The sequence below is a fragment of the Chenopodium album genome, chromosome 13 (assembly GCF_948465745.1).
Source record: "Chenopodium album chromosome 13, dcCheAlbu1.1, whole genome shotgun sequence".
In the NCBI taxonomy this organism is placed as follows: Eukaryota; Viridiplantae; Streptophyta; class Magnoliopsida; order Caryophyllales; family Amaranthaceae; genus Chenopodium; species Chenopodium album.
The window spans coordinates 50,176,632-50,248,720 of NC_137846.1; the positions used below are offsets into that span (position 1 = coordinate 50,176,632).

Here is a 72,089-nt window from a genome sequence, read left to right on the forward strand (position 1 = left end):
TTGTACTTGTAATTACGCTTAATAAGATAATTAATAATTTTATTTAGGATAATATGATTTTAATCCCAGTGATCGCCAATAATAGTTTTGCTTGTGCATTAATATTCAACCAACATAGATTAAACAGGTTTATGATTAATATATTGATTGTATGTTAGTCAGAAAGCGCACGTAAATATGAGATAAATAAAATAGAAGTCTATTTTTAGGGCAAGTTCAATCTCTTTTAGGTTGGATTTGTACCTTCAACCCCGAATATCCAATCATGGTTCCAGACCACTATGGAGTTAGCGATCTCATGGATCGTGAAGGGGTGTAACCTTCACCCTGTGAACGGTTTACAAGTTCCTAAAATTTGTTGGCGACTCTTTTGCTCTAGCTTCCTTCCCTTTGGACGCCACCATGCTTAAGTGTATGATCACAGTGGGGCTCAAATGTTGGATGCTTGAAATATTCCCTACAGAACTGAACTGAATTGATTGGAGCTGAACTGAACTAAACTAAAGTGAACTGAAATTAAGCTGAAGTGAACAGGCCCTAAGTAAATTTTTAAGGATTGGAGTAAAATTCTAAAGTTGGTGATGTTCATTACAAAATTTTCAATCTTTATCTTTAAACTTCTTACTAAGCTAAGTAAAAATCAATCGTGAAACTTGTCACCTTCTAAACAAAAACTAACCTTTCCTCGATTAATTATGGTTAAGTTTAAAAACCAATCCTTAGTTTCAACCATTAGCTTAAGTTTTGTTTTAAAATTTTATTTATTTATTATTGAGTTATTCCTTTAACAAATAAAAACATTAAAAAAAATTTTAACAAGAGCCTCGAAATAAAGTATGACTTATATATGGATGAGGACATGCATTAATAAGAGCTAATAATTTACTAAACATATTAACCAAGAATAATACATATAAGACCATTTTTTCACCTTTTTATTGAACTGAAAATAATTTATTTTTATTATTGATTTATTTTTATTATATTTGTTCTTTAATTTAAATTTGATATTAATTTTTAATGACTAAAACTTAAATTACCGAGCTAAACTTATTTTTGTTGAAATTAACTTTTATTTACAAAAATTAATATATTAATTTCATTGAATACTAAAGCAAAAGGTCGCATTGCAATATTGGTTGAAGATAATATTCAGTCTATTACGAGAACCTACAAGTCTTGAAAGTTTGACAAGTTTATTATACACTTGGACATACATGACTCTCGCTCAACCTTCATTCACCTAATGCACACCTGCAACGGTTACGTACCGAAACACCTACCAGCTACGAACTAATCATTCAACCACCAAAGTGTAACCAAAGGTCGGTTGACTTTTAGTAAATTATCTAATGTACCCTACGACGGTCATCAGAACACCTATCTATTACGGACTAATCATTCAACCACCAAGGTGTAGCTATCTAAGGCCGATTTTTATAAATTACCTAATGTACACTTGCGACGGTCATCAGAACACCTACCTACTACAAACTAATCATTCAACCACCAAGGTACCACCAAGGTGTAGCAAAGGTTGGTTGACTTCTAGTAAATTGATAATTTTAATGGGTGCTCCACCTATAATACGAAGGCAAACTTGTTCATCCCATAACAATTGACATGTGAAATAATATAACAATTTTGACTATTAGTGGAGTCCTTCCTGTCAATGTTACCTACTAACTCGTCAACCCCTTCTTCCCTCAGGTGTGGTTGACATAAATATTTGGTCTTAGGAAACATTCCTTGATAAGCCTCTAATTGGGTCCCACTTATCACAAACTTTGTTTTTATAATTCCTAAATTACATTATTTCAAAGCATGGGGTTGAAGACTGTTCTTATATTTTGTCCTCTTATACCTTTTATTTTTGTAAAATATATTAAAATTTAAAAATAAAATATAAATAATTGTATAGAAAAATATTTTCTTCCTGAGTGGCCATTATTATTCTTGTCTTCTAATCTTTGATACTTTGTATAATTGACCTATTTAGATTAGATTAGGAAGGAAAAAACTGAAAAAGAAGCTATATGGCTTTCCTATAAATTGGTCTTTATGTTCATTATTGAATAAAAGGATAGGTTCTTCTAAGGTTTCATACTTTAGTGCCTTTGTGGGGCTGGTAACCATGATTTATAATTTTTTTTTTTAATAATATAGTTTCTCATGAGAAATTTATTATATTCTTCTTTACTGATGTTTGATAGCCACAACTTTAATTATGTTTATTTAATTGAGGTATCTATCAATAATTTGTTAATAGAAAATGGCTTTAAGATATCATTATTGAATGTTAGGAGTAAGAGACGAAAATTATAGATATATATACTTACAGTAACATAATAGGTCTTGGATAAGATGGTCTACCTTATCATATGTACTGGATTAAAACATTACATAAATATCTTCTTTGAATAAGGGAAAAAAAAATCTTAAAATCTTATATTAATTTATTATTACTATTATTATTATTTTACTCTCATAAAACAAAAATTAAAAAAAAAAAAAGAGAGAGAATAGATTGATTCAAATGACTAAAGTGGTTAAGTTGTTTTTCAAAAAACTTAAGCATACTATTGCCTCAACTACTTCTTTCAAAGACAATGATGAGGTAAGATAGTGGTCATGCAATTAAAATCAATCATATGACCAACTAATTAAATTAGTGAAATTACAAAAAAATTTATGGTGGTAAGTTACCAACGCTAATAAACCTTAATAACCTTCCATTATACTTAGCTTGTATACTACTTCCATTGCTTAATGTTCTTTATACTTTGATTTATGACACTATTTAAAAAGTACATTGTGACCATCATTTATAATTTATACGCATGTAAAATTAATTCATGTGATTCTTGTAAGATTTATCTTAATGTATACTTTCATGATTAATTTATATATTTTTTCAATAGTTAAAATTAGAGTTATTAATAGTTAAAGATTTTGTGTTGAAAATTGTGAAAATGTAAAATGTTAGATACATTTAGGAAAGTAGGTAACACATTCTTTAACTTGTATTACTTATATGAATAATTATAAGTCATGATGATAGGCCTAAGAGCCTGTTCACTTTAGCTTAATTTCATTCTGTTGAGTTCAGTGTAGATTCAATCAGTTCAATTCAGTGCAGCTCCAATCAGTTCAGTAAATGTGAACAGGCCTAAGTCATGATGATGATTCTGGGTCGTGTCTTGTGTCACGACCACATTTTTATAACCTAAATTCATAGACGAACTCACTCGCTACATGTAGTGGAGTGGCAAGTTTTCAAAATAGTAGATTGTGAACTACCCAAACCCACGTGCTATTGTACCATGTCATTCTTGTCAAACTATACCTTATTGCAATTCTCCTAAGAATATGACCTAGGCTCAGTCATAACGCACCGTGGTATTCCTACTTTGCGCCTACAACCTATGTTGTTCTCATTTTATGACGGGTTGTGTCGTGCCATAGGCCAGGCCGGGCCGACGAGTGCTATCTCTAAGCCAAGATTAGGAAAAATAGAGAGTAAATTAACATAACAAAACCACCACCGGTTCTCACTCCAACAAAATAATCCGATCAAAAACTTCATTCGGATTCTGTAAAATGGATCTTCTCTGCAAAACCTACTCAAATAGTTCCGACGATGAAGATGAACAACAAATCAAACCTTCCAGAATCGTTCCTCCTCCATCGAAGCGGCCCAAACCCTATTATCAACCAATTCACAAACCCGTTGTTCAGGCTCCGAATCCTCAAATCGGAGCTCCGATTTCCGGTACTGGTAGGTACATCTCGAAGAGAGAGAAAGCTCTAATGGCGTCTGCTTCAACCACTCATGCTGAGCCTTCTCCTACCTTGCCTCCTTCACCTGGTATGATTTTTCTCATTTTCTGTAATTTTTTTTGGTTATATTCAATTGATTGTTGTGGAAAACCTAGAATTGGAAAAATAGTTAGATTTGGGGAAAAAATTACATTTATTGAGTTGCTGTTGATTGATTAATGTATTTTTATGGTTCTGCATGGGATTATTTTTGAGTTGTGATGTTGAAAGAGAATTAATTGTTTGATGGACTGTGATTTTGAGTGTCGAAGTTTTGTGTGTTTATGACCAATTGTGAGATGATGAGGAAGGTAAATAACCGGAACGATGCCGATACTTTAGGGTTTTAGTGTTGAGAAATGATTGCCTAGTGATTAAGGATGGATTGAATAGATTTTAGGTGCATTTTTGGAAGAATTAATGGTAGAGAAGATATTATGGACCGAGAAATACTTGTATAAGATTATTAGTACAAAAAGTTGGAGGAGGCTCGAAGTGATCGAGTGATATATTTGGTGTCTAATTGCCGTTGCAAATTTAATTAAATACGAATTAGATAACAATTTCAAGTTAAGACAATGAGAAAACTTGTAGAAGATTCTTGAGGTTCTTATCTCATAAAGCTTCCCTTATTTGTCTAAATTTGCCTTCTTAGTGTCCTACTTTCCCAATAGCAAACTTTATTTGGAAGGGAAATTATTCTCTTAAGGTGTGAGCTTTTGTGTGAACAATGAGCATTCAGAAGAATTAGTGCATATGATTTGATCCAAAATTAGGGAAAGCAAATTGGCTATTTCATATGGCAGTTGTGTGATGTGCTGAGTTAATGCCGAGCCATGCTCTCATGTTTTTTTTTAATTGTGAAATGGCTTGTTACCTTTGGAGAGGCTTTTTTGATGTGTCTAATGAGACTTAGATAAGTCCTTCAAGTATCTGGGATTGGTCTAGAGCGGAACCTGCAAATCTTTAATGGTATTGCTGCTACCTGTGAGTGTGTCATCGTGGGATGAAGTCAACCTTTTAGCTTTTTATGGGATTAGGTGGCTGGTGCTTTCCCAAATTATTTTATAGTGGAGATACAATTCATACAAATTACAAAGGAATTGGACTTGTTGTATTTGTGTAACCTGTTACTTATTGAGGACATCTTGTCTTCTTGATGTACTTCAGTTTAGCTGCTTCAGTAACGTATTTGTTTTCTATAAAAATTAATCTTATATTGTTGTTTATCATATGATTTTATTTATAAGTTTTATCTTTGAAATTTCTCTCCTTTTATCCCTTAATTCTCCCTTGTGTTACTTCCTCTTATGCCTCAATTGATATTTTCAAAATTCAAGTCATACTATCTCTCATGTTATTTCTCTCCTTGACTTAAGAACCTAGTGCATTGAATAGAAATACAAACTATGGGGCTTTTTGGCTCACTAAAGACGAAATGAAAGAAATTGAGTTAATTAATTGATAGGAAGTGATTCGAGAAAGAGAATAAAAATAAAGTTTGGTTGTACAAGGGAAATATGAGTCTAGAAAAGGAATGAAGTTGAGAAAGGGAGTTGCTAGGAAGCAAATCAAAAAGGGATATCGAGGACAAAAAATGAGTTCATTTTTACTTGACATTCTTGGTTCACATGTTATCATCTCACACCTCTGTCTAGCCTACCAAATTCATTGATGTCCACAATGTCCTCACAGCTATTTTCATGTCTCTTTATTACTTTTCATAACCAGCCTCTTCTTACTATCCTTTTTGTGCTCTTGGAATGAAATATGTGCTGCTGCAACTCTGATCTTGTTAGTATCTAGATTACTCATTATTAAAAACTGAAGTAACATCCTGGACACAAATACTGAGATGAAAGCCGCATTATCTAACTTAATGCAATGACAATGGCTGGACATTTTGATCTCTGGACTAGTGTTACCTGTGTTGTGGTATGCTTAGGTATGTGGAACGGGTATGGGTCTATGGGAACACAATTCGTTTCCTAGTTTTTTTTTTTTTAAAAAATTAGTATAAAAGTATACTGCTACACCATGTACCACCAGGTAGCATGGAACTATTTATGGTCTCAGGAAACAGGGAAGGGGTAATTCTTGAAACAAGAAAACGACTGGGAAAAGTTTAATGAAAATTATGTAATAAAAAATTCAATCATATACCTTGTATACATCAACTCTATTGTGTTTATCTAAAGTTATTCAAAACACTTTTTTTTTTCTTTTTTTATTTTTAAAGTATACTACCTCCGTACACCATTTGACTTTTACACTATTCACAAACTACACTTTGATTAGCTTTTGTGATTTATAGCTACTATAAAATATAGTTAAGTGGAATCTTGTTTGAATCATCTCAATGTATTTTATTAATATCCACTTTTTATAATAATCTACTGTTGAGAATTTGAGATATTAATCATTAAAATAGTGCGCTGGCAAGGGTAATAAAAGAAAGATGCCAACTAAATAAAAACGGATGTAGTATTTTTTTTAACATGGTTTCCTGGGTGGAGGGTAAAAGCTCATTAATAGACGACAGAAACAATTCTACCTAGTCTCATACTTATGGACTTCATGTATGTAAGTAAAAAGATATTCGAGTAAAATCTGCTGCTTTCCCGTCCTCTTCCAGATCTTTTTTCTCAAGAATAAACCCTATTTCTCTGCCTCTTGTCTACTTCTCTACAAAGAAATTGATCTGAAGATTTGTCCCATACACCACACCATCATTTCGGCCAAGGTCCCTATTATATGTTTTCTTATAAGAAATTTTGTCAAAAAAGTTTCCATTTCAGTAATGTGTACAAGTAATTTTTTTTCTCTCTATTTTGAAGTGAGAGTGCCACAATTGTAATCCTTTGCTACCCCCCTCTTATACTTATTGTATCTAACCTGTTCCACCCCCTTCTCCTCTCAAATACTTATTGCACAAATGAAAAATGAAAAAATGACAAATGCACTTTCTTCATATCCACACTTGAATCACTGAAACCTCAGTTACAGTCTCACACTCACTGCTCTATTTTTGGCAGAAATAGGGAGTATTTCTTCAGCATATGTGCGGCCAGACATTTTGTTGTCTTTGAAGAAGCGAACAAATTCATGTGCAGAGAAGAACAAATTACCTTTCAGGTTGTCTATTGGTTTAAATGGACACGTGAAAGCAGTCAATGCTGTGCAATGGTCAACAAGTCATGGTTAGTTATTGTTTCCTCTACTGGATTGGATTAAGTTAACCTTTCTTCATTTGATGCACTTTAATTGTATCAACTCGTTAAGAATTCCAATAGAATTTGATTTTATATAGCAATGTAGGTAAGTTGGACTTAATTTACATTTAGCGTCATGATATTGTCATTTTTGGCCAAGCGTCTACTGTGTGCTTCTCTATGTGTGGTGTCGTTATGATATCTTTATTGGATTTAATAATGCTAAAACAAGTTACGACATGAGTGAAGTTGATTAGCAGAACATTTCAACATGGGTCCTTCAAAAAAATTTTGTAAAAGCATTAGTTATTCAGTGATATCAAATGCCAAATTTTCTTATCTCAGGAACTCACCTACGAAGCACTATACTGCCCCACCATGTATTTCTATTTCTATGAATCATAAAACCCAACAGAACACATTTGAAACAAAACGTTTCTTAACTACATGTGTTTCCATTTTCCATACCTGCAAACTGTAAAAAGATGAAAAAGAAAATATTTGAGCTCAAATTAAATGAGAAATACCCCTACTTTACATGAAGTAACCTCTCTCTCTCTCTCTCTCTCTCTCTCTCTCTCTCTCTCTCTCTCTCTCTCTCTACACATTCTCACTCTCATTTTCGAATAGCTATGGTTTGTGGCTACTTGATTGGAGCTTCAGTGAATCTATTCTTAAGGACAGGCCATTAGCAGCTGCGTATATGAATACATGTTGAGAAGTGAGAGTTAGAGTATAGGTTAAATCTGAATATGGAAAATTTTTTTGAATTTTGCTAGCTGAACCTCCTTATTGTCCTACTTTCCCAATATCATATAAAATTCATTATTTATCATTAATATTTAGACACCCTTGAAGATATTAATGAAATAAAGATTTAGGGTGTAGGATCGGAGGGGAGGCTACTTTGGCATCAGCTGTGATTTCATGGGTTTTATATTGACCTAGTAACTTGTAGAGGCTTGACGCATTAAAGGAAATTTATTAGTTGCAAGGCTTTGTGACATTTGAGTAGGAAGTTTGGACTCTTGGGCAATTGAAGAAACAATGCTTGGAAATAGGTGGTTCACGAACCAAGAGTGTACTAGATTGGTTTACTTGACAGGGCCAGATATGGTTGTTATGCCATAGTTTACTTTGACAAATGGAATTATGTGAAAAAAAAATAAAAAAATATGTGTGACTTTTGTTGCTAAAGATATGTTATGTTGTTGTGTATTACTTTGGCAAATGGAATTTGTGACAAAAAAGCTGACAAGTAGAGGGAATTTAAGTTTCTAGAAAAATTTGTGCTGGTAGCCTGGTAGGGTAAACATGTATAAATGTATTGCCCCTTGCAATGTTGCTTAAAGAGCGTAGTAATAAATTTTTCTTTTCATTTGGCTTAGCCTTTGGCAAGTATGGCCTAGATACTTGTGGAATATGCAAGGAGGCTTAGGTTTTAACTTTGAATTAGAGGCAGAAGAAGGCTTGTGATGTTGATATTCAAGGGGTCTTAATTACTGATGATCACTTGTATAAATGCGTTCTGATCTGTTTTATGACTTTGATTTTGGTGTAGCAAACTAAGATTTTTAAGATAAAGTGTTAGGCAAAGATTTGTTAAGATTTTTTTTAGTGATCTCTTGTGTTTCATATAGGGAAGACACTAGGCTATTTGAAAATAAATAAATAAATAAATAAAAAGTATACATTTATGAAATTACTTAAATTATGAAAATGATGTGGAGTTGGCATACTTTTTTAAGAAACCAAACACAATATCATGACAAATCTTAAAATAATTGTTGCCATATATCTAGTCTTTATTCTATTCCCAAGGTTTGAGCCTTGGTAGTTTTGCATCCAATTGAAAATAATCTTACACGTATTTCCTCATTCCGAGTTTTCAAAATTGTCTGATAGCTTCCCATAGTAGAAGTTATTCCCCAGTGTTAGTTCTAAGGTGGATGTTTGGTATATGCCTCACGTCCTTGAAGAAGAGGTGGAATTCAAGTTTCCTTTAAGAACAAAATAATCACCATGAATTATCGAGGCGCCACTATATCTAATCCAATGGAGACTACATGATTTGTACTACAAAACAATTCAGGTTAACATGACACGACCAGATATGTGTATGAAATTTGTATTGAGGATTTGAGGTTTTCTGGAAATTTGATAGGGTAAGTATAAAGGAAGATTGATTGTAAGGAGGAAGCAATTCAAAAAACGTTTCGTTCTAGTAATTTTTTTTTTTTTTTTGGGGAGGGGGGGGGGGGGGGGTTAATATTTACCAATTTTTTGCTTAAACAATGGGGCTTTTGTCATGAATGTGTATCCTATCATGGTAAAGTGACTTGTTTTTACAACTACCTTTCCTATGGTCTTCTCCAACAATGGTGAGTGGTGACGAATTGAGTAACTCACATTCTTGTTTTTATAACTATCATCCATGGATAGGAAGGGGATAGAATAGAATAATTCGTAGAATAAGAGAGAAAATTCCACCTGGTACTTTAACTTTATGGCTAGTCTTTCCTGTTCTCACCTCTCTTCGCTTTCATTTCTTGTTTGATTGTCTTCAACACTTTGATAACTCAAAACTTTTAATTAACATGGAATTTGATACTTTTGATTTTCTTTGGCCTTTTCAATTTATTTATAATTACTCTTGAATTAGGAAATTAATTTTCTTTAATCTATTTTGTTGTGTCCCCATATCCTTGCCTTGAAATTCCAGCTTTGCCAATTGTGAAAGTAGGATACCATACCATATATGATTTTGAGCAACATAGACTGAAGTTTAACTATTAGCTTGATTGGTGGTGGTGAACTGGTGATATGTACTTGTTGCATAGTGCTTACTCCTTACAGTTGAGTCTAAGTAACTAGTAAGGCCCTGTTTTATTCACATAATATTTTATTGAATTTAAATTATTTTTGTTGAACTTAAAATAAATTTTTTTTTTTTCTTTGAACTTTATTTTTTTCTTTGAAGTTAAATTATATATGTTGAACTTAAATTATTTTTGCGAACTTAAATTGTTTTTGTAAAACTTATATATATATATATATATATATATATATATATATATATATATATATATATATATATATATATATATATATATATATATATATATATATATATATATATATATATATTGATTTTTAGTATTTAGTATTTAAATATATATATATATAAAGTTATTGATTTTTAGTATTTAAAGTTATTTTTACTGATCGTAAATTATTTGTACTGCTGATGTGAAATATTTTTTCTATTGAACTTGAAATATTTTTTTTTATTGAATATTATAAGTTTAAGGTGAAAAGAAAAGAGTCTAAATTGGCGAGGACATTCTATCATTAACCACAAATGATCACATATATATCTTTTTTATTTGCTATTAGATCAGTTTGTAGCTCTTGCAAAATGCTTTGAGCCTTTGATCATGTTTTATTGGATTTTCACATGTCAATTCTCAAAAGAATACATTTCCTAGTAAATTGATTTAGTAGGCTCATTTTGTATTTTTGGAAATTGAAGAAAGGCATTATTATAATGGCAGGTGGTTGCAAACTTAGATAATTTTCATGTGCTTTTTTTATTTTCCAATCATGATATAAACTAGAAAGTCAATAATGTAGAGTTTTTAGTTAGCTTGTTCGGCTATGGGTTGGAGTTTCTTCAATCACCCAATTTAGGTCTTCTTTTTATGCTCTTTTGAGAGATTTCATGAAAGACTTTATGTTATTGTTTTTTCCTATGGTACTACTCCCTCTATTTTTAAATACTTGCTCCACTTTCCTTTTGCGGCCGTTTTTAAATACTTGCTACATTTCCTTATTTGGATAGCTTTTATAATATTTAATTCATTTCACTCAACTAGTGAGATCCAATTTTATTACTTTTAGATTCTCTTTCCTCCAATTTACGTTCCACTAACCCCACTATCTCTATATTTTATTACTTTATCCTAATTTATCCTAAAACTCCACGCACTAAGAAATAGAGTAAGTATTTAAAAACGGAGGGAGTATATATCCAATTTTTGTGAAGAGGAAATAAAATCCTTAAGGAGGTCTTTAGTATTCTTCATATTTTTGACATCAATTTTCTAGTGTTATACTTTTTCTTATTAGGTTAATATACTTATGCTTATTATAGAGCTATAAATAATCAATAGGACTTCTTTGTAAAAAGAAAAAATTATTCAACAAGACTTCCTAAGGTTTAACAATAATATTGATAAGAGATTTTCTTTGTTTATGGAGAAGAATGTATGTTTTATGCTATAAGTTGGGGTTGACATTGAAGCTCTTAAAACAAGGTAGCATTTGAGTTTTTTTAATGGTGAATGAAATTTGGCATTGTAAAAGAAATTAAGGTGATGGTGAAGCCTTTTCTTCGCAAAGGAGTAGGGAATGGTATTTTAGGATTGTTGGCCAATTTCAAAGTGTGATTTAAGGTTCTTGATTGGGAAGATCACCAAATTTCAAGGCTTTTAATATGTGTATGTTGAGGAGGTCGATTTTGATTAATATGACCAGATAAATTGAGATTGTTGAGTGAAGTGGCTCCTTTAGTGTTAAAAGAGTTTTTATAAAAGTCTAAAGAAGATAATTCTATTTTAGATCTCTCTCTACATACCTACATTTAACAGAAAACGTTTTTAGAGAATGTTTTTTCCCCAGTGGCTGTAGTTTTTGTCGTAAGGGAAAAGTGTTGATTATCATTTGCTCATATATCCTGTTGGCACGTATCATTAGATTTCTTTGGGATGAACTTGCTCCTGTAACTTAAAAAAACTAGGATCAAAAGAAAATGACGTTGAAATGTGGAAGATGATTTGTATAAATTTGGAGGCGCACTAAGGTATAGCTTAAGGCGCACTCCCTGGAGGCACACAACAATTTTTCAAGAATTTTTATATTGTTTAATATATGCACCTTACTTTAACAAACCTTGAACACCGAGGCCTGCGCGTTGTGATATTGAGCCTTACTATATGTGCATTAAGCCTTTTTGTGCATTGAGATCAACAAGATATTGAAGGTATAGCTTCCCCACGTCAGGATTTTAAGTTCCCTTTTTTAATATTTTGACTTTAGTACTAGGTTGTAGAAAAATTGCTTCATCATAAAGGGCTTGCTTTTTCCTTTGGACTAATTTTAGTATATGGATAACACATCGACCTTCTTAATACTTCCTCTGTTCATTAATGATTGCACCATTTCTATATGACATACTTTTTAAGGTTTTGGGCGAGGATGTGAAAAGGACTAACATTACTCTTGCCATCTAACACGACAACACCAAGCACCAAAAAACATTATCAACCACCATTAGTCCACCAGTGTCACATTACTCTACCATTACCATCCAACACCAAGCACCAAGACACATCATCAACACTATTGTCACATTATTTTAACCCCCACCACTTTGATGCTCATCAAAGAAGACTAAAAGCGTTGATAGAATGAAATTACTGGAAAACACTATGTAAGTGGACCTAAAAATTCAATCCACCCACAATAATAACGTTATAATACAAACCACAGAAAGCAAGAAAAGGAATGAGAAGAAACAATTGTATACCTATATAAAGCCTTAATCAAGGCTTTTAACAATTGAATTTGATCATTAATCATATTCAATCACAATATAACGGTGACTGTTGTTCTGTGAATATGGTGTTGATGGTTGTGGCCGGTCACAGAAGATGGTGAGTGTAGTTAATAGTGGTGGTCCATTAGAGAAGATGATGAGAATAGATGGAAGTTTTGGTGTTGGTGCCGATGAAAAAGGAATTGGTTGTTGCGTTGCCGTGGGTAGTGAGAATGGAGAGCAACAGTGGGGGTAAGGGGTGTGGAGAAGTGTAGAGAGATGTGGTAGAGTAAAGATGTAGTGGACTAGTAAATTACCAAGTAGAAAAATGGTGTTACTATTTTTATGTTTCCATTATAGGAATATGGTGCAATGGTTGATGAATATTTCTTAACTAATGAAAAAGTGAGGTTTGGTAAATGAAGAACTATAATGAATGTTGCATGCTTTCTCTTATAGTCTTCAACATTTACATATCTTGTTTGAAGTCATCCGAATCATCTATCCCTTGTAGATTTTGTTGGTATTGGTCTATATTTGTGGTAGAAAAGAAAGATGAATACTGTAAATCTCTGATTTGGAACTGGAACATACGGAGTACTGTTTGGCATTTGTTGTTTTATTTATGAAGCATCTAGAATTAAGATGGTAGTATATTTGTTTTATGCAAAGATGGGAATCTTCTTGCAAAGACTCAAATAAGAGCTTTAGAAACCATAATGCAATGTAAATATGAAACTTTGCGCATTGTCAAATAATGATTGTATACTTTTGTTTTATGATTTGGAGGAGCTTAGTCAAGTGAGTTGAATATTTGCAAAGTCCAACGCAAACAATGGTTAGGCAATTTCTATTAGGCCGAGCCAGTACAATTTTTTTTAAAAGATTACACTTTTGAAGATGGTGAAACAAATGAATCTTATGTAAGTCAACAGGTGAATGTTAGGTAATGAACATTAAAGTATCTCTAATTCATTATCGAAGTCATCAACATTGTCAACATAATCTTCATTTTCATTAATGCCTACTTCCATCTTATCCACAACCTGAAAATTTTGTTTCAATCGCAAGTGGCCACCCTCTTATTTTTTGCACATAAGAAGGAAAAAGCCAACCGATCCCTTGTCTCTCTCGTTTCTCTTCTGGTTTTTGAATTTATGAAGTTGTAATGAAGCTTCTTCACTTCTTTCAACCCTTACATTCTGTGGAAAAAAAAAAAAAAGAAATTCATATGATGTCATATATTATAAAGGTTAATACCATATATTGCTAGCAAATTGGGTTAAAACAAAAGTCTCTCCTTTTTAAAAACGCCATTGCAAAATAGTAAAATTCTTTTTGGTAGATTAAAATATGATAAGGGAGTATTCATGAACTACCTTTTGTTGGGAATTTTATCCCAAAAGCCGTGGAACTAACGACTATCATAAAGTAGGCCTTGCTTCTAGGGATGGCAGTGGGTCCTAGACCCGATTGGACCCGATCCATATTTTAGGGTCTCGGTCCTTAAATTTTAGACCCGATGGGTCTGGGTCTAAGTTCAATGGGTTGGGTTTGGATCCAAAAAATGTAGACCTAGATCCGACCTATGGACACGTTTTTAAATTTTTTTTTAATAAATTTTAATATATATCAGATATAATATTATTAAAAAAACCACTTAATCAGATATAATTTAATAATATACTACGTAATTAGAGGATGAGATGATAGACTTTAGAGAAAGTCGATACAGCCAAGAAATTTAGTTTTTAAGATTTTTTTTTTTTCATGCAGTCTTTACTTTTTAATGAACAAATTACCTGTGTGTCAAAATTATGAACAAGTTTTTTTAATGCATCTTTAATTACTCCCTCCGTGCCCTTTTGATAGTCATTTTTGGTTGAAAATCACGGGAATTAATAAACATAAATAAGAAGTAGCAAAAGTACATTGAAAAACTAAATTTATATTGGGTATGCAAAAAAGTAGAGAGAGAGTAATTAAAGTACATGGGAAAATTAAATTTGCACAAATATTTTTGCAAATAGGAGAGAATTTTGGTACAAAAATAATATTAATGGTACTTGAAAAAAGCAAATGTGACTAACATTTTGGGTCACCAAAAATGGCATAAGTGACTATCAAAAGGGGATGAAGGGAGTATTTTTAAATATTAGTATAGTTATAAACTAGATCCAAACCCGGATGCACGGTTCTAGTAAATCATTTTATTTAATTTAAAATTTTGTATATTTATGAAGATCATTCATTAGATATATGGATAAAATTCCTAATATCATAAGATAATTTTTTAATTTTAACACTAAAGTTATCTTTTGTTGTTTTATTTGTATTACGCGACGCTTGAATTTAAAATCCCAAACCTTTTTCACTAATTTTGCTTATGTGACAATTTAAATTTTTAATTCAAAAAAGAAATGACAAATCTCGTTTTTTTTTATTGATCAAAATAAGTCTTTTGCCTATGCGTTTATTTAATATACTCGTTCTGTTTAAAATGTTAGTCTCATTTATAATCGTTTAACTATTAAAAATTATGGGGAATTAGTCATATGAGATTTAGTTTTATTCGTCTCGATGAGTACTTTATTAAAATCAAACTTTTATAATATTTGCTAGGGAGAGATTAAAGATATTTGCGATCAAAAATTTGCATCCATATATGTGAAAACAGATAATTATTACTCCCTCCGTCCCAAATTACTCGCAACGTTTTGACTTTTGCACTATTCACACATCTCACTTTGACCATCTTTTTTAGCTATTATATGAAAGTTAATGTAATCATGTAAGATATTGTTGGATTTATTTTAAGATATTGTTGGATTTATTTTAATGTATAGTTTCTTAATATAAAATTTTTGAAGACTTTATAAATATATAATTAAAAATATTAACGGTCAAACATGTGCATCGGCAAGCGTGTCCATTCAAAATGTTGCAAGTAAAATGGGACAGAGGGAGTACTCTTTTTATTTTTATTTTTTTTAGAGAAGATAATTATTGGTTTTTTAAAATAATTTGAATTTGAATTTTAATTATTCTCTATTTATTGTTTTTACCTATGTGTCAATATTCTTAAATCTTATTTCACTTTTGCTTAGGTGGCGAGTAAATTTTTTAATTCTAAAATAAATTATTAATCTAATTTTTCATTGGACAAAATAATACCTTTTTTTTATATGGCATGCCGAATGCTCTTGAAAAATGCATACTTTATTTATATAAATTAGATTTGTAATATCAATAAAAGATTATAAAAAATTAATAAAAATTATAGTTAGACCCAGTTTAGACCCGTTTTAGACCCTATACCCGCTAGATCCGATGGATCTTGGTTAGGGTCTGATTTTTTAGGACCCAGTGGGTCTGGGTTGGATCTGGGTCCGCCTCCAAAATTTCGAGTGTGGGTCTGGGTCGGATCTAGGTCCGCCTCCAAAATTTCGAGTGTGGGTCTGGGTCGGATCTGGGTCCACCTCCAAAATTTCCAGTGTGGGTCTGGGTGGACCCGATCCATTGCCATCCCTACTTGCTTCTCGTCTTAGTCATTTTTTTTTCTTTTTCTGAAAAACTATCAATACATGGTCAGGGAAGCCCATACTCATCCACCATTCCTTGTGGGATGCTATAAATCGGGTCGGACTACTCCAGCAGCCACAAGAAAGAAGCCAAGAGACAAGATCAGCAGCAGTAACAACTTGTAGCAGGAAGAAGACAAAAAATATTAATGTTCCACTAAGGGGTGTGGCATTCGAATTGCTGTGGTGAAAGCCACCTAAGCAATACATGACAAAGACTTAATTACTAGGGTACTTTTGTATGAGGGAAGGCTTGGTATATCAATAGAAAAGCAATGCAACAGTAGTAGATATGTTATTGGAGAAATTAGTAATAGAGTAGTAGTAGCTGTACTCTTCTTCAAGGAGCAAGCTTTAAGCTTAGCCTATAGTTCTTGTAGCCGTTATTTACAAACATTAATCAAAATACCCTAAGCATTCCTATAACATATCTACTACTGTTGCATTGCTACTGCTTATATACCAAGCCTTCCCTCATACAAAAGTACCCTAGTAGTTAATTCTTTGTCATGTATTGCTAAGGTGGCTTTCACCACAGCAATTCGGATGCAACACTCCTTAGTGGAACATTAAAATTTTTTGTCTTCTTCCTGCTACAAGTTGTTGCTGATCTTGTCTCTTGGCTTCTTTCTTGTGCCTTCTCTCACAAAACTGGATTGGCTGCCGGAGTGGTCCGGCCCGGTTCATAGCATTACTCCCCCGCTGACATTCACCTTGTCCTCAAGGTGGAAAGATGGAAACCCGGGGTTAATCGCGTCAAAGTCCTCCTAAATGGCCTCAAAGTCGGGCAAACCTTGCCATTTAAGCAGAACTTCAGTGCTAGGCTTGCCCCCTTCTTCCCTTTGGCACACCTCCTACACTTCTTCAGGTTCTACCACTAGCTCCAAGTCAGCAGTAATTTGATTCGGAAGTGTAGGATTAGCTGGTGCCTCCCCTACAGTTCTCTTCAATTAAGACACATGGAAAACCAGGTGCACCTTACTTTCATCGGGATGGGCGCGCCTTATTGGGGCATAGTACTCGATGGAGCATTGCCATGCCCTTATTCAACATGGCCGTGTCTTCCTTAGAATGTGGCAGCCGGTGGGATGCACTCGACACAACACAGACATCTTCAATTATGCATGGGCATGCCTAATTCAAAACTTCATATTTCTTGGCTTCTCTTCACTCAAACTTCAAACATTGACCTTCAAAACGAGTTGTGAGCTATGATTATGATCTAACTTCATAAAACCTTCGAATTAGCCTTATGAATCCAGAAATACATCGAAAACAGCGAAACTACCAGAAAAGCATCTTATGATCATAATCAAACTTAAATCAAGCAAAAATAATTTATGAGCAACTAAGCTAGACTCGAAAACTACCTAAAAGGCTCAAAAACACGTGCAATACACAACTTATCACACACCAAAGGGTTATATTACGATCTACATAGGCTTACCTCACCTAGCATCAAGGTAAGCTGCCAGTGTGCCTTCCACCTACGCTTCTTAGAATCTTAGGGGTCTCATTGCAAGCCACTGAGGTCAATCGTTTAAGTTAGCAAGATTTGGCTGGTGTCTCTACACCCCTTTGAGGCTAAAGAGTGTGAGTTTGTTTCTCTACAGTCCAGAAAACAACAGATATATTAGTGATCTAGTACTCTAGTGTAAAGGTGTTTGTTTATTTTTTTTTTTTTTTTTTTGGGGGGGAGGGGGGGTAGGGGGGGGGGGGGTGTGGGGCGCAACAAAAGGGCAATTGGAACTCAGTAGAAAACACATGTATTCTCGTGGATGTCCTCAATTATAATTTTCTCAAGTGTTGTTTCTTCATAAGCTCTTAGGCGGTAATGAATTGTAAGGATAATCAATGAAAGAAAACACATGGTAGGTAGATGAGGTGCATTACCGTTATAATCTAAATGGCCAAATGGGATGTCTTAAAAGTCTCAGAAATCACTTCGAAACTCATTTTCCTTAATCTATGATCTGTATACCAATCGGACAGTAAATCTGAATGTGATCAATTCTTTACTAGATGAACGTGTTTTAAATGTTGTTATCTATATACTATACTTGAGCTTTTATGCTTCAAAATTTTGCCTCATGAGGTTTTTTTTATTTGTTCATCAAATCTAGCGTGCAGCCCACCTTTTAGCCTCTGCTGGAATGGATAATTTTGTCTACATATGGAATGTATGGAGTGAGCAACATAAAAAAGCACGTGTATTTCATTTTCATAATGCGGCTGTGAAAGATGTGAGGTGGTCACCTCAGGGACAGTTCATTCTTTCTTGTGGCTATGATTGCTCATCAAGGTTGGTCGACGTCGAGAAGGGTATGGAAACTCAGAATTTTACAGAAGACCAGGCTGTTACGGCTATTAAGTTTCATCCACACAACTCCAATCTGTTCCTCTCGGGTGGATCAAAGGGCCTCCTGAAACTGTGGGATATTCGAGCAGGAAAGGTGGTTCGTGAGTATGTTCGACGCCTTGGACCGATACTTGATGTTGAATTCATGAATGATGGCAAGCAATTTATCTCTTCAAGCGATGTATCCCAAACCAATCTTAGTGAGAACTCTCTCATTGTCTGGGATGTTTCTCGGGAGGTGCCTCTGTCCAATCAGGTTGCTCTTTAGCTTCTTGTTTGTTCCTTTCTTTTGTAACCGGACACAGCTCTAGTTGTTTGAAAGTTTTTGAAATATTATGCTCACAAAGTACATGTCTAGGGGCTTCGCTCTCTTTGTTTTCAGCTGAGAAAATCCAGTGTGTAACTTGTTTCTGTCCACCTCTTTGTTCACAGGTTTATGTGGAAGCTTATACATGCCCTTGTGTTAGATGTCATCCTTTCGAACCTTCATTTGTGGCTCAGTCAAATGGAAACTATATTGCTATATTCTCCACTAAACATCCATTCAGACTAGACAAGTACAAGAGGTATGAATCACATGGTGTTTTTGGTTTTCCTGTCAAGTGTTGTTTCAACTTGGATGGTGAAATTCTTGCCTCTGGTTCCTCGGATGGTGAAATATATTTTTACAGTGTCAGATCATCCAATCTCATAAAGAAAGTAAAAGGTTATAATCAGCCATGCATAGATGTTGCTTTCCATCCTGTAATTCCAAATGTTATCGCTTGCTGTAGTTGGGGTGGAGAAGTTTCAGTGATTGAATGAAGCTATCGAATTTGCCCTGTGGAGAAGTTAATAGGGAGGAGTTTTGTAGTTCAGCCTGATTATCTAAATTCAAATAGAGTTTGCTAGTCTTCTATGGAAAAAGAAAACAGCATATCCAATGCTTGTTTGATGCTGTCCACATGAGCCTGGTTATCTGTGTCTTCTTTTTATAGCTTTTATACTTCGTATTTCTTAATCAATCAAAGCCTTAATCCGCATAAACCAAAAGTGATTATTATGTATAGTCATCTACTTTTATATTTTTTACTATCTAAAAGAAAAAAGAAACCGAGCAAGATTCAAGTAGTTCCTTTATAAAATGATTCTGTGTTCAGGAGAATTGTAGATGAGGATGGACTTCTGCCTGTGTCGAAATGGGATTCTCACAGCATAATATCCTTTTGCGTGTGCTGAAATGGAATTCTTGCAGCCTGAACACATCATATAAAAGATGGAATCTATCAAGAGTTTGATTTATTTTCAGCTCTTCATGACTAAATTCCTCGCGCTGATTTATCACCTAAGCATCCTAGGATCCTTGCTCCGAAAACCGAGCATGTTATCTAGGTGAACAATGTTTTGTTATCTAGGTGAACAATGTTTTGAACTTGTATACTCCGTATTGGTTTAGGGGCCATTTGGTTTAGGTATTCATCTAAGGGTAAAGAGATGATGATTGACTTGATTTCTTTTGGTGTTTCTATGCATAATTTGTTATGCCTTCTCCTCATTTTCTCACTTTCCCCTAGAGTCTCTTAAGTTGATTACCCGACCCCCTCTTGTATTTACATTCTCTTTCCCCACTAAATTACCTCTTCTGTTAAACTTTGCTGTCTCCTCCTTGGAACCTTTGCCCGCCTCCAGCCACCCATCGGCGATTGCCATTGCCATCCACCACTACCCACAACCCTCCATCTATCTTCTTTGGTTCCCCGTTTTTTTTTTCCATTTCATGCCCCATAGATCTCTACATTTGAATTAGTTATTCATAAGTTATTTGCTAGGATATATCTTGCACAGTGTACATGACAACTTGATAATTTGTATAAGTGTATTTATAAAAATTATGCTAAATTTGAAACAAGGTTCATCATTTATACAAATGTTCATGTCAGAAAATACTTTTTTATACTAACTCCATTATATATTATTTACAACGATTAGACATTTTATCCTCTCTACTTTATGTTAAATTGTTGCAAATAATATAAAATGGAGGTAGTAATAAAAAATTGTAATTTGGACACTTGTTTTTTGAGCCAAATAAACAAAGTACAAACATTTTATCCTGTTTTCGAAACAAAATCAAACATGTACTAGTAGTAATCACGGTCATTCCTTTCCCTTTTACGGTCCTGTATTATTTCTAGGTTTCATTCTGTTTACATCCGCAAACCAAACGCCAGTTAATGACAATTCATGACTGCTTAGTTCATGACGTTTGTGTTTATAATCTGGACTTCATTTTGTTAACCATTGAACATGCTTTTAGCAAAGCTTTATAGTTAAAGGGTATTTTGGGTCGTCGTTCTTTTATTCAATTGATTAGAAACGGAATATTTTCAGTAGAGGTGTTGATTCGAATGTTTGGATCGGGTCTGAGGAGATCGGGTCGGGTTGGGTTAACTTTTAAACTTGAGTTATATGAAAGTACTAAATTATTGTGTTTATGCAAGTTGAAATCTGAATTGGATATTTTTCGGATCGGTTTCGAATCAGGTCGGGTGTGATTTTGACACCTCAAATTGTCATATTGGGTTCATTAATTAGTCGTTAAATATAGAGTATGTTTTTTAAGCTTATTAATGAGTTGTTAAATAATTCGTTTGTTTCTTTCAAAAAAATAAAAACGTTAGTTTTCCAGCTCTAGTCTCCATTACTTATGTGAACATCATCTTATAAAAATTATTAGCCAATAAAATTGGGAATTAATTTTTAAAAAATTTGCATCACTACTGAAAATCGTTTCAATATAAATGTGACTTTTAAAAATTCGTTATCCTATTGAACATATGTTTATAAACTTGCACTTCGATATGACAAGACTAAGAACTAAGAGACAAGTAGCCAAAATTCCACACAGACATCCACTTTGTAGGCTGTATATAAAGTTGCTGGACTCCATAATGAAGTTTCGTTCTATTATTATTCTGTACAATTTTAAGAGTTTCTTTTTTTTTTTTTTTTCATGTAAAATTTATTTTTGTAAATTATTTTGCTTATATGGATTTTTGTGTAACTTTTTTTTTTTTTTTTTAAATCACTATAAAATTATTCCCCGTTCCATATTTGTTTGAACGTTTATCATAACATGATTACATGAAGTTTGATGTTTGATAAGTTGAATTATCTGTGGTTTTAATAGAAAAGTGGATTTCATAAGACTTAGTGAGGGTATTTATAATTAATGATGTGAAATGAATGTAGAGGGTTCAAAAGAAAGCTAAATAATACCCTTTTTTTTTTTCTTTTTTTTTTTTTTTTTTTTTTTTTGAGGAAAAGCTAAATAAATAAATAATACTTTGTACTAGATAGTTAATATTATTATACCAAATAAAATAAAATGTTCCATTGTGTCAAAAAAAAAAAAAAAAAAAAAAAATGTTCCAACAATAATGGAAAGGTTGAAAATATATTACAAATTTACAATTGTACGAAGTACGGGTTGGAGGGAGTAAATTTTGTTTAATCTATTTTATATTATTGCTTTTTGTTTAATTCTGTTTTGTCTCGTAAATTTGATTTTGTGTTGTCTCATTAATTAAACAATTTTTTGGATTGGCCTTTTCTTCCTGACTTCCCCGCTTAAAGCTAAGCAATTTCTAGTTTTTAGACCACTCTCACTCATGGGCAAAAAATAAAAATGCCACTCTCTCTCTACTTACTTTCTCACTCCTCTTTTCCATTTTTTCTTATGGGCATTTTATTTAAGAACTCTTCCCACACTCATGGGCTAAACAAAAAAAAAAACCACACCACCATCTCTCCTATATTTTCTCTCACAAACACTCATGGGCCCATAGGTACTGTAGCAATTTATTTTTGCCATTCCTATGGGCATTTGGTAATCTCCTCATGGGCATATTTTTTTTTGCTCATGAGTGGGATAACATTTTTAGCATTTTTACCATTAAATTCTCCTCATGGGCATTTTTTTGCCCATAAATGAGAGTGCTCTTAGTTGCCTTTGCCAAATTCCTCGAGTAATAAAGCAAACATATAGGAGTACACTATTTATTACTACCTCCGTTTTTTTTTTTAAGTTGACACGTTTTGACTCTAGCACTATTTGCTCACTCCCCTTTGACCGTACTTTGTGCTTTATACGTAACGCAAAATATAGCCATGTGGGATCTTGTTTGATTCATCACGCTATATATTTTCAAAATATCAATTTTTCATAATTTTTGTTTATCGGTAATTAAAGATATTAACGGTTGAAGTTGTGCATTGGCAAACGTGACTAAAGAAACGTGACAATTAAAAAGAAACAGGGGAAGTATTAGCAATATATCAACTTTTTCAAAGGCTACAATTTTGAGTTACTTTTTTTAAAAAAATCATTGGATCATTTGCATACATCATTCAAATGTCACTTAAAATGGTTATTTTAAACACAAGCTGATAAGTTAATACATAGCTATATTATTTTTATTGTGCAGCCGGTTACATACAAGACAAGTTGGAGACTTGGAGTAAAGATTATTGTGTTATTTCTTAGAAGCTCCGATTCATTGAAAATATCTCAAGTTATATTCCAATATAGGTGTTGATGATTACATTATCATTCATAATCAAAACGTCAAAGGTGTTTGATTTGATTTGCAATAACTAACTTAACCTTCAAACAAATGATTATAAAAACATGCATTAAAAACAGACAAGAGTTTGTTAAGATTTAAGTGAAGCATGCATGACCCCCATGGCTTGCCGGAAGAGGAAAAAAGAATGACATTAACAAAAATGTTTGAAGCCAATAATCAAAAAGTCTTGATTCTATGAACCTTCACCTACCTCCAATGGCAAACATAACATGAAGCTTTCTAGATTTGAGGAAGGTAGGGGACACCCTTAAGAGCTATCCTATGCACAAATTCACAACCCTACTTTAAAAAATTCCTTTTGGTCATTCAACAAAAATAGGGGGAAAAAAATTAAGGTAGGGGCCAAAAAAGAAGGGACACTTAGACATAAGGGGCATAATTTATACTAGTATATGCACTATATCTCTCTCTTCCCATTTTAAGCCTTGGAAAAATTGTATGAAAAACATAACATATAGTTTTCATACACCTCTATCTCTTAGCTTCATTGGCTAAGTGGGGGCTACATCTACTCTAAGCTTCCCTATCTCTCCACAACACCTCACAGACAAGAAACATAAGTCAATGAAATTATTTGGGAAGGGAAAATTAAATGCCATACACTAACAATAGCATACACCCCATTGCCCACCTCTCATTTAGCACTATCTAGATTCCAGACATTTTGTCACAAGGGAGAAATATAATTAATAAGGAGCAGATTGTATCTAATATGGTCCACTACAACTAGGCTTAGCTTACCTCACTCCTTTTATCACAAAAAGAGAGATTATTAAAATGGCTAATCTTTAAAAGAGAGATTGATTAATGGCTATTAAATCTATTTGTTTGTTAGTGTTGTCGAACTACTATAGAATATTGACATTAAAATATAGTGTTAGTTGTTATAAATTCTTTGCTTAAGCCACTTGATATGGATTGATTCGGTTTGAGTTATATGTTAAATCTCTATTGGACTTAGCACAAAACTCACATCAGAGAACACTTCTGTCACATATGATTTTTAAGAGGTTTAATATCATCCTAAATTATACTTATATGTTAATCTTGCTCCTTGTTCCCTTTTTAAATGTGGCACAAATATCCCCTTTTCACATGTAGGTTATTTTTTCCACTATAGGTTAGTTGGATACAATTGAGGGATTACTCTCCTTATCAATATAATGCTGATTTTCTCTCAAGGTTCTAACTTGAGATTAGAAGAACCATCTTACTAGTTGATTTAAACTAACATAAAAAATTTAATAGACGAAGATCGACCTTATACTATTCTAACTTTATTTTAATTTACTATATGAGCGTATAATTCCAGATAGAGAAGAATGAATACTTGACCATACCAGTGAATAATACAAATCTAAAACCAAGAGTGGTTTCAACCAATTTAACCTAAGTGGCCTCTTAATATATACAATTATGAGGACATGTCTATGGAAGACATTCTTTCCCCAAAAGAGAAACTGTATATATTGGAAGACAGACAAATGTCTCTAGCCCCTTCATCAACTTGAAGCTATTAAGGAACAAACTTATGCAACCTATATATCTTCATCTTTCTTCTTAGGTTTAGTTATTAAAATTCTACTATAATATATTTTCATTTTGTTGTGCTTCTTTCAAAGTTGTATATCAATATGTTCCCCACATTGATTGGCCAGGTGACTCTTTAAAAGTCCTCAAATCTAAATCCCTCTTTATCTCCTCTTCTTTTCATAGGCATCATATCTTCCTAACAAAACAAGAAAGTGATAATATAAAATTTAAATTTTTTTCAAAAAAAAAAAAAAAAAGTTCGAAGAGAAAATAAAAAATAAAAAATGCTCAAAATTGTATCACATCTTATATAATAATAAGAAATTTTTTGAACTTTTTACCATAACCCTTTAAAATCTTAATTTTAGACTTCTTTACCTCTTTTTTCTTAGAGAAATATTTTCTAACATTATTTTTTTTTTTGAATGTTTGATGATTGCATCAATTTGGGTCATCGGGTAGGGTTTGGGTAGGGTCAAATCTAGTCGAAATTGTGTTATGTTAAACTATTGTGTCCATACATATCAATCCTAGATCAAGTCACTTTCACATTAGGTTGGATCTAGTCCGGTCAAGTCAGCTTTTCACACAACTATTTAATTTGATGTGTATTCATTGATCCACATTTACACTTAGAAAACAAAATAACATTTGATTATCTCATGCATTAGTATGAATACATTCTAAATTCTGTCATACATTAGCACAGATACATTCTAATGAAAAGAAAATAAAAGGCATGTAAAATAATATAATATGCTCCCCCATTCTCCCTCCCCTACCATATGAGAGCAATGATCTTGTAGGAGAAAGAGAGACTATTGGAGGAGAGAGAGTAAGTTTGTGGACAAGCGGGTGTTCGTGTTAAGTGGGACCTAATTGGCTTGCCTAATTGGGGACACTAACCGATGGGCATAAAGTTGTTAAGTTTACATCAACCCAATCACTTGGATTTTGACATCAGTCACTTACTTTGGATTTTGACTTCTACTTTCTTAGTCTTTGTCATTTAAGTGCACTTAGGATTCTCATTAATTAAACCCCTTTCAACTAGATTCTTGTTAATTACCCCTAATTTTGAGGCCTCTCTTTTTACGTAGTGCCATCAGTCCTAATCATGACATAATTACACTTTAATTTCATCACCTTGTTGATATGATATGGCCGGCGATATGTTAACTTTGTATCAATTTAGTGGTCTCAAATAAAAGTATCTCAAGGAATAAGTATAATATTGTTCTATGCATACGCTTGAACTCAAACAAAACAATATGCGTCAAGTAGATTATAATTATCTTAGTAGATAAAGTTCCAAGATTTGGCATCTAAGACATATGTTCAACATATACATAGAAAAAGATAACAGTATATACAAAGTAATATCTAACTTAAAGAGTGTATTTTAGTAATACCTAATGTTCAAGATAATAGTCGTAGCAATAGTAGTAGTAGCCATTACCAGAGCAGATAATTAGTATTTAGTAGTCATAGCGCATGGAGTAGTTTCCTTTTTGGAGATTTTTGACCAAGTATTGTGTGACATGCCGTAATTTCATAAGAATTTTCACGATCGATTCTTGTAAAAACCAGGTTACCTCTATTTTCATAGCCAATTTAGGAATACTACATTCCTGGTTAGATTTGTTAGTAGGTCCTATATATAATCCATGCAAAAAAACCATGGTTATAGAATTTAATTAATTTCTCATCATACATGCAACATGGTGTGTATTTTTTGCTTCACAACCATGACAAATCATGATTGTTGATAAACTTGCTGCTTAATAAAGGATTTGGTAACGTAATGATGTTCTACAAAAGCCATCGACAAGAAGTTTGGTCCATAAATATTACAGCCTCAGACTTATTGCTTTTTAGGTGTCAAATTCCCAACTAATTACCTCACCTGATTTAGACTAGGATAAACTATTTCCTTCCACTACTTCACTTCGTGGCAAACCTCATACAGTCATGCATATACTTAAGCCCAGTCTTTCTTTCCAAGAATTTTCAGTTCACTTCAGTTTCTTTTATTTCAGTTCAATTCAAATCGTTTCAGATCAGTTTAAGTGATCATTTTAATTAATTTGTCAATTCAGTTCAGTAAATTTCAGTCCAAATAACGAGATCTTAATTATGTTATTTAATAATCGCAACATCGGATATCAATTATGCTATATTTCCTATATATACATAATATTAACTAATTTTGACGACTATTAAATCTCTAGAGAATTTTATTTGTCTGGTATGATTAAAATGTACAAAATTGATAACCACCCCGATCATCCTATATTTTTCATGCACATACACATACATATATCAAACCTTCCATTCAGTTATCATATGATCAAATTAGTCTATTATATTAAAATAATCCTTTGATCATTTATTTGCATCTCCTTTGTTTCTCAATTAATTGAGGTCAAAGTAAAATTATATATAACCTTGTTTGAGACATTATTTTGAGTTGCACATTTGATTTCAATAGTGACCATGAAGTAAATGCAAAAATTTTGATTAGTACTTCCATAGCTCTAATTTTTTGTATTTTTATTTGTTTCTTAGATAAACTTATGAGATTTAATAGCAAAAGAGGAGGGGGGTTTATGAAAATTGGATAGTACACCAGGGTGTACCGTGTACACCAGCATGGTACACCTGATATTAAATGATGCGTTTTTAATATTTTATTTGCAAGCTGCTCGTTTTTTTTTTTAAATCAATCTCTTCTCCAATTCATGGGATTCAACGTGATATTCTCCATTTTTACATAACTTTCAAAATTAAATTTTACCATATTTCAATTTTGAATTAAAAGAGAGAACAAAGTTTATAGAGAATTTTGTATTGAGAAAAAACAGAGCAAATTATGAGGACATTGTAATCGATGGATCGGATAAGGTAATTTAATTTTACTTGTTATGATTTTAATTTCAAAATTTTGCTTATTAGGTTGATTATATTTCGTTATTATTTTTGCATGATTATTGTAAAATATCATTTTTTTTTTTTAATAATTTTGATATTAATGAATTTGAGATCCATATGAAAAAAGTTGAAGATGATGTTCTTTATATTTTGTCAAATGTTGAAAATAATGTTCTTTATAAATTGTACTTATGTTCGTTATTATAATTATTGAACAATTATATGAAACGTTCTATATGTTCTTTATTTTTATCCTTTACGTTCTTTGTTTCGATGTTCTTTGATTTATTCTATATGTTCTTTGAATTATTATAATATTAATTTTAAATAATATATCATTTATTAATTCTATATATTTTTTAATATTAATTATCACTAACTATATATATATATATATATATATATATATATATATATATATATATATATATATATATATATATATATATATATATATATATATTAATCAGGATCATGAAGGTTGATGACAATATTCTTTTGAGATCTCCTCTGTTGATGATTGTTTTTTCAGATCTAAAGAATATACGTAATATTATTAAAGAGCATGATAATATTATGTAATGAACATAACTTATATATACACCTACCACGATCCAAAGACAAAATTCAAATAACATTTCATAATAAGCAATGAATATTATTTTTTTGAAGGAAGCAATGAATATTATGGGACGATAAAAGTACATTGAAATTAAAATTAAAGAACATGGACATTTAAAATAATCTATCGAAAAATCTAATAAAATCATTATATGTTATAATTATTGACAGAAGAAAAAAGGTATAGTTTTAAAAAATAATTGACATTGCAAGTACATTATGTTTTCTAATAAAGAACATTATTAAATCACATATAGAACATCACAAGAAATATATATATACCGACCCTAAAATGAATATTACAACTATATATACAATTGGTGAAAAATATGAACGAAAAAAAAAAAAATTGAAAACTGAAATTTTGAAAAATGAAATTTGTAAATTTGAATTTTGAAATATAAAAACGAACTTAAGTTATTTTAAGTTGAAATAATTTTAGAGAATAATTTTTTTTTAATTTTATTTTTTATAAAGAACATTATATAGTCATATAAAGAACCTCATAAAAAGTACACAGAACAATCATTAAAATAAATATTATAATAAAATATTTTTTTAAATTGGTGAAAAAAATATGAAAAATGCTTTTAGAGAATATTTTTTAAAAGAAAGGGAACGAAATATAGTATTTTGGATAATAAGATTTTGAAAATGAAATTTAAATTTTGAATTTTAAAATTTGAAATTCAAAAAACATCTTTAATTATTTTGGGGGAAAAAAATTTAGAGAGAGAAGATTATTCAGGAAACTGATTTTTTTCTATAAAGATTCGAGAATTACTGTGGGATAAAAATCATTTATAACTAATTTTCCTAATTTAACGGAAGTTACACAGATATTCTCGTGTTCTTTCAGTTATAAGGCAATGTTCTTTGTCTTGTAAAATGGTATTCTTTCCGCTTTCCTTACTTGTTTTGAAGCCTGCGTTTCATGTTCCTTTGGTTGCGTTTTAATTCAAGTGTACCATGCGCATGATACATCTGAGTGTAGGAACCATGCATTGGGGGGAGGGGCGGCGGGGCGCTTTTGCATCCAGTTATCCCTGGGTGTAACTATTGGTATAATTCAAAATGGAATATGAGATATTGAGATAATATAAGATAAAGTATGTATGCTTTCCTTCTAAAGAATCTTCTATGTTCTCAATGTTTATCTATGTTGATCAAACCTTTTTTTTTTTTTTTTTTTTTTTTGAAAAAGTGAACATAAACCTAATTAAAATACTACATATAAATGCAACTGGTATTTAATTTATTTTATTCCCTTTCTATTATAGATTGAAATTGATCACCCTTGAGCTCGTGTTTTCCCTCTTTAGAATCTACAAGTACTATGTTCTCAATATTTTTCTAGTTGACTGAACATGCATCTTTTTATTGTTGAAAGGCGAACACAAATCTAAAAAAAAATCTACATATTAGTATTTTATCTTTTTTGATAAAGTATATATATTAAAATCAATCTTATGCTTTAAACATCAGCTTAAGTTTTTGGTTGAATTGATTATCTAACTTAGTATCAATGCCTACGTGATACAAAAGCTATGGGTTTGAATCTCATTCACTCCTTTCTTTCAAATTGGAATATTAAGTGTTGGGTATGGTGGAACCCATGTCGCATCCACACACTTCAAGTTCAATGGGCTTCCATGTTAGGGACGGGCATAATAGAGTATAAAATGTCTTTTTACATTAGTTCATTAACCGGATTTGATCACCCTTCATGACTCTGATCCCTTAATTTAGCCTCATGGCCCTTAGCAAGTTAGACGCTCGGTCATTGAGGAAAAAAGATATACCAAAATCAACCATCAAAAAACCTTTAATAAGATTTGATTCCATGACCTATAAACTTTACTATCAGAATTCTAGATCTAAAACTGAAACGATTAAGGCTCTGTCCTTTTGAGCTTCTGAGCAGAGTAGGTGTTAACAGAGTAAAGCAGGACAGTGACAACTTATTTGTACTCAAAGCAGATTTCAACAGAACAGACTACAACTCAAAAGAACAGGGCCTAACTTTATACATCCCGGATTGTTGCTTGTGAATGTTACTCGTTTTTTGGTTGTATTAAATGAAAGGAATACAATTAACTATAAAATGATACATGACAACAAGTTCAATATAATAAAGGTGTGCATAATTAAGATTTATACTTTGTATGTTGTAGAACAAGTACAAGTACAAACTATAAAGGTGTGCACATGTAAATAAGATTAAGTTTAATAAACTGTTTTCTTTGAGCCATAAACAGTAGCATGACGTTCTTTTTGTCAGCATTTGATTCCATTAACTAGACAAAAAAGATAAATAATTATAAACAATGATGCTAAAAAATTGCAAATTGGTTTGACTGTCGAATACAAAACAGTGTTACAAATGTTTTGCCATGCATATTGACCGACAATAGTGCATGAAAAAATCAGATAAATTTAACAAGTGTTTTGGTCTTTTGGATAATGACCCTAGTAAGTGTAAAACTGTGCCATTATAATTTGTGAAGATGAAGCCACATCTATTGACACACTATCAGAGGATTATTTACAATAAGTAGACATAAAGGTGAAAAGATATGGCATCACAATATATTATCATTTCACTTAAAAGCCAAAGTAATCGGAGGCTTTTTTTTTTTTTTTTTTTTTTTTGGGCATCTTTTCAAAGTACAAAAGCTTAGACAATGACATCCAAAACTCACCTACACCGCCCTCCCTCCAAAAGACATCCTTTTTTGAGTAGTGATAAATTTTAAACATGGCAAATTTATGGTTTTCTAAATATATAAAGGGGAGTTGGCTTAAAAAGTTAATACACTAGAATGAAATATAATCTCTCAACTTTAATATCATAGTAATTTTTATCAGCTTAGTACATAATTTTCAATTATATACAGAGTATTATGTATCTTGGTGTATATTTATAAGAATATTGGTATGTATGAGTTATTTTTTTTAATTCATTGGTTTTTTTTTTCTTTTTCTCATTTGAATATTTTGGAGTAAAGATTATCACATGAACCAAAAAAGGGCCCATAGCCCCATATGTCCACCTAAGTTTAAATACACTCAAATGTATGTAAGAAATTTTTAATTTTTTTAATAATAATTTAAAAAGCATATGTGATTCCATTATCTTCTTTAAGCCCTCGATACAAGTCCGTCTCTAGGTTTTCTCCCTACCTATTAAGATAGGATATGATGAATTGACGATGATGTATGCTTATCCTATAATGATAAGCACAGTAGAGTTTTCTTTAATATTGGCCCATCTAAGGATATAAAGCCTACTATAACCAATTTTTAGGAGGGAAAAAGAGCTTGTAAATGTAATTTTTTTTTTGAAAACCCAGCTTGTAAATGTAATTTTAGTTGTTATTACTTATTACTATTGATGTATAGCTAGATAGGACTAGACTTGGCCCTCCATATCTAGCAAATAACTATTCAAATTAACCACATTCTTACTATTTAGATAAAAATGAGTTAGATACGGAGTACATGAAAAAGGAAGTTACAAACATGTGAATGCTTTATTATATCGTTCTCACCTTAAATCTCGTTATTGTAGTCCAGTCTTCATGATTCTTTAATCTATAGTTTTTTTCCCTTGTTGGGGCCTTGGGTAAAAGGAAGGGTGATTTATACGTGTTGTACTCTAGAGCTTATAGGCCACTTTCTTTAACATTTGAAAGCAGTTTCATTCGATGTAGGGTTATCTTTAACCTTCCCTCATCTCCACAAAAGCATGTATAGACTATAGAGCTAGGATCAGCCTAAGCCATACAAGCCCACATAAAAAGTCATGAATATTATGTTTAGCAACAAATTCTCATATGTGGGTGGCCATATAAAGTGACCAGTCATTACGAGAGGGTTACCTCATTGGTGTTATAAGGGTTACTTAATCACAGTGACGGATCCAAGATTTTATGGGTGCTGGGTCACCGTCACCCATTAACCGTAAACCCATCGATCCAAGAGGTGAATTTTAATTTGTGGAGGATGATTTTGTGATTGAAGAGGATGATTTTGTGGAAGAGGAGGATAAATTTTGGACTAAAAAAACTTGTCATTATATCACACTTTTTTTTCTTTTCATTCTGAAAATTAAGTCACAATTCCAATAATAGTTATTGATATAATTAATTGATACAGCTCATATAATGAATTTAGGTTACCATTATGGATCGCATTAATAAATAGCTAAGATTAAATCACTTAAAGTATGAATGTGTTAAAAAATAGACGTAGTATAGATTAAGAAAAAAAAGGTAAAATTAATCACAATAATCCTTGACTAGAGTAAAAAATAGAAAAAAACTAATAAACAGAATAATTAGAATTATAACAATTACTAATTATTCCTTAATAGTATATGCTTTGATTATTTTTTAATGGAAAGAAAAAACTATATGATAAAGAATAAATGAAGCAAAGAAATCATACAAATGAATCCATATTGGTCTATAACCAACTGTCTATAGAGAGTAGTGTTAGACGACTGAACCACCAATGCACAATAATTAATACGAAGTATATGCTTTCATTTCCTTTTATAGCTTAGTTGTTTTTTTCAAAAAAAAAAATAACAAAAATTCCCTAGGTCACGTGACCCAGCGTAACCAACACTGGGTCCACCACTGCTCAATCAGTGTTAAAGAGGTTACTTATAAAGAGGTTACTCGATCAGCATAGGGCTATTTTATTCTTTTACAAGTAACCACATGGTGTGGCCAACCACACTCAAGATAGTGTGAGCTAATATAGTTTTCTAATGCGTAAATTCAAAGATATGCTTCCTAAATTTAGATAGGCTGAGCTAATATAGTTTTCTAATGCGTAAATACAAAGATATACTCTTCCTAAATTTAATCAAGCATCACTTCATGAGTCATCATTTCAACAGAAAAATCCCGAAAAAAGTATGATCTATGCATTGATCACCCTTTACACCTTTAATTGAATTGAAATCAAAGGATAGGATGAGTTAAGTCAATTCCAAAAGAAAATAAAATCGTGTGTTACATCCTTTGTCCCACTAAATTTATCTAATACTAAGGTGTTGTTTGGTTGATATGGGATTTTATTTTCCATAGACAATTGCATTTCATTGGAATTAAATTCCCACATTCAATTTCCTAGGAATTGCATAAATTTGTTTGGATACTATAAAGGAAATTGCAACTCATGGGAATTTTGAGTTACCAAGGGGAGCCTTGGTAATTTATTTCCCACATTTTATAGGAATTGGAAATTTCCATGAATTTGCAATTTTTACATATTTCACTTTTTATAACCAATCAAACAAATCCCCAATTTCTAAATTTCCATGATTTTTCAATTTTTCCATTCTTTTTGTTCAATCAAACAAGGCCTAAGAGTGAACTTAACACTTTCTTAATCAAAACTTCTTGTAGTTTAGCATGTGTTGTTACTTGGTTCTTTCCAAAGTTCTTTTTTTAAAAATTTGGTTGAAGTTTTCATTAGTTGTTCTTACTTTGTTATTTCCCTAGTATAAATGTCTATCACTTTCTTCTGAAAAAATATTCGTATGGAACAAACTTAATGAGACACTTGAACAATAGAAAACAGTATGATGAATGAATGCGAGGACGACTATTAATTTTGCATTGAAACTATCACTTCTTCCGTGTTAAATCTATAATATCGCGCATGATATAGGTGGAGATTTCCGTCACATATCACTAGTTAAAGCTAGATAAAGACTGCCTCTTACGTTCACCATTTAAGTTGTTGGGGGATGATACTTTGAGACAAGAAAAGACGTGACCAATTTTGAAATTGGTACAACCCAAGTACTAATCTTTGTTTTTATGCTCATCTTCAATCTATATGACATTATAATCCTATCGTGTGCTGATGCTCCTAGGCTCATAGCCCATTTTCTTTACCGACAATCATTACCTTAGCCGCATTAGTTGAGTTCATGATCAAACCCACATCTGAGTGAAAATGTTGTCCCATATTGAAATAGTGTAATAGTATTGGGATGTGTATTACAATTGAAGAGATTCAAAAAAGTTGTATCCACCTTATAAAGCTAATGGAATACTCTAAAATGCCATATAATTTTGAGGTAGAAGCTCCTTGGACTTATAAAGTGAACACTCGTGATGGATGTGACATACCCATTTAACATCATTTTAAGTGATAATTGTTCTGTCTCTTACAAAATTTTCCATACGAGTTTAGCGCAGTGTTACATAATTATGGAATTTTATTGAACAATCTTCGAATAAAAAAGATTGTACAAATTATAAGGGATGAAAGGAGTAGTAAGTCATAGGCTATAGTACATTAGCAAATGGTATTTAGGTATGTAGTGTCTCTAATGAGCTAACAGTAACATATCCAAAAACCTTAGTGTTTGCTTTTGGCAAACTTTGCCATGAGATCAACTTATCTAAGGGTCTGTTCATATTTACTGAACTGAGTTGAAATGAACTGAATTGAACTGATTGGAATTGAAGTGAACTGAACTGAATATTTTATGAGAGAAGGAAATTAGGAACTGAATTGAAATTAAGCTGATGAACAGACCCTAAGAAGAGTGCAAATGATTTAACTACTTAAAAAAAAGTATGTACTTTGTAATAAATTACTTTATAGAGAGTAAACGATAAGATGATAACATAAATAACTATGGAGTAATTTTTTTCAATGCACTGCTTAACACATCATATCATTAAAAGTCAACAAAAAAAAAAAAAATACATATGAATATTACTTGTATATGAGTGAATAAGAAACAAAAAATATTCAAGTTATGAGTATTGTTTGGGCGAGTTACATCCTTTGTAATTGTAGACTTGTAGTAGCATATACTTTGTAAAATATAATGAATTGCATTAACTATTGACTAGCAAAGTTGTCACAATATGTTGTCTTATCTTAAACCAATCAATCTCTCTATTAAATTTGTAACGGTCTTTACTTAGGTAGTTGTTTATGACATGTGTCTACTCACCACAAGCAGTCACAATTTGCCACGAACAATACATGAACTGAGTTACCCGACCATTTACAGACTTATACGAAAATATGTCTACGCCACTTAACTTGTTTTTACCTTTAATACATTATCCATAAGATTTCATGATTAATTGTGTATGTCATCAAGTTCTTATATATTTTATATGTTGGTAAGATCATTTAATAACATGTCTTAGTGTCTCTTGTACGAGATAAACTATCTTCACTTTCTAAAAAAAATCGAAAAGATATTATAAAGTAATCATCATATCGTGTCATCTGCTATAATAAACGACAGCACATCATGTCATTATCAAGTAGTATCAAGAATGTAAGGTGTCGCATTGTGAGTAATTATCTATAATAGATAACATTGTTAAAGCTTGTACATACATATAGATAAGATATACAATTAATACATAGTAGATAGATATTTTAACATTTTACTAGGTTATACTATTTTTTTTTTTTTTTTTTTTTTTTTTTTTTTTGAATATTACTAGGTTATACTATTTCTCATTGTGAATAGGATAATCTTGGATATGACTTTGTACAAATAATCGACCAATAAGTGTTAAATGGTACCATATAAAGTAGAGAATAGGAAGTGAAGTTATAATTTTCTTTGTTATTTCTTCTGCAAAGTAAAATGCACGATTCCTTTTTAAGCAGCCTTTGGCTGATAAATGCGTCAAGCCAAATTAGTACTATAGTAGTACTCAATTTTGAGTACTTTGAAAATATAGAGACCAAATTATTGGGCTAGGTTTTGAAAATTTTTGAGAACTTTTTCATGATGTTTGTGAACTTTTAATTACTTTTCACCTAAAGTAGATAAATTAGATTCCAACAATTATTATTATAGTGATATTGTATACGAGAAATCCCATGATTGCTAAGTACTTTCCTACTTAAATTTGGAATTGAAGTGACCTTGCGTGGGGATTTCAAAGAAAATCTTGATTACGTTAGAAAACTTATTCTGTGATGCGAATCAATATAAATTATAAACTCTTAATTAGTCATATATGTTTATGCTTAAATTAGGTGTATATCATGTACCCTGATTATTTTTTTCTCATTTAAAATTTTACAAATAAGTGAAACGGATGGAATGAGCAAGAAACACATTATTAATTGCACTTATATCTAAATGTACAAGACTGATGTGCAGTTCATAATTAATTTAACCATTATAAATAGTTGTATTAAATTTTAATCTTTAACCAACGTCACAATTCTAAACTTGTTATATTTGTTTCGAATATAACATCACTGAAAATCGTTTATAAATAATTTATGTTTTTTGTTATCTAATTGTATCACATGGATATGAATTATATGAGTAAAACCTTTCTAATCAGTTAACTCACCACTTAGGGCCTGTTCTCTTCAGTTTATTTTCAGTTCAGTTCAACTCCAATAAGTTCAATTCAGTTCTTATCTTAATTTCCTTCTATTATAAAATATTCAGTTAAATTCAGTTCAACTCCAATAAGTTCAGTTCAGTTCAGCTCAGTTTAGTCAATCAGAACAAGCCCTTAGAGACTAGAAGCTAGCTAGTCCATATATGCACGTAAGAGAAAAACGTGCACTAAAAATTTTGGTATAGGCTAATTAAATAAGGGATTTCTGATCTTAATTTTTTAAGTTCTAGTGTTCTATTGTGACAATCAATGGAATATGTATAATGTGTTAATGTGTTATATATAGGAGGTTGTCCTTAATATAACAACAGAAGACTAAGGGTCTGTTCTCTTCAGCTTATTTTCAGTTCAGTTCAGTTCAATTCAACTCCAGTCAGTTCAGTTCCGTTCCTAATTTCTTTCTCTCATAAAATATTTAGTTCAGTCCAGTTCCAATCAATTCAATTTAGTTTAGTTCAGCTCAATTCCGTAAATTAGAACATGCCTTAAGATATAAGTGTTGATCTATCTAAGTTGATGTAAGCTAGCTAAATTAAATGGTTTTTATTTTCTGCTAAGAGGGATTAATATATACAAGTATTAGGCCCTGTTCTTTTGAGCTTCTGGGCAGAGTAGAGCAGATTTCAGCAGAGCAGAGCAGATTGAAGCAGAGCAGAGCAGAGCAAAGCAGAGCAGAGCAGATTTCATTAATATTAATATTATTATTATTACTAATATTATTATAATTACTAATATTATTATTACTATTATTATTATTATTACTATTATTATTATTATTATTATTTTTACTATTATTATTATTATTATTATTATTATTATTATTATTATTATTATTATTACTACAAGTATTATTATTACTACTGCTACTACTACTACTACTATTATAATCATTAAATTTTATTATTAAATATTAATTATAATTAATAATATTTATATTATTAAATATTAATTATATTATTATTATTAATATTATTATTATCAAATATTAATTATGTTATTATTAATATTATTATTATTAAATATTAATTATATTATTATTAATATTATTATTATTAAATATTAATTATTATTATTATTAAATATTAATATTTAATAATATTATTATTATTAAATATTATATATTATTATTATTAAATATTAATTATATATTATTATTATTAAATATTAATTATATATTATTATTATTATTAAATATTAATTATATATTATTATTATTAAATATTATTTATATATTATTATTATTAAATATTAATTATATATTATTATTATTAAATATTATTTATTTATTATTATTATTAAATATTATTTATTTATTATTATTATTAAATATTAATTATATATTATTATTATTAAATATTTATTATTATTATTAAATATTATTTATTTATTATTATTATTCAATATTAATTATTATTATCATTAAGTATTAATTATTTATTATTATTATTATTAAATATACATTATTATTATAATAATTCAATATTTAGTATTAATTTTAAGCAGAGCAGAGCCGGGCAGAGCAGAGCAGAGCAGAGCAGATTTCAGCAGAGCAGAGCAGAGCAGAGCAAAGCAGAGCAGATTTCAGCAGAGCAAAGCAGAGCAGAGCAGCTCTAAAGAACCGGGCCTTATTGTGTATGTATTCTTTTCCTTCATGTTTGAATGTTTCCATATTCCAATATATGCAAGTTAGGTATATAATTACAACCATTTTTGACCGTCTAAGTTGGAGACATGTAACATTGACAACAGGCCCCTAGATATATATGATTGTCACAAAAGTACCTCAAAAGAATTTTATTATTCTTGCTAGAATAAAATAACAAAATAGTGAAGTCAAATTTTATAAAAAATGTCAAAAGGATGATATTTTTTAATCAAAGAAACTCTATCTTCTTTACATATTATTTGACCACTTAACTATCTTATCTTTTTATATGTATAATTACATCATTTTGTAGAGTTTTGAAAGTTAATAAGGCTACAAATAGTACAGTTGATATTTGCAGTGTCTTTCATAATAAGATTTTGGCACAAAAATAGGGAAATTCAAAGTTGTCTATTTATTGATTACAAAATTATATATCTCCTCTCAAACAGGCAACATCGGTAAGTTGATATACTCTCTCTGTATTAAAATAAATGCTCCTATCCATTTCAACTCTTTACACTATTTGCATAAGCCACTTAGACCAACGTTAATCTAATCTAATATATATAAATGAAGAAGGCATTTTTTGAGTTCATTTGGCATACAACATAAGCTAGGGCTTATTTCAACCAATGATAAAATATATTTGAGTTTTATTTAAAATTAAAAATTCACTCTACACGCAAGTAAAATTAACGAATGAGATTTGAGATTTTAATTTTAAATGTAAAAAATAACGAATAGTGTTTTAGGATTTAAAATATTAAAAAAAATTATATTTTCACATAAAAGATTTTATCCTTAATATCTAACGAATGATATAACATATTTAAAATTTATTTATATATAATTAAAATTACCGTGTGACTAACAACAACGAATAAGTAGCAACAACAGATAAGGCCGCGTCATAAATTATATTAAAAAAAAATCCTAATACTTAGACTTTTCGAATAGACAATAGCAATTTAATTAATAAGTGTGTTTTGGGTGCGGCAGACCAGGCCACACCATGTTACTGCTTGTAAAAAAATAAAGTAATCCCTATAACACTGATCAAGAGTAACCCCTGTAACATTGACCAAATAACCCCTATGAATGAAGTAACCACATATAAGAATTTATGTTAATTAAACTATTACTGTATGTGTTTTTTGTTTGAAACTATTAAATAGTTTTCAAGATCTATGTGCACGCACGGGCTTTCATCTAATAATATATAAATAAGAAAAATAATATTGTATTGTATAGTATAGTTTTCGAATATCAATGATTTATTCATAAATAAAGATATTATTAGTAAAAGTTTTACATTGGCATATGTGCCTTGTTTAAGTGGAACATTTATTTTTAGGAAAATGATAAACATAACCCTTAGGGCTATGTATAAGGAGCTAAAAAAGGAAATATTTAAGGATAAATTTACATTACTCACACCGATTTGCGCGTGATTTTGTCATGAATTCCCAACTTAATTTCATTTTAGGTAGCATATTTGATGCTTATACATAGCCCTAAGGGTTATATATATCATTACCCTTATTTTTAAATAAAGATAGTATTTTATTAGCTTCATGACCTTAGAATGTGACTTTTCTTTCCCTCTATAAAATCCCTATATTATTTTGCGACAATACCTACTATAAAACTCCAACTAATTCAAATACGATAAAAATCAAAACATTCTTTAGGCTAAAACCTAAGACCTTTGATTAAGTCAAACATTCTTACGAGCTGATCAAAACACTTATTGGTGTATGTGAACACTCCAATACTATTCACATTATCATTAGACAATGGGAACAAGATGCAACTGGTCATATATAATAGGTATACATTGAAAACCGTTCGTGTACAAACTTTTGTTTTAACCCTTTTGAGAAGATGTACAAACCATTGTTAATTATTTATAATATAGTACTAAAAAAAAGTACTAGAAAACTTAGGTTCTTATTTCAAAACAAGGTCACCTGAGAGCAAAGCTGTTCCATGATTACCTTCAAACCAAGTGTTTGCATGTGAAGTACTATTGTTTACCTAATTATGATCATGATTTGGATCTTAAAGAACCAATTAAAGTCTCTAATTCTACCAACTTACTTAAGTTAAATTAAGCCAAGGTTTTTTTTATTAATATATAAATTAAGTAATTAACCTTGAACGACGCGCTTAATTAAGGCAAGATCCTGCCTTGACGACGATTCGTTCATAATCAATCCTCTACGATAGATTATGTAAAAGTGTGTTCCCATACTGTTGGCACAGGTAGTGGCAATATCTTGTCACACCTTAATGGCGACACGAAATTAGGGACCACTAATTATAGATTAGTCTTCTAATATAAGTGTGATATTACATTAACAGAAAGGAAGCCTTAATACCATGGGCTTAATCTTTTAACTAATGACAACTGGTGCATATCATTAAAGTGTAAGTTCTTTAATTCGGTAGCTAATTAAATTAATTAATCGTGCTCGTCATCCTCGTGCCTCAATCTCTCGCATAAGTACAAGGGCTGTCTCACATGGTTGTGTGATTAATATTAATGATCTAATTAATTGTCATTAGCTGTTTATAACTTAAGGAATTTATATTAGAGGGGCGGCTAATTAATCATAGAATCTTCAAATTTATGTGTATGTTGATAATCCAATTAATACATAATATTAGTACGTAGAGATAAAATAGTAAGATGCATGAGAAAATCTTTGAAACAGCTGTGTAACACCCTAGTACTTTCGCTAGGTACATTGTTCGGAAATTAGTCATGATATGAATTTGGATTACAAAAAAAGATAATACTACAATGGTCGGTCCACTTTTATTTAATTTTGGAAAAAAAATCTAGTATTTTTGCATGCATTATGATTATGATCACTACCATGAATTATTAGCTATGAAATTCAAAGTTGACACGGTACAAGAAAGTCATACCATGTTAGTAGTACACCATTGTCTTAGGATGGCTTTTTGTCAAAGCATTTTTAAAGTTTGTGAATAAATAGAGTTGTACTCTTTGTATTTTACTAGTAAATTGTTTGGAAAAGACCAAAATTTACTTGTCAGCGTGTTAAGAAGCAACCTACAATATTTAAATGTCTTTCTTATTAAATTCTTTTTATCAAACTTGAGAAAAGTTACACGTATCTGATAATTTATTTCAAACTCGAATTGTACCTGAAATTATTGTATTTTTCGAGTTAGATCAAATTTTATGCCCAAAAACAAAGCCTTATTGAACAATGATTTATTTATCATTTAGCCTATGTAGTCTCTAATTTAATGAGTCATCCATACAGAGATCCTTAGTTTTTGTCATTTCAGCGTGCTAAGAAGCAACCTAGCTACAATAATGCAAATTTTTTTAACTACGGAGTAGCTTTCTATTTTAATTTTTTAGCTATCCAAATAGGTTACAATTCACCACTTTCTTTAATATTCATCTAAAGTAGCTTAGGTCTATTCCACTTTCCAACTTCAAAGTTCTTGAATCACACCTTTTTTCTCCATTATCACCTTCTTGTCACCAACAATCTTGACATCACTGAAAACAAGTAGACCGTACAAAATAATTCAACGGATTAAATTACTTAAAATAAAAGAAAATTTTGGCTCTTTAAGGTACACATTGTTAACATCAAGTGCAAAACACCTAATTAACCCTTGTAAAGGAGCAATAGACATGAATTAAGGGGTTATCTAGCCAAATTAATTAATCAAAATTCAATTAAAAAAGTAATTAAGGCCATAATCCTTCATGACAGGAAGATGCACGAGGGAACAAATAAAGCAGAGAAAAAGGACAATTGCATGCAACAAAGCAAATCCAAGGCCTAAGCCATCAATAATAATGTCACTGTTTAATTTATGGGGAGAAATTAATTCAGAAATTAAGGGGTCAAACACATAAATAGATGTAGTAAGCATGCATAATATGCATGGACCACTAAACCTCTTATTTACAAATTTCATATACTATAAAATCATATTATAAGATTAAATATCTAAATATATCCATTTAGTATATAGTTAATTTTTTAATGGACCACATCATTTTATGCCTAGTTTTGAGCCACTAGCTAAGGGTCATCTCCATGAATAGAGGGTTGAATTCAGAAATCAAAAAAAGAAGTATAGGAAGAGGTAGGATAATGGGGAGACAAAGGAAAAGAGCAGGGATTTGCTTAATTAATTTTCTTTTTGTTTGATTGACCCACTACACGTCTTTTCAATTCATTTCATTGTAATTTGATAGCTTAATCCATTTTTATTCTTTTGTGGATCCTCTAGTGATGTTTGAATAGGAAAAATAATTGCATTATCCTTGAATCTTCTTGGGATTATTTTTGTAAATAAGAAAAATAGCTGTTTCGATGTAATGACAATTTGTTGTATTTGAAAAGAAGATGAAACTGATAAATTAGCTAGAGGTAATATATTTCCAATTTAATTTAAACTAATGAGAAGATGAATTGATGAGTTGTTTGGTAGAAATAACAGTTGATTTTTTTAACACTCTATCTCCTTTTTCTTGAGTTGGTTAAAATTGTTGTTTGTATAGATGTCAAGGAAAGGGGGGTATGCATTGTTTAGTTGCATATATATGTATATGGTTACTATATTGTGTGGAGTAGGGAGAGAGAGAAGTTTTATTTTAAAAAAAAGGGAAGAAAATTAAGGTGTAAAAATAAACATATAAAAAAAGGCATAATTGGAGGGAATGATATTTTTATGATTAAAACAAATAAAATGGAGAATAGGATATAAAAGTCAGCTCCTTAGTTTTAGAAGCCACTTGACCAAGGGTAGCTCCTTAACTTGTTCTCTTCGCCTTGTATTAGAAATTTACTACGTTTTATGAAAGCACATTGAGTCTAATCTAAAAAGATACTTTTGACAAAGTTTTATTAATTCATTAATTAATATCAAATTTTTAATCAGGATAAGAAATCAAATCAAATTAGACCATACAAGAAATATTCGAATCAAACAGTCATATAATTTTCACACCTAAACATTTTATTCTCGGGGAAGAGAATCAATTAATAAACATCACTTGAAAATTTCTACTTCTAATGATTACAATAAACATATGTGTTGATAATTAAATATTGGAAACGATAATCAGTAAAAATTTGCTAAAGAATTTCACGTACTCCCTTGTTTGATTTATGTCAGAAATTGTTGAAAAAAAAAAACCAGCCAGTACTGTTTTTAGTGAAACTTAAAAGCAGATGGACTAAATTTAAAAAAAAAAAAAAAAAAAATTGACATTAAAAAATTTCAGATTGGAAAAAGTCAACGGTCAAAGATTTGCATTACTGTTTGTGTCTCCCATAAACTACACACACTATGCGCACACAACATTCTCGGCCTTGAACATTCATTTCTTAGAAAAACAGATAGCATGAATTAATTAACTTGTTAAATTTTGAGAGATATAATTGTACTAATTTTCATTACAAAATTCCCTTCATTAAGCACAATACCCTGCCCATTTGCCTGCGGCCCTACCTGCCTTTGTGCACTTTCCGTTACCATTACTATTTTCTTCGTTTGGGGTGATTGTACAACCTCTTTAAAAAAAAAAAAAAATGGTTCTGATATATACGAGTATGTACCAGCATTTAATTAAATAAGCAATTAATATACTTTAGTTTAAGTCGAAAAGTCAGTTCTATTCAACATATTAATATAAGATCATATCAGCATAAATAAGGGCTTGTTCTCATACGATTATGTTCAGTTCAGTTCAGTTCAGTTCAGCTCCTAATTTCTTTCTCTTATAAAATATTCATTTCGTTTCAGTTCAGTTCAGCTCTAATAAGTTCAATTCAAATCAGCTTATTTCAGTCAATGAGAACAAGCCCTAAGTAGAGATCGTCAATAATAATAATAATTGCAAAAATAAGTTTATTCAAAAGAAAATTTCTATCGAAAATAACCTAAATTTTGACAAAAAATAATCTTGAGAGTTGTAGACAAAGAGCAATTCGGCCTTTGAAATTTCATAACTCGCTCCTCAATATTAGAAATGTTACATGCATTAATTTTATGAAATCATGATCATATATAAAATATTCTAGTATCATCCAAAATATCTCAAGATATTTCTTGTATTGTAGAAATTTTGTAATCATTGTTCTTATTACAATATTACATTTTTTTTTAATTAATATTAATTATCTTAAACACGGAAAACTACACTATCTAACATGTCTCATACAAGATTTTGCCTAAATGAATATGGAGCCACCACATTGTTTGGACGTGCAATGTTCTAAAAATCTTGGTCAGGAATGTCCTGCGGCATCTTAATGAATGTTAGGATTGTTAGGTCAACCGTCTCCCACTATCTAAGCCACCGTTTACTTCAAAAGCTATCGGAAATCAAGGGAAGACTAACACTGTGCTTGAGATTACTTTTCTACTTGATCATTGTCAATTTGCTTTTACTTTAATTGATAGCCAAACAAGTTAACAATGTGAAAATCAACACTTACAAGTTTAATATATATTGATTGTATCTCGTAATTATTAATAACAATATTAAACTTAAAACATATGTTTATGTTTATCGTAATGTTGCTTTGCATATGAGAATAGTATTAAATGTCGCATTATAGCATATTGTTGAATAATGTTGATCATTTCAATATTTAGGTCGAATTTGATTTCAATTTATAGATTACATAATTTGTATAAATCAATATTAATTTCAATTGATATTTGGATACGAATAAGTTTTACTGGATTGTTGAATCCAATCTATGGCTCGGAATACAATTTATACTCTCTCCGTCCCTTATTTACATTCCTGCTTTTTATTTTGGGTGTTATAAAATTACATTCTTACTTTCTCTTTTTAGTGTTTTTGTCAAATATCTCTAAATAGTTGTGATGTGGCATTGCTTTTATTATTTTTCTGTTTTGTAATTAATGGCACAGAAACCATAATTTTGACACTCACCCTTTTAAACATTCTAAATCTATGTGCAGCACTATACTGAAATATGATTGGTCCTTTTATTTTTCACCAAAAATGTGATTGGTCCCTTTTTTTTAAAGAGGATTGATGACATGTGTTTCATTTAATATCATTCTATCTTTGTTTTATTCAAAGACAACAATAAATGTCTTGTAATTCCCACATTACTTTATAATTATGGGAATTAAGGTTACTCAAAATTCTTTAATTTCCGTGTAATTTTAGAAATAAAAATGTAAATAAGAGATAGAGGGAGTAATAATTTGTGTCGAAGAACTTAGCTAGAATTTATTAACTTTTTAATTGTACAAAAGTTGATAAATCATTTTGATAAAAAGTAGGAAAGATTTTCGCAATGTTAGAAGAGAAATTAGATAGAGAAGAGAATTTCTACGTGAAGGCATTGATGTCCTATTTGTACACGTGGCAAAGTAGTAAAGTTTGAATTAGAGACAGCTGGAAACTTTACAAGTAGTAGTAGTTCTTTTCTCACTAAAATAAAACAACAAGATACATTTACAAGAAACTCCAAATTAATATCATAAAATTGTTCACAAAAAAATTACTATCATAATGACGAACCTCTATAGTCTTTACCACACCATATGGCGAGGGAAAATTAATGTCTTGTAGAGTGAGAGAAAAGAAACGATCCCGTCGAACCAAAATATAATTTGCTTTATGTTACAAAGTATTGTTGGTATGATAAATTAGAGTGATATCAGATATTAGAGTGAAAGAAATTGTACTCATGTAAGATGAGAGAAATTAAAAAACTAAATATATTTCAAATGGCTACAAAACAATGTTATCTAAATAAACTTGTACGGACTAGTATGATTATCAGGAGTTTAATATAAGCAATGTCATTACTTGAGTAGGGCTTTTAGTTTGCAAGTTGGAAAATTCAAGTTTCTCCCTTCGTTTTCTTCAAAATAAAGAAAAATTAGCTTTACGCGATATGATTTAATTTTGGATTAAAATTAATTTATACCTCTAAATTGCAGCTTAAGGTCCATTATATCATTATTTTGTAATAAAACTTCTTCCCTTTAGGCGGAGAATTGAAATTAGGCAAAAATGTTAAAAGAAGATATGAACTCAACAAGGCTTTTTGTAGTATAATATAGTTTAATTTTCATAGTTCATCGTACCTTTCTATGTAGATCTTTGGTTGCTATATAAAGGAAAGACTTTGATATCATTTATAGTATAGTTTAGTAACAAATTAAGTAATATAAATGGCTTTTTGAGAGCTACTTTACAACAAAACTTTCTATTAAAAAAACAAAAAAGAAAAATAGGTATTTTATAAATTGAAGAGAATAAATTATTTTGTAGGATTTCTTGCTCTAAAATCAAGTTTTCAATTGCATTCTTCAAACAATGGGTTAGCGTCATCACCACTTCTAATCCCATGTTAAAATTTCAAATGGATTTGCTTGTGTAAAGGAAAAGTTTTACTACATCAATTCTCTAGTAGTCTAGTGATTTTTCATCACATTACATAGAAAAATAGATTTATCATCATAAAATTAAAAGGCAATATGTAATGTAACCATTATATACTTTATTGTATGTTAGTCAACTTACCTTTTTGTTTTTGTTTAAAGTCTTCGTTCAATCAAATTAACTTGCAAGTTGGTTTTCTCTTAACAAAAGGTATTTGATATTGTTATTAAGAGGTACACGTACCCTTTGAGTTGTCTTCTCTATGCTACCAAATGGACCAACTTTACATACTCTTTTCACCAGTAAAGTGTTGACTCACTTAGTAATAGACTCTTACATCAAATCAGAGAAGTCTAGGATTCAAATCCTACCAAGTGAGGATATTTGAGGGTAGGGATTCCTTACCCCCCCCCCCCTCTATTCCCAAGTGTATGATCCGTAAATACTGGACTAAAAAAACTGTAAGGGTTGAGGTGTCGTCAAATTCCTTCATACCATTAATAAAAAATAAAAATCTTCACATATGTGCTCTTCCCGAGTATCTCCTCTTTCAGGGAATGTTTGATCAACAAAATGGCCTCGTATGAGCTTAGCTTGAAAGTTGAAACCATAAATGAATTTGGATATTATTAGTTTGATTTTTTATTCTTGATATTATAAGTTTGGTTATGCCACGACTTAACTTCATAATACCTCATACGATTTAGATGTGTTTTGAAATTTAGATTTGAATGGAGGATTGCCCCTCAGATGTAAATGTCATCTGTCTTACTTGACAAAGCTTCTGCTTAATATAATTTGCTGCAGCTTTTGTCAAAAAAAAAAAAAAAAAAAAAAAAAAAAACGTTTAAGATTTTCTCAGATAAACGGTAATATGAAGTTTTGTTCCCATGACCTATATGAGACTAATGTAAGCTCTACACTCTAAGCACTTAATAATGTATTTGACATATTCTCATTCAAAATGACTAAATTGAACGGTTTTTGAGAAGAATGTATTCATTCCCCATGAACACACACACACACACAAAAAAAAAAAAAAAAAATCGCCAAGAAGATTAATTGACCTCATTAGTCACAGTCATACAAGTAATCAAGTTATTATGTAAAAAAAAAGGGTAAGCTCCTGTTCTCATTGTCTGAACTCAGCTGAACTGAACTGAACTTATTAATTAGTGATTTTTTACTACGGATTAGTGATCTTTGATTATTTATTATTATACATATGTGTATATACAAATATACATATTAAAATATTTAAGAAAAATATACTATATAATTAAAATATTTTCTTTTCGAAAAGGACGAAGAACTAACCGATTATGAAAATGTGTATCAAAAAATTATAACCATTTGAACAATGAATTGTATCAATATTATTATTATTATTATTATTATTATTATTATTATTATTATTATTATTATTATTAAATGTTATTATTAATTATTATTACTATTATTATTATTGTCGTTGTTGTAATAAGAGCTTAAAAGAATGAAATTTGGATTTATATCATTAGCAATATCATTAGACATAAACTGAACTGAACTTATTAAAGCTGAACTGAAAATTAACGTATGAGAACAGACCCTAATGCTATATACAACCCTAAGAGCTATGTATCTTTTTCCAAATCCAATCATACATTAACACTATTATTATAATTATCTATTGTGTTATACGGAGTATATCTCTAGAAACTTCTATTTTTCAATTACGAATAAAAACTAATTTTACTATTCCATACAGAGTAATATACACAAAGTATAATATACAAGATAAAATATGATTCTTACAAGATTAGAACCCACGACTTCAAGTTTAAACTCTACATGTTAACCACTAAGTTATTACCATATTACATGTTATTTAATAAAAATTAAATATTATTAATAATTTTTATCTTGAAAGTAATGAAATAACTCAGAACATTGATCGGGCCTAAAAATTACTCCAGCTAGTAATTAAATTATGTCTCAATAAGTACTAAGAATATCAAAACCAAAATGATGCAATTATTTTTACACAACGCAAAAAATACTTCGTGTCAAACAATCCCAACAATTCGTCCTTATGTATTGGACAAACTTAGATATTGAAAAAGAATGGGATAGAGGTGAATTTATGCCTTTTGGACAAAATACGGGAAACCGGTTTGTTGGAGTAATAAGAGACACTCCACCCTTTGAATTGGCACACCTGTAGCCGGAGTTACTCCTTGCGAGTTTACCGGAAACCTACCAATTCGCCCCATTTCTTGTGCCCCTATACTTATATCGTGCGCCATTTTTTTGTTCTTCACCTACTATTAGCCAAAATTTTTAAAATCTATGATTATATACTAGAATTCAATATGGATGATCAAATCAACAAGCTTATTCATAATCTCAAATCAATAATTATTATTGCTCAAAGGTAAGGCGAAGACATCTTATCAGATCGAAATTTCGTACAGGTCAATATACACTACATTTCAGACCTGACTAATTTGATATCATATTACGTATGTAGATTATATTTGTTGAATATCTTCAAAGATTAAGAGTGTATTCTCCTCACCTAAATTTGACTATCTTGATCTATTGTGATTGGTGAATTGAATGTCGATTTTTATTAATTTCCTTTTTCTAGATTAACTTTTTACTAGGTAAAAATAAATAAATAAATAAATAATAAAATAGATTACTTTATAAATAACAATATAATGTGTACGTACGGGTTCTTTTGTCCCCAAATTATGTTAAGATTCATTTGTTGTACCATTGTGATATGCTATATAAAAGCTTTGACAGATACTTGCATTAATAAATTAAGTAAATGTCGATAAGGTCTTGTATTATGAGATAGGATGACTTTTAATATGACATAAGGTGATTTCTATCCAAATCAATGACTTTTAATATATAAATTCTTAAATGGACTTGGTTCACACTAATTTATTGTGGACCACTAACATTAGAGAAGCTATGACTATTTTATTTATAAAAAAAAAGTCACTATGATAAAATGAAGGTCACTATGTTGAAAATAAAAGTCATTTTTGTAATATATAGGCTATAAGAGGTTAATTTTTTTAATGATATATTTTATAAGGTCAATATAAATAATAATGGTCACTATGATAAAAATAGGATCATAACGTCAGACTTCAAGTTCATAATAGTATTAAACATTATACAACTTTTAATAAAGGTTACTATGTTAAAAATAAGGTTACTATGTTAAAAATAAGGGTCACTATGTTCAATGTAATGTCAGTTGCGTGTGTATAAAGCTCGGGTCCACAATAATATTATTGTGGACCAGGTCCACGCAAGTATTTCTGCTTTTAATAAGATATGATGAGATGACTTGACTATTTGTGTTGAAATCTCCTTGTAATTAAAATAATAAAAACAAAAAGGAAACATTTTGGTAATTAACCAACTAATCACAATTCACCAAAACTTTAATATTTGGATTATACACACCATCTATTCAAAATAATAAAAAATAATAATAATAAAAAAAATAAAAAAAATCCTACACACCATCACTAAAAATACATAACTAAGAAGATGAAGAAAATTTCTCCAATAAGTATTTATCTTTTGAAACAATTTAAAATTTTTCTTTCCAAATTATATTTCTAGTCCATGTGTTAGTACGAATACATTTAGTTACAAGAGAAATTTAAAATTGATTTACTTGGCGTGTATAAATACATACAAATATATAATAAGACTAGATAATTAAATAATTAAATAATCCTACTGGACATTAGTTAGTATTTGGTACTTCCACGCACTTAATTACAAGTTCATGGAAGTCATTGTCAACTTGGTAGAAAAGGATTAAAAAGTTGTATAATTTTGTCTAAGAAAGTTGCTGTCAAAATGGCAAGGTAACTAAACTTTGATTATAAGGGTGTCCAGTATGTTTAGCAACAATTAAACACAAGAGGGGCCCTTAATATTATCCCTAAACAACAATTAATTAACCACGTAATCATCCTTTCCTGGTAATTACGGCACGAACACATTTTTGGTATATTATTCATTCATATTGCAATTATCAACTCTAGACTTTAGATGGCATTATATTGTCTTTGATATATGTACATAAAAATCATCTTTTACTATTTACGGTTAATATATTAATTGATATGTAATGCATTCATGATAGATGTCTTACGATGCACCCTTTACTTTTGTTAAATTTGAGGTTGTGAGAATACTTCACCAGGTAGCGACTAGTTTATATTTAAGGTCGAGAAGATTTAAACGCAGAAAACTTTCACACTAAATATTGTTGCATTATCAAGACTCAGACATGATGACGTGAGACATATCACATATCCTCTCATAGAATATTTTCTTGTTATATTTTACTAATAAAAATATAATTGTAAATTTAGATTAAAAAAAAATGCACAATAATTATTTATTTGAAATGTAGGAATTATCTCTTAGCATAAGTATTGTCTTTAATTTTTTTTACCATAGAAATATCATATTCTCTATCAAAAAGAACACTGTGAGTCTGTGACACATACAAGTATGTATCAATTAGACATATGAATATATGATTCCACAATCGTTTTTGAAAAAGACCTTGAGTTTTTTTTTTTTTTTTTTTTTTTTTTTTTTTATGAATTAGCTTTTTATTTCGTTAGATTAATGTTTTTGCTCTAGAAACATGCATTAGTATGAAATGTTTATCCACTTAGGAGTATCAAAAAGGAATCTTGATTCTCTAAGATCATTAAACAAGTTTCATTGTTATTATATATGACTAAAATTTTCCTTTACCTTTATCTTTATGTGTATGTGTATTCTTTTCCCTCATTAATCAAAAGAAAGTTGCTACTTTCTCTCCTAAAACCAACAACTCATGGTAAACATATTGGGAATATTCGGAAATAAAAACCTATTCAATTCATAAGACGTAGTCATAAACTATTTATATGTTTAAAATTTTATACGTAGTAGGATACTCCACTCAAATGGGGAATCAACTAATGTACATCATAAAGGATAAATCAACAAAACCATATCAAATTCACAATTAATATATTTTTACTAAAAACTGAACACTCTATCTTCGTGATTAAAGTAGATACGTTAATGTTTAACACTCATCCTTAATTGCAATATCAAATCCTAATTATCAATAGCACAATTAAGATTATTGTCATAATGTAGAAAACTTAGCCCAATTAACATATCAATTATGCCTCCAAGAGTAGTTGTGGTTTGACCTTAAGCTTAGATAGCATGGAACATCCATGTGTTGGTCGGTCAAGCAAGCTAGCTAACGTTAATTGTTAACAAATTGAATAACCCAAAATTATACTAATCATAAAACCTCACATAAATTGACAACTCTACCCACCAATATAACTACCCTTTTATTTTTATGTTATATTTTTATTTATTTTCAATTTTATTTTTATTATTATGAATTTTGAACCCTGAGTTAGAGCAAAGCAAACCCCCTTTCCCCTTTCTTTCTTCTATAAAAACCCACATCTCCCCTTCTTTCCTTTACACCCACACTCCCATAACCAACAACAAACAAAACCATTTCATTTCTCTCTCTTCTTTCTCTCTCTATAAAATTATTTACGAATTAACAAATTCCATTACAGTTTAGCTATAGCCATGCCTGAGGCACCAAAAGAAACATATGATCACCCAAAAAAACCCATGGAAGTTTACAACATGTATGAACAAAACAAGAAATCTCTTGAGTTCATTGAGGAAGTTACCGAAAATGCTGATCAACTTCAAAAAAGAGTTCTCTTTGAAATCTTAACTCGAAACTCCAACGTCGAGTACCTTCAGAGGCATGGCCTTAATGGCGCTACTGATAGGGATACGTTCAAGAAACTCATTCCTGTTATTAAGTATGAAGATATTCAATCCGATATTACTCGTATTGCCAATGGGGATAAATCTCCCATCCTCTGCTCCCATCCCATCTCCGAGTTCCTTACCAGGTATGTAGAGTAAAACTGGTCGATACCAGCTAAGACTTTAACCAGCTAAACTAGTTAATACTGCAGCTGTCGTTCTGTTCTGTATTATTTTTGTTGCATTAAATTTCGCGATTGATTGATTTATTTTTTTTTTGGAAATTGTTGTTGGTTGTGTAGCTCTGGAACATCTGGAGGAGAGAGAAAATTGATGCCTACAATTGAAGAGGAGTTAGACAGGAGGTGCATGTTATACAGCTTACTAATGCCAGTTATGAGTCAATTTGTACCTGGCTTAGACAAAGGCAAAGGGATGTATTTCTTGTTCATAAAATCTGAGGCTAAGACTCCGGGCGGGCTCTTGGCCCGACCCGTTTTAACCAGCTATTACAAAAGCTCGCATTTCAAAAACCAACCTTTTGACTCTTACACCAATTATACCAGTCCTAATGAAGCCATCTTATGCTCTGATTCCTACCAGTCTATGTACGCCCAACTCCTCTGTGGCCTATTCGAACACAACGAGGTTCTTCGGGTCGGGGCAGTTTTTGCCTCCGGGTTTATCCGGGCCATTAAATTCCTCGAAAAACATTGGACCCTCTTGGCCCATGACATCCGGGTCGGGTTACTAAACCCGCAAATCACTGACCCGTCCGTTAGGGACGCAGTGATGCGGGTCCTGAAACCCGACCCGAAGTTAGCGGACTTTATCGAGCTCGAATGTAGCAAGAAGTCATGGCAAGGGATTATTACTAGGTTGTGGCCTAACACAAAATATGTTGATGTTATTGTGACAGGGACCATGGCACAATATATTCCTACCCTTGATTATTATAGTAACGGTTTACCCCTTGTTTGTACCATGTATGCCTCTTCTGAATGTTACTTTGGTGTCAACCTTAACCCTCTCTGCAAGCCAAGCGAAGTTTCCTACACCCTTATTCCTACCATGGGTTACTTCGAGTTTTTACCCGTTCAGCGTAATGTCAATGGCGTTACCAATTCCATCTCTATGCCCAAATCTCTCACCGAGAAGGAGCAGCAAGACCTTGTTGAGCTCACCGATGTCAAGCTCGGCCATGAGTACGAACTTGTCATTACTACTTATGCCGGTAAGTTACTTATTCTTGGTCTTTTTTTAAGTATACGATTGTTATTTGTTACACATGAATAGTGATAGGCCTAACACGATGCGTGAATTAATGTGGATCCATAGTTTACTCATATAAGGGTCTTTATTTATTCCTGATAAAAAAGAGGATATTTTAGGGAGGGAAAAAGGCGTGTGAGGAATGTATTGGATTTATATGGATAAGATCCGAAATTATAATTGTTATATGCATTACATTCTTTGAAAATTCTCAAAATTCCTTTATTAATTTTCGAGCTTCTAAAAATATTCCATATTAAATTTTCCAAATTACCCCCTTAAAAGGTTTTCAAAAGCCTAAAATATCCCCATAAGACTAAAAAAAAAAAAGTGTATTATGGTCACAATGATAAATTAGGCAAACCTCATTAATACTTCCTATTGTTACATTATTACAACCGACTTTTTATTTTACGATGGAACCTCGCTAAACTTGTACGTATACATAAACAGGTTTGTACCGATACAGAGTAGGCGACGTGCTAAGGGTGGCTGGGTTTAAGAACAAGGCACCACAATTCAACTTCGTGTGCCGGAAGAACGTGGTGTTAAGCATAGACTCCGACAAGACCGACGAGGTGGAGCTCCAAAACGCGGTGAAGAATGCCGTGACACACCTACAGCCATTCGATGCCACCCTACTAGAGTACACTAGTTATGCTGACCTATCAATCATACCAGGCCATTATGTACTATTTTGGGAGCTAAGCCTAAATGGCTCTACCATAGTACCGCCTTCGGTTTTTGAAGATTGCTGCCTAGCAATCGAGGAGTCCCTTAACAGCGTGTACCGTCAAGGCCGGGTTTCGGACAAGTCCATTGGACCACTAGAGATCAAGATAGTTGAAAACGGAACGTTTGATAAGCTTATGGATTATGCCATTAGTTTAGGGGCGTCTATTAATCAGTACAAAACTCCTAGGTGTGTTAAGTTTGCACCCATTGTAGAGTTGCTTAACTCAAGAGTTGTGTCATCATACCGTAGTCCGAAATGTCCAAAATGGGTCCCGGGTCACAAGCAATGGTGCAATGGTAATGAAGAAAGATGAGGGGTAAAAAAGTAATTTTCATTGCTTGATTGTGGTTGAATGAATGTTAATGGAGGATAAGAAGAAGAATGAGCTGTTTTTGTGATCATTTTGGGTAGGAGGATGATCAATTCAAGGACCCATTTTAGATGGAGTACTATTCATCAGTCTAATTTTAATTAATTAGTTTCTTTTTTTAATCTTTTTTTTTTTTTTTTTTTTTTGATCTTATGTATGAATTATTGTAGCACTTGTTTATGAGCAATGTGTAGGGACAATGAAAATGTTTAGGTTTCGTTTTGTACAAAATTAATTAATTCCCTTTTTTTTAAGGAGGAACGTTTTTTAATTTCTTTAACTGTCTTGGTGTATTCGTGACTGTAATTTATCATTACCTGTTAAAAGCGGGTGGGTGTATGATAACGAAATATATCCAATTACGTATGGCATTCTTATGAATTTTAGTTTGAGAAGAAAGCCTTTTCTTGTAGAAACTAAACTTCAATGTTTCACTTCCTCACTCACTCACTTCTCTTCTTTTATTTTATTATTTATTTTCTACAGTTGTTATTCAAACACAATTACTTTCTAATTGGCATTATTCCTACTTCGTACTAGTGGATATTTTTTTCTTGAAAATAATTGGTTAAGAATAGTGTTAACTTGATTAAGATTATTGTTTTAGACAACGAAAGATTAAAACTGATTTTTATGGTGGATATTTTAGCATAACAACACCTTGAATAATGTCAAGTGCTAATACTTGTAATTTGTAACTTCACAAAGTTAAAATTACATCAATGTATTCACATACAATTAGATTGAAAGGAACTTTATGTTTTGAAATAACATTCACCAAATCAACAAATGATGGACCAATTCTGAATCTGGTCCAAACTTTAGTGAATTCAAACTTTAAAACAAGCATGCTTTTTAGATGACATACAAAGAAGTTATGGTACTACTTGTTGAGAAGTAAACAAAACATGCATGTGGATGACAACGTCTAAAGGAAAAAGACCAACATGTATGATGTATGTTACTCAAATACGTTATCCTTGATCGGAGAAAAGGTCTAATACATTATTTAACTAATTTCTATCATGATTTACAAAATTACTTCGTCATTTGTTCTATACTGATTGAGTGATTGTATTACTATGATTTATCATGCTAATCAACATATAATTTTAAATATAAATACATATATGATCGTGATAGATTTATCTCGGTGTATAGTTTCTAAATATTAAATTATTTTTAAAAATATGTACAGTATACTCCGTTGTTGATGGTATTAATGTTGGATTAAATACATTGAAATTTGTACAAAATAATGAGACAAATAAAAAAAAAAAATAAAAAAAAAAAAACAGAAAAACGGATAGAGTAATAAAAGTTATAATTTGTACTTGTAGTATTTTAAAATGTGAAAATATACATTTTCAAGATTATTCTTATATGATAAATATAATAGTAATTCATATATCCTGAAAATATTCACATGTTACAATCATTATAGAACGAAAGAAAAATCACTAATTTAATATGGTGGAAAATTTATTTGACCTGAAAATTATGCCTCAAAAACTATTTAAAAAATAAAAATAAATTTTCTAATGGAAATAATGGGTGTTCCCTACATAAATTCAGCCATAAAATCTGCCCACTGAAATCTCATGGGCCACTTCCTAAAACGGCAAAGCCAAGCCTCCCTTTAAACTCTAAATTCTTTTATATTTTCTCCCCTCCTTTTATGTTTGTTAATTATTATAACTAAATTAAATAACTAATTAATTAATTAAAATGTTCAAGCTTCTTAAAGAAGAACAACTTTTCTGCATCATTAATTTAGGTCTTTACTTTACTTATTTTCATTGCTACTGAATCTAAGCCATCTGTTTAATTCCCCTTTTTAGTGAATATATCATCTCATTATCACCCTAAAAAGTTGTCATGGGACTAGCCATGTGTGACAGGCATTTACTACTACTACTACTGTACTGCTCCAAATTCTTCTCTAAATTCTATGCTATAGTTGATTAGCCTCACAATTAAGCAACTTATTGGTGCCCAAAAGTCTATGCCTATCCTATTCTAACTTGTTTAAATTGCGTCAATTTAGTACAGGTCGTATTTGAATGATGAGTTAAATAGCTCAACTTCTTGTCATATTTAATTTGTGTTAGGGTTTATTGTAAATTATTATATCTATTTTAATACTTGGTATTATTAATGTTTAATTTGAGTCATTTCAGATCATCCAGTTTCAGATTAATAAGAATCTAAGTAAGTCAAATTTCAAATTCTTAATCATTCCATTAACTTTCCAAATGCTAACTCTGAAGTAAAAAGTTTATTATTGAGGATATATGTTGCTAGCTTTTTTTAGTGTTAATTTCCTAACTTGTTAGGCGAATAAACTTTTTGTTTTTTCGAAGGAATTATAATCCTTAAGCAATAAACTTAGTTGACTTTTTCTATATTAATATTTCTGTTTGGCTGAATTCCATTAATTTTTTTACTAAGTAGCAAGAAAGAAGTTACATATAATAAAATAAAAATTGTTATTAAAAAAAAAAAACGTATTGGTTCAAAAATTCTGGTTATTGACTAGTACAGGAGCATCTTCGCACATTTAATAAATGAATTGATGTTGTCAGTGCTTAACTCGAGATAATAATTTATACGATTCATTTTGCACCATTACGAGTGTCACCCTTCAATTATTGATCACACACTCCTTGTACTCAGGCATAAAAGGATAATTATTGTAGTAGTTAATACTTCATCCTTTTAAATACCTTGCACTTTAACCCTTTTTTATTGAATAATCGACAAAATTTTTAATATTAGTAAAATTAGTCTGTAATGTAATTGTACTTGAACATAATCGGCTCAAAAGTTTGCATGAATGAATTGGTGTATAATTCATCCATGATAAACCAGCTGACATTTACGTGTGATTAAATAGACAAAACCAAAATCAAACTAAACTGATCGATTTAAGAGATCCGAATTAATGGTTATATTAATTTAGAATAGAAATTCTTCAAAAGAGAGATGAAGTATCCAATTATGAGTACAATTTAATAGTGTAGTCAATGTAGATGAGCTTTTTCAAGAACAATAATTATGGTCAAATGTCCCTAAAATTTCTCATCATGGATGGTGTTATAGGCTATAAAATATACTCGACATACATTATGTGCAATATAGCCTATAGTTAGGGAAGAATATTTTTGGATACTTCCTTGCAATAACTAGATTTAACAATTGATTTTAAGTCAGTGATGAATTAATTAGAATATGTTTAGTGTTAACATATTAGTTATGAGGCTAAATATGCTGCTAGGCATCCTAGCACTTTGTTTAACAAGTGAATCGGCACTACCAATTGACTATAATCACATAAATACGACCAAGAATTACCTCCATAATTGCTTCTCTTATTACATTATACTATTGTGGTTTCCATAATAATTGCTTCTCTTATTACATTATTACGGAAAGCACAATAGTATATTTCATACAATTTCAAAAATTATTTCCTCTGTCTTACTTTTCATTCAACAACAATTGAACTTTTAGACTTGTCACTTTGTAGCGCATAATATTAACTATTGACCAACTATTACTTCAAATAATTATAAAAGATTATTGTAATACGTAGTATTATACAGTAATATTATCCAACAATTTCATAAACATAATCCTATATATATATATATATATATATATATATATATATATATATATATATATATATATATATATATATATATATATATATATTTATTTATTGAGAATCAAGGTTGAAATAATGGTTAGAAGTCCTTCTTTCACCCTTGTGAGATGGGTCTATGGCCGGCCAAATCATGCATGTGAATTTTGACAAATGATTTACGCAAGATATTATGATACCGTGACACGAGAAACATGTTCTCGCTTGAGCTCCTTTCATCCTTACATGTATTATTGTTATTTGTTACTCATAAGTCAAAACCAATTGATCATTGGCTTATAATAGGTCAAGCTCGATAAACTTATTTACCAACCTCTAGATTAGACGAGTGCCTACTCAAAATATCTAAGTTAAACAATTCTCAACTAAATACCTATATATATGTATATATACTACTCGTGGTTTTATTTATTGTAAGTACATTATATAACTAATATATAAAGCTAAACTTTTAGCCACGTTACGAAATATCGACATTTGGCATTCTAGCTTTTCGCCATGTGTCGTGCCATGTAGGCGACAATTAATTATTAATATGACACTTAGGATTTATTTGAAAATATTTTTTTTGTAGAATAGGATTAAAAAGTTAATACTAAGAAAAAAGTAGGATAAAAAAGTTATGAGTTCTATTTTCATTAAAATTTGGATAGATTTAGTAGGATAAAAAAAGTTATTTAGAGTGTTATTTTCAGTAAAACTTTTGGTTTAGAATTTTATTTTCAATAAATTACCAATATTCTATACAAATGACGGGTCCAGAGACGTACAGAGGAAAAAAAAATAAAAAATCAAAGAGACCACAGCTTTAGACGACCGTTCTCTTAAGTCTTAACATGTAACTGGCATTTCTCTAAATATTCAGAGAAAATGAAAAGAGATCATAGCTTTAGACGACCGTCCTGGTTGTACGTTATTAATACCCATAAACGGATAGGACAAGTATGATTGTCAAGTGATTATTAATCCATTAGTAGAAAAGTCAAATAACATATATATTTTAGATAAAAAAAAAAGTTTTATTTTAAAATTTGATAAACAACCTGAACATCGCACGGGGCACAAAATATATAAAGCCAAACTTTTAGCCAGGTCACGAGATAGTAACACCTGGTGTTCCAACTTTTTGCCATGTTGGATAGATTTAAATAGACTTCATAAGATATATATAAAAAAAAAAAAAAAAAAGTTAGTTTAGAATTTTATTTGAATAGAATTTTAGGATAAAGTTGTTAGTTTAGAGTTTTATTTTCGATAAAATACCAATATTTCAGATGTATAAATTGAATTATAATTTTATTCAAAAAAATTATTAGATTATAATTCTCAAAAATTACCATATAAATTTATTTTTTATAACATAATTTTTTTTGGAGCGAAAAAAGTAATTCAAAGCGTAAAACATACATTTATAATACTCCCTCCGTTTTTAAATACTTGCTCCACTTTCCTTTTCCGGTCATTTTTAAATACTAGCTCCATTTCCTTATTTGGAAATCTTTTACAATATTTGATTAATTTCTCTCACCTAATGGACCCACCCTGAATCATATTCTATTAATTTCATATTCTCTCTTCTCCAATTCTCTCCAATACTTTTGCTTTTTACAATTTTTTATTCTTCCACCTAACTCACTACCTCCATATTTTATTATTTTCTTCAATTTCTCCTAAAACTCCACGCATGGAGAAATGGAGCAAGTATTTAAAAATGGATGGAGTATATACTAACGGTTAAAATAATATACTTCACAATCTAATAGAATTTTACAACTATGTAGGCCATTCAATCAGGGTTGGGTCATGAGTCATCTCGGATCGGATCACTTCAGCTTACAAGTCAAGAAATGTTCAACCGTTGCCTAAAGTTTTGGTTTCGAGTCAACCCAATAGGCTTTGAACATTTATTTTATTTAATTTATTTTTTGCTCATTTTTTTTTATTTTTTTATGTATTAAATCGAACATTTCCACCAATATTATTATTAGTCATTATATGCCTACTCGATAGCAAATCATCACAAAAACACATCAATTCCTAACTAATTTTGTATCAATAATATATTTAAAAATTTGACATATAGATTAAAAATTTATCTTAAAATTCAATAAACAATCCGGGCATCGCACAGGGCACAAAACTATTCATATAGTGTAATTAATCGAACATTTTCACCAATATTATTATTAGTCATTACATGCCTACTATATTGCAAATCGTTACAAAAGCACATCAATTGCTAACTAATTTTGTATTAATGATATATTTTAAAATAAATTTTACAAAGATTATTAATTTATCTTAAAATTAACAATCGGGCATCGCGCGGGGCACAAAACTAGTATTTGATAAAATTGGTAGATTGAGGAAAACTTAAATTAATATAGTATAATTTTAATCGGGGTTTTATTAATTAACTTATAAATTTATCGTATAGTATAATTGCTATGAAGCAGTAAAAATAAATTAAATGTAGCTATGATTGATTAAGGTAATTTCTTAATTAATGCATGCACTAAGCATATCATATCATGTCCATCCACGTCTTTTTGATGAGTTATCTACTTTTATTTTATTAATTATTGTGGATAAGTTCATACCCTAGCCTTGACTATTAAACAAGAAGTTTATGTATTCACTTCACTACAAAATTTACCTGTACTATTTTTCTATCGTGTGTATAGTCATACTAATGAATTTTGAATTTGTTTAAGTAGGACATGCTTTGACAATTACTCCATGACTTACTAGAGTGTAACAAGGTGAGAAAATTGTGATGAAGGCATTGTGAAGTTTGGTGTCGGATCATGTTAGGGGAAAAACTAAAAGAATCCCTATCATAGAGATATTCAATCAAGTCTGATAATTGAGTTATTTACATATTCAAGGAAATCACGATTTAGCTCTCAATACATCAATAAATTTAGGGGTATAAAAACTTAAACATCCAATATCTTAATAATACTGAAAAGTCATCATGTACTCCTCATTTTCTTTTCTATTTATCCCACTTTACTTTAAATTATCCCTTAAAAATTACTCCATACTATAAATGTATGTGAAATATCATCATATCACTTTACTGTCACAAAAATTATTATATGTTTAGTCACTTTTTCGATCTGATAAAAACCAAACTATTGGAGACGAAGGGAGTACCACTAAATACGTGGTGAACATATTGAGTACGTAGTCATGTTATTGGATATGGTTGGAATAAGGTGAATTAAATAGTAAGCCCTAGACATTAGGAAAAGGGTAGGGTCACCCGGAGGTCCATCCGGGCCGGGTCAAAAAGACGAGTAGAGTGAAGAGACAATTGAGAAAAATGAGTTTGGTAATTGAGTGCAAGACAGTTAAGATAAAAGAAGTGATCAACATCATATCAGAAGATGTTTCCCAATAGTACCCTTTTGTCTCAACAAACCAACATTTTTCTGTTTCGTTTAATGTTTTTACTAGACAGTTTTCTCAGTAGCCCTGAAAAAGATGTCCATGTTATACCACAAAATTTTATTTTATGAAATTATATTAAAAAAAAAAAATAAATAAATAAATAAAAAACTTTGCTTTATTTGAAACATAAAAATAAATAAATATACTTCATTCATATTATCAGAAATAATAATTATGAAAAGCAAAAAAGATATCTTGATAAGGTTTGTGTTGTGCATAAAACTGTTAAAAATGCTGTTAAGAACTGTTCCATGCAATTTTGTCGTCTTCTTTAATTTTATTTTTGGTGTACTATACATTTTTTATTAAAAAAATATATACATAAATCCATAGTTTGTTCTTTTTTTAGTGCATCATTTCATCATCTAGATTCTAGTAACTGTTGGAAAGAAATTCTAGTCTTGAATTTTTCCTCAATCCAACAATGATTTTTTTATCAACTAGAGCTAGTTCAAATATTTGTGCCTTTTAATTGAAGTACATAACAATTATTATGAATCACATGGCACATTTTTCATCATATACTTTTGTAATAGAGAGTTAAAAGGGTAATTTAAAGTTAATTACTACAGTAATACAGAGTAGGATTATAACTAAAGTAGTGTTAACTTAACCGGTATTTCAACTTTTTTGATGAGCTTAAGTAACTAGCTTTCCAAACCACGATAATTTTTGTTATCGACTACATGAAAAACTCTTCAATTTATTTTGTAAAATCATGAGTATCCAATTATTTGCGAGATATAAGAGGAACTTTAATTTATACAAAGCATGTACTTATACTTGTTTTGTATATCTTAGGTCTTTAACTCTATTGTTGATCTAAGTGGCTAGCTTTTCAAATCACGATATTTGTTTATTGTCTTTTGATATCGACGTTGATGACCTTCATTTTGTTTAGGTTGTCCACAAGTTAATGGAGTGCACCTAACCCTAACAAAATAAGGATTGTATGTTACTCAATTTACTTAGCCAAGCATATCCATAAATATTTTCATTTTGTTATAATCGATGTGGTTTTTAGAATAAGGTTATCACAAAATTTTATCTCTAAAAATCTTTTTTAGAAGCAATGAGTTCAGATTTGTTTAAGCAAGTTTAGAGAAATTTAAACTGGTCAATTTATCAATTACATATTACTAAAGGCGAATTCAAGAGAACACTTGGCAATGTTACATTGAAAATTTTCCCTTCAAAAAGTACTTAAAAAAATTATTCTTACCATAAAAAAACAATTATATAATTATGGCATTTGCTTTACATAGAAATTAAACTAACTTTCTAATTAAAATATTAATTATTTATTACGGAGTATAACTATATATATTTACAAGTGGTTATTTCTAAAATACTTCATACTTTTTAATAATTAGGAAAAATACAGTTTAACAATCCCAACTTTGTTCAATTTATTTTAAATAATCTCAACTTTCGATTATTCTGCAATAATCTCTACTTTCACCTGCTTTTTCTTTCTACAATCCCAAACCAGTCAACAAAAGTCAATGACCTCTTATTCTAGGTAACTTGACACGTGTCAAGTTATAATTGGTTCAAAAAAATTAAAAAAAAATTCAATAAAAAAACAGAAGAAAAAAAAACCCAACCAAGCCACCACCAGCCCACAACCGCTGGCGGTGGCCACTCACCCCGAACCACCATCTCCGTAGCCCCAGCCACCAAAATCTCCCCAGAAATCGTCCTACCCCCGCGAAACCGGCCAGCCACCACCAGCCCATTAACCCCGAAACCATCATAACCAAAGGCCAAGTCCTTGAAACTGCCACCCATAACCCCCGAAACCACTTGTAACACCAACCCGACCCTCGAAATCAATTCCCCAACCCTCGAAACCTCCAAAATCGCAGCGCCCTCACTTTCTCTCTCTTCCAATTGACGGAAAACGCAAACAAAAGGAGTGAGGGGAGAGTTTCCGGTGCGGGGAGGGAGGGAAAGAGGTCGGAAAGTGGGGTTGAGGGATAGAAGAGGGCAGTTTGGGATTACAATTTGCTGGTTGGGGAAGGGCGGCCACCAGCGTTTGGTGGCTGGTGGTCTTTGGGGTTTTTTTTATTTTAATCGATTTATTTTATTTTAGTGAACCAATTAGCATGCAACGCGTATCAAATAAATCGTTTAAAAAAAAATTTAACCCTTTCTTTAGGTTACCGGTAATCTAGATTGAAGAAAAAAAAAAACACAAGTGAAAGCTGGGATTATTGCAGAATAATCGAAAGTTGAGATTATTTAAAGTAAATTGAGCAAAGTTAGGATTATTAAACTGTATTTTTCCTATTAATTAATGAGTCAAGCCCTTATTTTTATATATTGTCATTATTATAAATATTTAACAACCGTGCATCTATTACACGGGGTTTAACCTAGTTATTACATATAGTAAATAAAAATAAATTTAGATAAGTCAATTTTAAATGATGAAAGTGTGCACATTTATGAGAGCTTGTTATATACAATCGGGTGTACCGTACACCCATAAATATTTTGTTATCATTTTGATGATTGTTTATTATTTAATCATCAAATGAAGAGCAAAAACTAACCTTGGGTCATCCGGGTGTATTTAACAAAATAGATCAAATTAAAAATGATAATCGACACTAAAGTCATAAAGATAAATCCAAACTCTCTTTATTCATTCACTTAATTATTTGTCAATTATCTAACAAGAATTAAAAATTTAATTTTTGATCTTTGACAAGAAATGAGACCTATACAAAGTATGATTGAACACATTGTAAAGTCAAAAATGTTGAACTTGTCATAATGTTTTGTCTTAAATTAAATAGGCTAAACAATAAATTAATTGACTAGAATCCGTTAGGAATTTTCACTAAAAAAGGAAACAATTTGCTGAGTTATCGTCCTAGCAAGTCTCTAATTTTCTATATTAATAAAATTCAAAAATTATTTGTTCATCATTTGTGCATTATTTGTCACATTTTCCACCAGAATTGAAGAAGATATTAGTGTCAATCCTGAATGACTAAACACGAAATATGCCTATCCACTCAAATTATTGTATGTGTATACATCTATCTATCAACTTCTGTAGGCATAATTATTATCTTTTCATTGATTATAAGGACGAATATCAATCACATTGATTCACACAAGATTTTTTTTTTCTTGAGATATTTGAGAGCTAAGTAGGGAATAATGTAAAAAATCTAATAAGGCAACCAATCATAGTTGTTGATGGCAATGTCTTGTTTTCTTAAATATTAACTTCTTAAATCATAAGATAATATTGTAAACACAATTACTTTTTTTTTTTTCTTAAGTAATACATTCATTTTGTAACTTATCTATCAATTATCTCCATGATATCGCCTTCACAAATTACAAAAGTTAACCCAAGCCCGAACCAAATAAAATATGAGAACAGATGACAAAAGTTAGGCTTTTAGCTTTTCACCTTATTTTATCACCTTATCACTTACTCTCTCCATTTCAAATAAGTGCAACAATGAGATCCATAAATTTGTCTTCAACTTTGTCCACTAACATCATATTCAGTAATGTTATTAAGTTGAAAAAAAATAAGTTTCTAGTAAGGGTTAATAAGAGTTATTCAAGTTCAATTTATAATTTAAATAAATTCTACTAAGCCTTATAAATTTTGATAAGTTCCAATTATATAAGATTTGTTTGGATACCTAAATATTAGGTGAATCAACTAACCCAAAGTGTCTCTTTTTTTTTTTTTTTTTTTTTTTGAGAACAAGCTAGAAGTACCATTAATCAAGGTTTGGACAAATTGTCCATGAGTACATACGGAGCAATGTCGGAAGGACAATGATTTTCCCATACTTGCTTAACTCCGAACTGTACTAACCTAGCTAAATGATGGGCAACAACATTCCCATCTCTACGAACATGCAACTAAGAAACAAAATCAAAATGCTTACAAGAAAACATAATGTCATCAAGAACATGCAGTATCAAGATCCGAGAGATAAATAACAGATTTTGAGAGTCGATTAATGACTATTTGGCTATCCGATTCCACCACCAAATTCCTTACTCCATACTTGCGAGCCAGCTTTAGACCAAAGAGAATTGCTCTTCCTTCTGTTATCTCAGGGGGCCAGCCACCCCTAGCTCTGCGAACACCAACAAACAACACCTCACCATTTGTATTTCCAGCCACGACCCTTAAACCAATCCACCCTTCTTCTCGTAAACAAGCGTCGCAATTGACCTTTATGAAGCCATCGAGGGGGGGGGGGTCTAGATTTTCGGGCTGCTCCTCCTTCTAACCCCAACTCCACCATAAATTTTTGTGATGTACTTGAGACAATCTTCTACAATTTTTTGCACTCGATCTTTGATGATCAAGTGAGGCACCTCCTTAGCATTGAAGATTTTATCGTTGCGCCTACTCCATATAAACCACAACAATGCAGCACCTCTCAAGCACTTCTTTGAGTCAAATTTCTGCCACCGCACAATCATTTCTCTGAAATCTTCATTCGGGTCAGCAGGCACAAGCACTTCACAGTCAAGCTCCCTCCATAGATCCTTCACAGCATTACATGAGAAAAAAGCATGATTCATAGATTTGCACATCGGTGGGCACCATGGACACGAGTTTGACTCTGCCATATGTCTGTAATGTAGGAGTTCTCTCGTGGGAAGGGATTTGGTACACGCTCTCCATAGAAATTGCTTAATTTTGGGGATAGTTTCGAGGCTCCAAATCAAAACCCAAGCCTCGTGAAAATCATCAAGGTTGCAAGACTTACCTAGGAGATAAGCCGTTTTGACGGAGTATATACCATCCTTAGAAAACGCCCAGGTTAGCTGATCTTTTTGGCCTTGGAGATTGATAGGGATACGCATGATGCACTCAACATCTCTATCTTTGAATTTTGCGGCTAAGATATCGTAGTTCCAGTTCCCATTCTCCTCATCAATGAGATCGTTGACAAAAGAAAGATCAGCAACTCTTGGGGAGGTGATAAATTTTCCATATTCGTCTGCCACCCAAGGAGCCGAGTATATGTCAATTGATTTTCCATTACCCACCCTCCATATGAGACCCTCTTTCATAAGTGCTTTGGCACTCCAAATACTACGCCATGAGTAACTACCATTCAAACCAAGAGAGGCCTCTAAAAATTCGCAATGAGGGTAGTATTTACCTTTCATAACTCGGCTAAAAAGAGAGTTCGGGGCTGATATGAGTTTCCATGCTTGTTTACCAAGCAAGGCATCACTGAAAACTGCCATTTCTCGAAAACCAAGCCCTCCAAGACACTTTGGTTTGCACAATCGATCCCAACTGAGCCAATGGACTTTGCGTCGATAATCAGTATGACCCCACCAAAATTTTGCAACTATAGACTTGATTTCATCAATCACACTCATAGGAATTTTGTAAACTCCCATAAGATAGGTGGGAATGGCCTGTATAACTGATTTGACAAGAACTTCTTTGGCTACGCGTGACATCAATTTCTCTTTCCATCCGTTTAGCTTTTTCCAAATCCTGTCCTTCAAAGCAGGGAAAATCATTCTCTTTGATCTCCCAAAATGGTAGGAATCCCCAGATACTTCTCATTCTTAGTCACTAATCTCATTCCCGGAAATTGTCTCAACTCTTCCTATTTCGACTCACAAACACCTTTGTTAAAAGAGACCTCCAACTTCTCATAGTTAATTTCCTGTCCGGAAGCTGCCTCATATACATTGAGTATATCAACTATCTGTGAGCATTCCACTCGGTTGGCTCTAACAAAGAGAAGATTATCATCTGCAAAGAAGAGGTGAGAGATTTTCGGCCCAAGTCTACTAGCACCCGCACCATGAACAAGCCTGTGATCCGTAGCCTTCTTGATAAGAGCCGAAAAGGCATCTGCAATAATGATAAAAAGATAAGGAGAGAGCGGGTCACCCTGTCAAAGGCCACGGGAAGGGATGACTTTGCCACAAACATTCCTGTTGATGATGAATGAGTACGACACAGAGTTAACACAGCTTATAACAACCCGAACCCAATCCTCTGCAAATCCCAGTTTCAGTAGTAGTTTTTCCAGGAAAAACCACTTAACTCTGTCATACGCCTTACTCATATCGAGTTTCAATGCAATGGTCCCCTTTCTGCTCGTACTTCTTTTCTTCATAGTGTGAAAAAGCTCCATGGCAATCATGGCATTGTCTGTAATCAGCCTTCCCGGAACAAAAACACTTTGGTTCTCCGAGATCACATATGGCAAAATTTCTTTAAATCGCATCACAATCACCTTAGAAGCAATTTTATAGAGGACATTACAGAGAGCAATCGGCCGAAATTCAGTCATGGAAGTGGGAGAGTTCACCTTGGGAATGAGAGCTATGTTCGTGCAGTTAATCGAACTTGGGGAAAAATTTCCAACAAGAATTTGTGAGACTCGTTCGAAAACTGCATTGCCAACCACATGCCAAAATTTTTGGTAAAATATGGCATGTAGACCATCAGGACCCGGAGCCTTGCAAGGATGTATAGCACAAAAGGCGGCATAGACTTCATCTTTACTGTACGGCCTCGAAAGAGCCGCATTGTCTGCCATGCTGATCGAGGAGGACACGGCATCAAGAACCTACTCACATTCAATTAAAGAAGGGCTTGAAGAAGTAAAGAGGTTAGTATAAAAATTTTCTAAAATTGAAACAATTTTTTCCTCCTCCATACACCAATCTCCATTCTAATCAAAAAGATCATGAATTTCATTTCTTTTCCTTCATTGCGAGGCTTTATGATGAAAATACTTCATATCCGGTCACCATCTTTGATTTCGGATGCCCTTGATCGGAGGTACCGATAAGCTTCCTGTTTTTCTGAAAGATCATCGAGTTTCTTTTCCAATTCTGCACATAGTTGAATGTTAGCTGCTGTCTCGTCCCACCCTTGCACTTCTTTGAGTTGATTTTCAGTAGCCTCAATTTTTCTGTCAAGGTCAGAAAATTTCGAGCCACTCCAACACTTAAGTGCGGTTAGAGTTAGCTCGAGTCTTGTCTCAATCGGAGCTGCTGCGTTACCATCCCAAGCCTCCTTTATGGCCTGCTCACATGAAGGATCAAGCAACCAAGCTGTCTCAAAATGCAATGTTCGTTTCCCCTTCTTTTTCTGCTTTTTCCTCCTTTGTAATCTCAACAAAATTGGGCTATGATCAGACTTGTATCTGACAAAATTCTCAACCTTTGCTTCTGGGAACAAGGTGCGCCAGGATTTATTGCAGCAATATTGGTTAAGCCCTTCCCGAATAAGGGTCTGCTCAGTCAGCCCCCTTTCCAACGTGAAAAGAGAACCACTACATCCAAGATCTTGGAGGTTACAGTCATAAAGAGCCTCTCTAAACTCAACCAAAGCTTGTCTTTCATTATCCACCCCTCCCTCCTTCTCCTCATAGCTCAAAATCTCATTAAAATCACCTCCCAAAAGTAAAGGACCATCATAGCCATCACACAAATGTCAAAGAAGCTGCCACGTTTTATATTTATTAGCCGTTTCCGGCCATCCATACAAACTAATAAAACGCCACTTCTCACCATCAACACCAACAATATCACCATAAATAAAATTATTTGAGAAAGAAATTAAAGAGAAATCAATCCTATTTTTATTCCAATATATACACAAACCACCAAACAAGCCTATACTACTCACTCCAAAAGCACAATCAAAACCGAAATGAATTTTTATATTCTCAGACTCACCTTTATTAATCTTTGTCTCCGAAATAAATAGTAAGTTCGGGGCAAAATTTGAACACCACCTTCTTAGTGCTTTAACTGATCGAGAGTTGCCCGCACCTCGACAGTTCCAGCATAATAAATTCATTGCTCTTCACGGGGTTGGATTATCCCAACACCCGCTACTTGGAGGTTTAAGTTCTCCCCCCTGTCACAAAAAAGAGTAGCATCTGTCATCTTCACACCCATCTCACCTTCCCTTTCCACTGCACTGCTCACACCCGACAAGATTTTTGCTCTTTTTCCTTCACCAGCCATCATTCCCGACCCCTCCTTCAACCCCAAACTCACCACTCCCCTCTTCTTGTTAACTATCTTCTCACTGCCACTCTCTAAAGTGTCCATCAAGTCTCCCTCTTCCTGAATTCTAAGAGTATTTTCCACCTCTTCCAGGTTTTTTTTCCGAGTGACACACTCCTTCCCTTGAGGTTGACACCCCATCTCTTTCCCTTTTCCAGTCTCCTCCTTTTTCTCCTTCTCCTTTACAAAAGTACTCTCACCCTCCACCCTGGCAACCTGACTTGGACTATGCACTGGTTCAGCTCTTAGGACGGTCTTGTTACTGCCTTCAATCATCACAGCACGCAAGGCAGCCTCACAAATTTTTGGAACAGGGGAGCATGAACTCGATGGGGAAAAATGAAGCTTCCTGGCTGCACTTGGAGGCCCCAATCTAATCGCATTGGGGTTATTGTATGAGACTTTTTGCACCTGCCTTTTGCTCACAAGACTCTCTACCCACGACTTCTCTTTCTCTCTGTTAGCCAAGGATACACGCCCTCGATGCGGCGAGGCCACTAGGAAAGGGCCATATTGAAAAACGAAGGCATTCTCACCTTCCTCTTTCTCTTGATCAAGGCAGTCCTTGTCAGTATGTCCCAATTTACCACAGAAATAGCAAAAATCTCCCAGTCTTTCATACTTAAAGCCTATCCATTTAGTCTTATCAACATTAACAGCCACCATAATTCCCCAGTCACAGTAGTTTTGCTATATCAATCATCACCCTTATGCGCATAAATTCTTCCCACCCCACAGGATCGGAATCATCAAACTCTAAAAATTCACTAATAGCATCACCTACCTACCTAGCAAAGGTTGCGTTACGACGACTAAAGGGAACATCCAAGAGACTGATCCAAAAAGGCGATTTGTCAAAAATAACATCCAACGGTTGTTCATCACCATCAATGGATTTCAGCAGCAACATCTGCTGATCAAAGGTCCAAGGTCTCCCTTCTAGAACCCTATTTTTATCCTTTTCTGTAAAGAATTGGAAAATAAACAAATTTGTCTCCACAGCACGAACAACCACATTGCCTTGCAGCCTCCATAATCCCTTAAGGACATGTGTCATTGCCTCAATATTGAAAGGTTTATTAGTCAGCATCTTCCCCATGAGGGAAATATCAAGTTTTATTTTTTGATTTTCAACAATAAGTTCTTTAGCACTATCTCCAATTATCACACTTTCTTCTTCTGTAAGTTTCAATTTCTCCCACTCTTGCAACAATTCGTCAGCCATAGGAAAAGAAAACACAAACCAACTGTCTACAATCTAGAAATCGGATCAGAATTCTAGCACTTTGCTAGAAGAAAATCAGGAAACCACTCACTATACGTCGCAAGCCAAAACCCTAGCAGAGCACTCTCAAAACCCTACTTGAGGGACTTCATAAAATATTAACATACCCAAAGTGTCAATTTTAAAACATGAAGCATGTACAAAACAAAAATATATTTTATGTGATATAGGTCAATTTGCTATGTATCAATGTTTGTATCGATTTATATATATGTTAAGGTTGGTGAGTGCATAGAAAAAGCAAATTATTCAAGGTATAGAAATTGAGAAAAAATAATTAGGTGAATAAGTAGTAAAGGTAAGACGAATAATAAATGACACACAATATTGAATGTAAGAAAAATCATAAATAAAAAAAAATACCCACAGACTACAAGCACCCTAAGTTTCTACTACTCTCTCTGTGATTAGATAAATGAAACGTTTTCCTAGTGTACGTACGTCAATGCAAAACTTTGGCTGATAATATCTTTAATTATCAATAAGTAAAAATTATAATTGAATATTAATAAACTACTCATTCAGAAGATTCCAACAAATACCCACAAGATTATATTTATTCTTATGTATAAATCGCAAATATTAGTCAAACTAAGGGCCTGTTCATATTTACTAAACTGAGCTG

General features: G+C 31.5%; 2 protein-coding genes across 2 annotated transcripts; both read left to right on the top strand.

Moving 5' to 3' along the window:
- The first annotated feature begins 3,497 nt into the window (after positions 1-3,497).
- Positions 3,498-19,685, top strand: LOC145576821 (uncharacterized). Its single transcript, XM_081634526.1, has 4 exons — positions 3,498-3,868; positions 6,855-7,019; positions 18,339-18,823; positions 19,000-19,685. The coding sequence occupies exons 1-4, from the start codon at positions 3,601-3,603 to the stop codon at positions 19,369-19,371; spliced, it is 1,290 nt and encodes a 429-aa protein (XP_081490652.1). The 5' UTR covers positions 3,498-3,600; the 3' UTR covers positions 19,372-19,685.
- A 32,651-nt stretch (positions 19,686-52,336) lies between these two features.
- On the top strand, positions 52,337-55,284 carry LOC145576822 (indole-3-acetic acid-amido synthetase GH3.5-like). Its single transcript, XM_081634527.1, has 3 exons — positions 52,337-52,772; positions 52,929-53,860; positions 54,352-55,284. The coding sequence occupies exons 1-3, from the start codon at positions 52,435-52,437 to the stop codon at positions 54,945-54,947; spliced, it is 1,866 nt and encodes a 621-aa protein (XP_081490653.1). The 5' UTR covers positions 52,337-52,434; the 3' UTR covers positions 54,948-55,284.
- The last annotated feature ends 16,805 nt before the right edge of the window (positions 55,285-72,089 follow it).

Excerpts from the sequence above, each read along its gene's own strand:
- LOC145576822 (XM_081634527.1), top strand. The coding sequence starts at position 52,435 with ATGCCTGAGGCACCAAAAGAAACATATGATCACCCAAAAAAACCCATG. Across the intron at positions 52,773-52,928 it reads ATCTCCGAGTTCCTTACCAG|CTCTGGAACATCTGGAGGAG; the intron begins GTATGTAGAGTA and ends TTGGTTGTGTAG. Across the intron at positions 53,861-54,351 it reads TGTCATTACTACTTATGCCG|GTTTGTACCGATACAGAGTA; the intron begins GTAAGTTACTTA and ends ATACATAAACAG.
- LOC145576821 (XM_081634526.1), top strand. The coding sequence starts at position 3,601 with ATGGATCTTCTCTGCAAAACCTACTCAAATAGTTCCGACGATGAAGAT. Across the intron at positions 7,020-18,338 it reads GCAATGGTCAACAAGTCATG|CCCACCTTTTAGCCTCTGCT; the intron begins GTTAGTTATTGT and ends TCTAGCGTGCAG. Across the intron at positions 18,824-18,999 it reads AGGTGCCTCTGTCCAATCAG|GTTTATGTGGAAGCTTATAC; the intron begins GTTGCTCTTTAG and ends CTTTGTTCACAG.